General features: G+C 30.9%; 5 protein-coding genes across 8 annotated transcripts; 4 read left to right on the top strand and 1 right to left on the bottom strand.

Annotated features, from left to right (window-relative positions):
* Positions 1 to 4,998: 4,998 nt before the first annotated feature.
* LOC111301619 (auxin transporter-like protein 3) lies at positions 4,999 to 7,732 on the bottom strand. The gene is made up of 8 exons (XM_022897430.2): positions 7,537 to 7,732; positions 7,265 to 7,450; positions 7,009 to 7,121; positions 6,687 to 6,870; positions 6,483 to 6,580; positions 6,009 to 6,216; positions 5,604 to 5,861; positions 4,999 to 5,482 (listed from the first exon to the last, which is right to left on the bottom strand). Exons 1-8 carry the CDS (start codon positions 7,690 to 7,692, stop codon positions 5,291 to 5,293), a joined length of 1,395 nt encoding a protein of 464 aa, XP_022753165.1. The 5' UTR covers positions 7,693 to 7,732; the 3' UTR covers positions 4,999 to 5,290.
* A 6,369-nt stretch (positions 7,733 to 14,101) lies between these two features.
* On the top strand, positions 14,102 to 15,748 carry LOC111301612 (pathogenesis-related thaumatin-like protein 3.5). The gene is made up of 3 exons (XM_022897417.2): positions 14,102 to 14,314; positions 14,411 to 15,074; positions 15,457 to 15,748. The coding sequence occupies exons 1-3, from the start codon at positions 14,266 to 14,268 to the stop codon at positions 15,593 to 15,595; spliced, it is 852 nt and encodes a 283-aa protein (XP_022753152.2). The 5' UTR covers positions 14,102 to 14,265; the 3' UTR covers positions 15,596 to 15,748.
* A 588-nt stretch (positions 15,749 to 16,336) lies between these two features.
* Positions 16,337 to 19,460, top strand: LOC111297877 (ubiquitin-fold modifier 1). The gene is made up of 4 exons (XM_022892497.2): positions 16,337 to 16,573; positions 16,689 to 16,786; positions 18,398 to 18,430; positions 19,185 to 19,460. Exons 1-4 carry the CDS (start codon positions 16,506 to 16,508, stop codon positions 19,250 to 19,252), a joined length of 267 nt encoding a protein of 88 aa, XP_022748232.1. The 5' UTR covers positions 16,337 to 16,505; the 3' UTR covers positions 19,253 to 19,460.
* A 1,756-nt stretch (positions 19,461 to 21,216) lies between these two features.
* LOC111297702 (O-fucosyltransferase 10-like) lies at positions 21,217 to 27,435 on the top strand. Of its 3 annotated transcripts, XM_022892421.2 has the most exons (10): positions 21,219 to 21,738; positions 22,620 to 22,722; positions 23,063 to 23,130; positions 23,355 to 23,443; positions 23,527 to 23,724; positions 23,943 to 24,147; positions 24,244 to 24,411; positions 25,218 to 25,385; positions 26,291 to 26,481; positions 26,746 to 27,435. In XM_022892421.2, exons 1-10 carry the CDS (start codon positions 21,322 to 21,324, stop codon positions 26,957 to 26,959), a joined length of 1,821 nt encoding a protein of 606 aa, XP_022748156.2. In that variant the 5' UTR covers positions 21,219 to 21,321; the 3' UTR covers positions 26,960 to 27,435. The 3 variants fall into 3 exon arrangements, with proteins under 3 accessions (XP_022748105.2, XP_022748156.2, XP_089614454.1); XM_022892370.2 differs by lacking the exon at positions 25,218 to 25,385 and having other exon boundaries at positions 21,217 to 21,738; XM_089758328.1 differs by lacking the exon at positions 23,527 to 23,724.
* An 868-nt stretch (positions 27,436 to 28,303) lies between these two features.
* LOC111297597 (serine/threonine-protein kinase MPS1-like) lies at positions 28,304 to 34,121 on the top strand. Of its 2 annotated transcripts, none has more exons than XM_022892286.2 (6): positions 28,304 to 28,695; positions 29,048 to 29,425; positions 29,670 to 30,640; positions 31,299 to 31,499; positions 32,767 to 32,928; positions 33,320 to 34,121. In XM_022892286.2, exons 1-6 carry the CDS (start codon positions 28,545 to 28,547, stop codon positions 33,869 to 33,871), a joined length of 2,415 nt encoding a protein of 804 aa, XP_022748021.2. In that variant the 5' UTR covers positions 28,304 to 28,544; the 3' UTR covers positions 33,872 to 34,121. The 2 variants fall into 2 exon arrangements, with proteins under 2 accessions (XP_022748021.2, XP_089614453.1); XM_089758327.1 differs by having other exon boundaries at positions 32,767 to 32,968.
* The last annotated feature ends 16,592 nt before the right edge of the window (positions 34,122 to 50,713 follow it).

The raw sequence follows: 50,713 nt of genomic DNA, 5'->3' as shown, positions 1-50,713 counted from the left end.
TTATAAATTAAGGTTAAGAAAGAAAGAAATATACTTTACAGTTCTTTAATAATTGATTAGTTTACAGGACACGATCTCTGAGATTGCTGACTTTACAGAGTATGTATTTCATTAGTGTATGAACTTACTCCTTTTACATATAGAAGATTTAAAGAAAGGATACCACTAATAGGATTTGTGAGGACATTGTACGCAAAGACTGTAAGATTATTGGAAGTGACTAGGTTTTCATTAGATCATTTCAGATTAATTTATTGTCAGAGCCTTATCTTGCAGCGTGAGGATTTGTTATCATTTCTGTACCATCATTTGATCCTCTTCATTATCATGAAATTCTATGCATTGGTTGAAAATTCTCCGAGCTTGGACTGGTTGCTCTGAATAGCAGCATAAAGAATGTTACAGGAGGGAGAAAGTGGATTTAATTTCTGATGCCTTTTAGTCTTAACCAACCTAATAATCACCTAATCTAAAGCTTTGTGAGCTGAGGTCTGTGTTTCAATCATGTTATGCAAGATTGGGATTGAGATTGTTTCGTCAGAATTGCAGGACAAAATCATCAGGACACTTGTGACTTTCAGTTATGACTGTAGTTGGTCAATCTGATCAGTTGTTTGAGACATGAAACAGCCTGCTGTAATTCACATGTCAAAATTTTAAGTTAATTCTTTAGAGTTCCAACAGAGGTATTCCAATGGTTTTCTACAAATTTTATGCAAGAAACATTTCATAGTCATGAGACCTTTGAGTATTTGACTTGATGACCTAGATGATCACTATTTCTTGAAGTTTTTGGAGTGGCAAGTCGATAGGAATTCTGGGTAATATATTTTATTGTCATTTCAATGATGTAACGCTTCAGTGAAAGCACCAAATGGAATATTTAAAAGTTTGGAGAGCAGCTTGTAATCTCTTACCAGCATGCACTTTGCTCCTTTTGTAGCATATGTACATAGTTCTTTGAATCTTGGTAGAATCACCAGTTCGATTATATCCCTCTCTGCAAACGGTATTGCATCAAGGGATGGATCTAATCCCCTCCCCTGATCTTGAATCAAGGGATGCGCCTGCCTTGCAGCAGAAGATCTATGAGATTTCATCCTTTCTTTCAGGTTTTACCCAAAAGAAAAAGTTTTTTTTGGTTATGGATATTTTTGAGAAGCAATTTTATGTTTAAATATGTCAAAGCAGTGTCTTAGTGAGATTGATTATCTGAATATTGCTTGCCTTTGCTACCTGGGATAATGCAGAAATCAGACATGAGTTATATAAGACCTTTCAGAATCCTGATAGCAGAATCTTGTGAAGTCTGTTACAGGGTACAGGCAAGGCTATCACGTCTAATGTTCCTGAACTCAATTCCATCTTACACTTTTGTGTTTTAATCTGAAATTCGTTTCGTTTAGCCTGGATGAATTAGGCTACGCCATTTCGTCAGGCCGAGGATTTTAAGTATCACAGAAATGCTGGACACTGTAATAACCTGATCCTTGCCCTGCGTTTCAGTGAGATGATGTGATTTGGACCTTTGAATGACATTTGCGGTTGGGCTGGAAATTGTTGTTTTTACATTTTTCTTTCACGAAGTTGTAATCAGTAGGCCCAAATTAGCTAGCGATCAAGCAATTGCAAAGATTTTTTTGTTTCTTCTTTCGGCCTACATTTTCGCTAATTTTTTATATTAAATTTGAAGCTCAAATTATCATATCTAGATAAATAATAAAATACCCAAAATTTTACATACATCGAACATGGATACTTTAAGGTAAAACGACCTGTCCAAAGTCCAAAGTTAATGCAAAAGATTAGAATTTAACTATTCATCATATCGACAATCATACCCTTTTTTTTACATCCCCATTATTCACTTCTACTATGATTTTTTTTAGTTGAAAATATTCTATATAACGAGAAAAAGACTATTCCTTTTTGTGTTTGAAATTCCAGCCTGCAAATAAAAGCATTCTCCTACAATCCTCCCCCCATTCCCACTAGGAAGCACCCACAAGCAGTAGGACAAGGACAAATCATGCTGAAGCAAAACAACATATTATATCACAAATATATTTTTACCCGGGGCTCCTTTTCCAAATAACAGGCTTATATCATTGTAGAATCTTCACCTGGACCATATATTTTGACTCACTAGCATTCACCTGAGTAGTCACCTTTTTCTTTTGGTGGCTGATCTGTCGTCTCCCAAAATTCTGATGATCGTTTCGTGGTCAGTGGTCGAAGATAGAGATTTAAGTCAAAAGACCAGAATGGGCCAACTTTTAGGTAGCGACAAGCGACAAAGGAAGCTGAGGCTCTCCCCTCAGTATTCTTCCCAAGGGATATCATCCATAATCATGTTATGTTCCCGTTGCAATCACTTCATGTCCTCATTTCAGCACAAAATGGTGTTGAGAAATAAGAGTAAAGGCTTATCTTATAAAATCTTAATAATTCATTTATTTTACCATAGATTCAGAATTTTTTTACATAAGAAGTTACAATTTGAGACAAAAAAAATTACAAGAATTAAAATTTAAAACTTAAGTTTGTTAGATATAATATTTTAAAAGTGACTATGTGAATTAATTCAGCTAAACTTTATGTTTAAATTCACGATTTTTTCGTTAATATTAATATTGTTTGCCCTATAAATCAATTATGTGACATGATTTAATTTATTTTATTAATAAAATAATATTATCTAATTTATTATCAACATATAAAATTTATATATAATACATTAAATATAAAACCTAATCCTATAAAGCAATACAAAAAAGAAAATGAAAACAACAAGCAAAATCTAAATTTAATAATATAAAATACGATATAATAATATGATATAAATATAATATAAATATATAAATTACCATATATAACAAAATTTAGGCAATTAGACAACGGTGAGAGCTGTATTATTTTTGTTACCTTCAGTCACTACAAAATAATACTGAGAATGTGAGTTGAAATTGGTGTCAGAAGAAAAATCCAACCCTGTAAGGACACATGAAACCTCACATCGTAAATTGGTATGTCTCTGACTCTGATCTGACGACCATAGGGAAGATATAGCAAGCAGGAACCCATACACGTGTACCTTATACTGACTGTTCGATCATCTTCCATAAATTTCAGATCAAAAGATTTGATTCCTTGTATTAAATGCCCGCGGACAAGTGTCAATTGGCAAAAGCTGGCGATGCATCCTGTTTTATCAATATTTTATGTTTTATTGGGTTTTTAGAAAATGAAATATACAATATTATGGAAACAATGAGTTCATACTAAAGCATGTGTTTGGATGGTTTCAAACTTTCAATAAAATATCGGAGGAGATGAGTGAATTTGGCTGATCTTTTTTTTTATACTTGCTTTACAAACCAAATGAAGATTTCAAGGACCCCATTTGTTATGAGTTGATGGTCAAAAGCACTTCTTTAGTGGATAGCCAGATTCATTGATCTTGTAGGAAGAAGAAATAATTGAAAATGTTAGGGGTTTGCAGGGGATTGTTCATGTGAGATAACCCCATTACAAAGTACCAACCAATTGATAAACTGACTATTTTGCCAGGCAAACTACCTATTAGTTTAGAAATGAACTCGTAACGAAAATTTTCCAACTTCAATGTTTCACACACTCAATTGTAACTCTCGGACTGCATGTCACTTTCCCTTGCCCATTGCCATCTCTTCTTGGGAAGGTTGCTTATTTTTTCTATGGAGTTTGCTTGAGATTTGGTCTAGAAAAGGGAATATTGCTTTTGGGTTGCATATGCTTTAAGGGATGAGTAGTGAGCATCACTCCTTTGCTTTTTTTTTTTTTTTTTTTTAACTTTTTCTCCATGTTCTGACCATTTTTTCCTCTTTTCAGAATGAAAGTCACTTTTAACTAAGAAGATGGGAAGTCATAATATGCCCAACAAGCCCATGGGTCCATATTTTTCTTCATCTGCGTGGGTCCATAGGACCATCAACCCTAACCTTCTTGGTTAGGGGTCCACTTCTTAGGGTCACAGCCCAAAAACCCAAGTTAATTTTTCTCCCAAACTGAAGTTTACAATGAAGATATTTTCAACGTTGGTGTCTCTAAATTCACTGTTGGTTTCTTGGTTCAGTAGCATATGTACAAATTGTACTGCTAGCTTTAGGAATTTTCACCTACGCAATGGGTTAAAACAGAGAAAGAAATAATTTTGAACACTGTTAGTTGTATGCAATAATTACGAGGGCATGGTCCTAAAAATTACAAAAAAAAAAAAAATGCCCTTAAACCCCAACTCCCTCATTTGGGTACACCAATAATTATATATGTTCCGTTCAGCAGCTCCGAATCACCAAATGGTTAAATCCTTGAACTGGTTTGCTGATCATTTCATTTGTCGTCTAACGCAATGTACAAAGGGAACAAAGCAAATTAGAAAAACATCCAATTTGAGTTATGAGAATAAGAACCTGTGGAAAGCCTTCAAAATGCCTAAACGACAAATTAAATTCTGTCAAATTAGGCCCTCTATGATTGAAATTCTAACATCCCATTAAGCTTTTGCTCCAAATAGTTACAGCTGCCCATTATGGAGGGCAGGTATTTGTCATAGCACAACTCCACAAGTTATACCAGATCATCTATATGAATCTCCTTCTCTTGTTTCTCACATGCATGAGATGTGAACTGTGAAGTGATTTGCTGAAAAAAATTATATAAACCTACCAGTGTGAGAAAGATATGATGCTATCAGATAAGTTTCTGACACTTTTAGGACTTCTAATCTGGCCCCGGTGGACCATTAGGTCCAGTTCTAGATTCAACAAAGTGAGACTTACTCTTGGTTTCAGATTGCGGGAAAAGGACTGGTGAGAGCTATATATTGTTGTTTATTTCCCATAGGAAGGCAATGAAAAGCAATATCCTAGAAAACTTCAAATATAAATGTAGAAAAGAAACAGATCCTAAGACGTGAACAACTTTGATGTAATTTTGAGTCAAAGAACAATGAATAACTAGCAAGACCAAGCCAGTATATTTACCATTTAATGATGTTTTAATTGACAGGATTGACATATATGGAGGGATTAATTAATCCCAGAAAAACACACAAGTTACAATACGGACCGTATTGGGGTGGCCATCAATGCCATCACACCGCATAAGAAAACCATTAATTAATAACAGCTCTTACAAGAAAACAAAAAAAAAAAAGAAAGGAGCTACAACTTACAAATTCCAATCTCTAATTTACACACTTACAAAGTATCTTATTTTTGTTAATCTTTTTGGAAGGAGAATCCCTAATTCAAGCTTTGTGAGGGCATTGATAGCACTTAGTGAACAAACCAAATGTATCAATTTGTTGTATGAAATTAAGCATGCTTGCCCATCCTCCAAACCCAAATCCCACGATCAAAACCCAAACCACTACAAAGATGTTCATGGAGTATGTGCCAGCCCAGCCTCCTAGGAATGATGGTGGTCTCTCCACTGCATTCTGCAAAAAAAAAAAAAAAAAAAAAGCGAACATCAGTTATTACTAAAACTTAAAAAAGTCAAATAAAGGCTGCTCATTTGAGGGTAATGATGATGGGAATTAAAGAATAAAGATGGCTGACCTCTCGGGCTGCTGCAGGTGCAAAAGTAATCATGTGTGCCAATGAAGGAATTATGTAAACAGTGAAGCTGACAAGGAGAGATCCAACAGTGGAGTTGATGGGGCCAAAGAAAGGGAAGACAATTGCCAGGAACCAGATTGGAATCACCACAGGGAGTCTAGCCAGTGCCCTCCTGCACACACTCTTTGTTTCATGCACCCCAATGAATTTCTCCCACACAAAGTATAGAGGAGTGCAGGCAAATCCAAATGTAATAAACTGGAACAATATTTATGCAAATGATTTTAGTCCGAACCCCAACTTTATTCATTCAAAAATAATTGACTTGACTCAATTGGAATTTAATTTCACACTTATTTACAAAAATAATAATAATAATAATAAATTCAGAATTGAACTAATGACCTGATGAATAAGCATGAGAATAACAGCAGTATCTCGGAATCCAGTCCTTGGAAGCAATGATAAAGCATTGGAATGGGTAAGAAGCAAATCTCCAAAAGCCCAGTAAACAGCAGAAGCTGACGGTAAAGTAAGGGTTAACACATAAAGTGTTGCTATCAAGTATATCATCTTGAACTTTTGTGGCTTCCACATTGCATGCATAATCTCCCTACAAATTAAAAATATTTAACAATGATGATCAAAACCCAAGTTCATTTAAAATCTCCCAGTTTCTTTACTGCAATCAATTAAAATCCAAGGAGTTTAATTTCCATGAACTCTCATATATACAGGTTACTGATCTGAACACGTACCTAATTTGTCAAGGAAGCAATAAATTGTGTGCTCAATATGTTCATGAATTCTAGTATGAATTTGGAGTACAACCAAAAATTTTATGTACAAAAACTATAGATTAAAGTATTGAATCCTCACACCGTGACAGCATGTCCACCAAAGGTGTAGAGAATGTTGGTGGCTCCAGTGAAGTAGAGAACCATCTTGGTTGGTCCTGAGTGCTTCACTCCCTCAATCTTATTACCATGTAAAAACAAAGAGAAATCTGTGAGGGAAAGAATAAAACATGACAGATAACAATCATTTTTTTAAATAAAAATTGAAAGGTGTTATGTCATGTACCTGTCCATGGATAAGGGAAGCAATTGTCAGGTACCATGCAGTGTAAGAAGTCATCATGAGGCCTAGAAATGACCAAATTCTGTAGTTATGGAATGAAGGAATAAACACGGTTGTTGCACAGCAGGCGCCAAAAATGTACGTCCAAGTTCTCTTGTCAAGGTTGTCATTTATATAGTAGATGTTGCTGTACACATTAATGCAATTGATCAGAACAAAATGGATAAATCACCCATGAAAACATCCAAATGGAAAGAAAACATTTGCATTAATAATGAATTATTATGACTCCTAGTTTATCATACTTCCACACATTAATTTTTACCTTGCACAGGCAATTAACTGAATCACTGACCCAAAGAGCAGAAAAGTGCAGTTGAAAAGAAGCCCTACGTTTCTCCAATGTTTCCCCAACAACCCATCAAGAACTTCAAACCACTGCAAAGCAGCAGGAAATTAAAGCAAGGAAATTGACAAAAAAGAAAAAGAACCCAAAAAAAGTAACTCTTTATCTATTAAAACACTTTCAGTATGAAAAAAAAGGTAAAAAATTGGTAGGTCTTTGTTGTCTTTTTAATTACCTGAATTACATGATTCCTGAAATCAACCTTTTCTCTTTCCTTCCTCGTTCTGTACTCAACATAAAGCACACTTATAAGGTATGCTGTCCAGCTTCCCATCAAGCCATAGAATAGTTGAAACAAAATCCCAGATAACATTCCCAGTTGTGAGAATGAATATGGCAGTGTAAGTAGCACTTGAGCAACCTACAATTTCATAACAAGAAAGCAAGTAAGCATATGAACTCTTTTTCCATGCCAAAATGTAAAAGAAAAGGTTTGTGACAAAGTGCCTGGTTAGAAGCACAGCTGAACCATGCATCATAAACTGAACCACCATGCCAAAAAATCTTTGATAATTTGCTCTTTGCAGACATGGAATCCCCTTCTTCTCTTTCCATTTCTACATAGTTTCCTGCTACAACAGTTTCAACCTTCTCAGAAGCCATGTTCCTGTGTGACTGTAAGCCTCAGGAGCAATGTTGGGACAGTAATGGAGTAATTTAGAGTCTATTTTTATAGATAAACAAAGTGCTGCTTTTTCCCTATTTACATACTCTTTTCTTTCATCTTTAAAAAAACATATACAGTAAAAAATTTTGTTCAGCAATAATTGAGTCACCCTGGTGGGGACCTAGCTAGTTCACCCGTTGAGAAATGTGATTGAATAGTATACTGGTGCATGTAGACACAACTCTGAAGAACACATGCTCTTTCCAATGTTGGTTCTAGCTTTAGCTGTCATTGGTTGGTGATGTATCAATGTCACCCACTGGTGACAAGCTCATGTCACTGTTTTTGCTCTTTTGGGCCTGACAGGAAGGTGACGGGTCCTGGCTCTCATGCATTGCACGAGCGGGGGGGCCCACTATGGGGCCCTTTTTCATTACAAAGAAACCATTCAAATATTGATTGATATTGATATCGGTATTAAAATAACGAGAAAAAAGATATATTTTATTTAGTCATGAAGGATTGAAGAAAGGGGATACCCAAAAAGAAAAATTTGTGTATTTGAGTATGAATGTTAGGGAGGAGATGTGGGGGTTGGCTAAAGATGGGGTGAATGATTACATTGAGGCGAGCTTTGGTGCTAAACATGATTAGTACCACACGTGTGCCAACTGGCTTTATTAAAATGATTTTCATCAACTTATCCCCTTTTCTTTTGTGTGGTCTTTGTTTTTTTTTTTTTTTGGTTTAAATTACCAAGGTTGGAGGGGCTGATTAGATGACAATATTGATTATTAGGTCATTTCTCCCTTCTTAACTTGGTGCTTTTTCTCTTTGGCCCGTTTGATTAGGTATTTCAATAATGATTAGACCTACTCAAAGAGATTATTCATTTAAACTCAAAATTTTATTTAAGTTTTAAAAAAGTTTGGATAAAAAAATAAAATTTGTTAATCGGATTTGAATATAATTTTTGAATATAATTTTTAAGTCTATTTAAATTTTTGGTCAAATTTTTTATAAAAGAATTAAAATCCAAGCTTGACCCAATCCAACCTAAATAAATTATATATGATTAAAATATTATAATTATATAAATATATTTTTTTTAAAAGATTTTTTTAAAATTTTTATTATATAAATTAAATTTAATGGATAAATTTGTTAATTTTTTTTAATTTAAGTCGAATTTGAAAAAAATTTGAAACTCAAAAATTTGGTGAGATTAAGCTTGAGCAAATATATTAGTTATTAATATCAAATATAAAACTTGAACCTGATTCTATCCGACCTATAAACACCTCTAACCATAATCTTGAAATGCTTTCAAATTTAATAGGTGATATTTGATCATTTTGAAATTCAAATTTTAGTATTTATAAAATTTTTTTATTTTCAAATTATGATCTCCAAATTTCATCCCTTGTTAATTTTTTATTTTTTTATACATAAAAAATTCTAACCTAAAAATAAAATAAATAATTATAAATATTAAAATTTAAACTTTAAATTTATTATATAATATTTTTTAAAAAAATAATTATGTAAATTAATTAAATTAAATTCTAAACTCTATGCTTCCCTAATTTTGCTACGGAGAAGACAGTAGAAAAAGGGCTTAGCCTATAGTTTGCGTCAAGGGTTTTATATATATATATATATATATATATATATATTCATATTCTTGTGAATGCTTCAAGGTCATAAATACGTAGGAGAAGTCAAAGTAAAACATTCTGATAATTGAGTATGTCATAGTACATACATCATCACCCACTCAAAAATTGGGAAATGTTTTATTTTTCGATATTTTAAGACTGTCACACTCGAACAGACACATTAATTATTTCAAATTTCTTAAATATTTATATTTTGTTCCTTAATCGTACCCAGCTCGGACCATTAAATTCGGACACGATGGCATTCTCCATTTTGCTTAAAGCTAACATGAGAATGATAACTAAGAGCCTTTTAAAGTAACTCATATTTTGGACCTGTCAAAGTTACGTGTATCAAACTACTTATGAAGCATGCAATGTAAAATTGGCAAGATGACACAGTCAGATGAAGGCATTGAAACGAAAATAATATGTTTAAAATTTTAATAAATATTGTATATAAATTTATTAAAAAATAAAAAAATATTTTATATTTGATAAATTAACATAATTATAACATAATTTTTTTTATATATTTGAGAAAAAATAAATACGAACTACACGATATCGATAAAGTTTATTAATTGCAATATTCTTGTTTCCTCGTTTGACCTTTCAGCAAACTTTTCACCAATTTATTCCAAAATTAATCTTTCAATTTCAATTGTCCCCTACTTTAATGCACGGCAAACATGTTCTTGTTAGGCTGTTAGATCACGCTTTCACATTGCAAACAAGTTAGGCAAAGGTAATTAGACAGCTAGAAAATGATAGTTGTAATGATTTTGACTGCCTTTAATCAAACAGGTTTCACAATTAAAACAAAATCAACACTTTCACAATGAACAATATAATTGGGCTTTGTTTTTTATCCATCATCATCTCCAAACCACCCGTAGCTTTCTCCAGGATACTCAATATCTCTAAAACACAAGATGGAATATCTCCCAACACTATTACAAATGGTTCCAGTCAAGAAATTCAAAAGTTATTGCACTCGACTTGTTAATTTCCCTGAAGCCTTTTCAGCACAAATCCTATATATCTAACATACTCCCTGAAACTATTATATTATTAAATTTCACCTTGACAAATAAAATATCATTTAAGGCATGGTGATGGATTTTTTTTTTGTTTTTGTTTTTGTAATACAGACAGAATTATTTTAGATTTTGTCTGAATTTAATTTTTTTCATCAAATAATCTCATAAACATTCTGTCACATCAATATGATGTATTTACGATTTTGCTTTAAAATTATTTCTCATAAGAATTGAACCCTGATTGTTAATTAAAATAAAATCGACCACTGAACCTTTTATAAAGTGTGATTCCAATTTCTAAATTATATATGTATCAAATGAAAGGCATGGATGATTTAAAAAAAAAAAAATCTAAAAGCGGTAACGAAAATTGAAAAAATTCTTATAGCTTACCAACTGCACATATATCTTGACCCACTTCACAAGTGAAAGAATATGAGAGCAAGATGCCGCTCTTTGTGGGAAAAAAAAATGGGGGGACCAAACAGCTGCCTAAAACTCAAAAGCTTATTTTGAAATACCCCACTTTGACTTGCAGAGCAGTACTATGGATCAGTGATACATCAATTTTTATTTTTTCAAAGTTTCCAATATGATCATCTGATGATTTTGGTTATGTTTGGATGCGGGGAAAATTATGTGCAAGAACTTAAATTATACAGGATGTGGACAATTAAACCGGTATTGTTCCTCTCGTCGGCAAACATCATAATCTTTTATATAAGAATTAAGAAATATGTTTTTCTTTTTCTAATTCAATAGAAGAATTGCTTGTAATTGTGCAACTAGAAAGTTTACATGTAATTGTACTCTTTATTTTCGTTTCACTTCCATTCTAAATTATTTTATTTTGGTTTATAATTTTCTAAAGTGGTTTCATTTTGATTTTTTTTAATACGATTAAAGGTATTACTCAGATTTTATTTAGATCTAATTTTCTCTTTGAACGATTTTAAAAATGCACTTTATCATATTAATTTAATGCATCTAAAATTTTACATCTTTTATTACATTTGTTCGATAAATTTTAAAACAATTTTCTAGGTAACATGGTAAGAGAATGTCCACAACATGCCACAAATTACAACATGGACAATATATGAATCCTGTATTAACAAAATTATCTTAAGGAAGGATCAAAATAGAACTATTTTAAAAAGTTAAAATCCAAATGAAACAATTCAAAAGTTGAGAATTAAAATAGAACCAAAATAAAAACGTTATGGATCATGAACGAAATTTACTCATGAAAATACCTTATAAATAAGTTGAAGTTACATTTCCTACTTGATCTTTTGTTTTTAGTAGGAGAATTCCATCAAATTGCAGTTGTCGGATTAAATATTAAATATGCTCATATAACCTATGATTTTTCCGTCAAATTATTGATAAAAAGGGTATTAATCCTTTCAACTATAGTCTATAAATTTGGTTATGGAATAATTAATTTGATAATTAAAAAGATTAAAATAAAAAAAACCCCAAAAAGGAGATTGTTGGAAGCATTTAGTGGTCCAAAGGTAACTGAATCTTTTCTTTTTATTAGAAACTACTAGTAAACAGTTAGAATCATTTTTAATATCTAAATCGACCTAACATGTTCAAAACCATATCGATTTGGTCACGTCATTTTTACCCCCTAAGTGTTCCCTATTTCTTACTTATTAATATGGACATACAAGTATTATTATTCATCTCATATTATTCTAAAGTTTCTATTTTTCTGTTCTTGTGACATCTTTTATAACGATCTTTGATTTGCATTTTGAAGTGCAAATATAACAAACACTTTTTGCCTTTTATTTCTCATTGCTCTTTTTTTTTTTTTTTTATGATTTCAGATTTGTCCCCGGTTCTAAACTTGACACAAACATAGATCTAAGAAATTATCAATCCTAAAATTTCTATACAAATTAAAGCTCTTTACCTAATCAAACAAAATCATGCTAAGGTTTTCATGACAATCTCTCCTGTCTTCCTTTTACCATCTACTGTGAAATAAAACCCTATTCTCAATTGAATTATGATGCATCCTGCATGCAACTAGGTACTTGAATTAAAACCCATCAACCATTTTTTTTTTTTGGCTTTAGGATCAATCATAGGCTATATAACTTGTTTGTCATCAATCATGGCCCATCTAACATGGATGGGCTCTGGCGAGATTATAGCTTGGCCATGCCAAGGTTTGGCAACAGCCATCAGCTCTCCATGTTTTCTGGCCTCTTCTCTTTTCTCCGAAAAGTTAAAGCAGGTCAGTACTGTGTTTTGGAAAACTACACTGAGTTTCATAGCTTAATGATTTCTCCAAACTCCAAAGCAGATTGGTATCATCTTCATTTGGTCCTCAGAGTACTAAAGCTACTGCTTAATGGACCCAGAAGAACCATCACTCCAGCTGAAATGTTTCACAACATAATAAAAAGGAAATGTTTATTTATAAACAAGAAAAAGAAATGTTCAGAATATAAAAGGCTTATAACTTTATGAATTTTCTAAAATTTAATTTTTATTTTAATTCAAACAAATTTATAATATTTCTCTCGTTTTTGTCTTAAAATTTATTTTTATTTCTTATTTATGATATTTCTGAATGCAGGCCTCCATCGCCTAGGTTGATCCAAAACTTTAGATTTGGATTCTGTGCCAATCAGCCTAGGAAGATTGGTAGCCCCAGTTGGACTTTAACTATGAGCAACGTCAAGAAATAAAATAAAATAAAATAAAGAATAGCAGGCTCATTGGCCATTAGTGATCCAATAATTTTTAACTTTTAAGTTCAGCCCCTTTACCATTTCATTTTCAAGCATGAAAAAAAATGTTGGCGCATCTCAATGGGTTCCTCAAATGTGCTGACCGGCAATTTTAAATTTCAGAGATTAATATTTAAATTTTGATAATTTTATATATTAATAAACAAATTTCTCAAACATCACAACACAGAAGTTGTCATTGCCCATTGGCAGATCTAAAAACTTTGTTAATGATCAATAATTTTAAGTTTTTTTATACTTATTTAAACTTTAGGTATGTAAAAGTAATGCAAGTGAGTAGATAAATTAGTAAAAATACAATCCTTTTTGCAGTAATTTGCAAATAATCGTTCTGGTCAAAGCCAGAATATCACAATAGCTAAGTGGATGAAGAAAAGCAAAGGCAACTTGACAACAATAGCCGACCCTCATATTTATAATAAGAATATAGCAAGTAGAAACAGAGTTTTCTTGACATGTAATCTTCCATTGGACACTGTTGACATGAAATCTATGCATGGGAAATAAGAAGTGATGCATTGATCAGTTGAAAACTCTCTCTGATTTATGTTTTTATTCATCTTTCTTTTCAAGGGTATTCCAAAATTATGTTCTTTTTCTTTTTAAGATCTAAAACTCTTATTTTTTATATTTAAAATTAACTTTTATGATTTTTTTTTATTTTTTAACATTAAAAATCATATTAAATATATTAAAATCAACTTTTTCTTTTAAACTTTCGTGAAAGTTCATACAGTCCTAAAATGTTTTTAGGACAAGGGTGTACCATTTTCCTTTTCTAAGTACTATGTGATTATGCTGATGTGGCAGATTCTGTCGGTCCAAGGTGGCATAGAAAGTGAAACCCATAAAAGAAAATTGGAACCTGAATAAACTTGCAGGAATCGATTAGGAAAAGAATCATGTAGCCTCTGGGGAAAAGCTTTCCTGGAATGGCTAATGCCTTCGATTTTTAACTCTTCCTACCCTCCCTCTGCACGTATTCTTCACCCCCTCCCCCCTTTTGCTTTAAATTATGTCTACTGCAAATTTTTCAAAAGACTCGGTACATAGAGAAAGAAGCAGAGAGGGAAAGAGAGGAGAGGCACTAACAGATGGATTTGCTTTCACCTCTTCTATTGATAATGCTAATGCTTTCATCAGGTAATGACTCGGTACATTCTCCATCTCTTTTTTTTTTTTTTTGACAGAAACCAACAACATGAATAGAATTATTTTTTTTATTCTTGGACTTCGCAGGGCCAAAAATGCATGAATGTGCTAGAATCTTCACCATAATAAACAATTGCAAGGAAACTGTCTGGCCTGGAATTACCCCTGGTGACAACTTTAATGGTGGAGGTTTTGAATTAAAATCACGCCAATCTATTGTCTTTCAAGCCCCGGTAGGCTGGAGTGGCCGCATATGGGGTCGAACCGGTTGCAAGTTCGACAAAAATGGAAATGGTCCATGCCAGACAGGAGACTGTGACAACACCCTTAAGTGTAACGGCGGAGGCAAAACCCCAGCATCCCTTTCTGAATTTACTCTTGCTACTCTTGATTTTTACGATGTTAGCCTTGTTGATGGGTTCAATTTGCCACTATCTGTAACACCAGTAAATGGTAAGGGAAACTGCTCCATGGCTTCATGTGATTCAGACCTGAGAAAAATTTGTCCTTCCGAACTGGCTTTCAAGGCCAATGGGAAGGTTGTAGCTTGCCGAAGCGCTTGCGATGTATTCAACACCGATGAATACTGCTGCAAAGGGATATATGGGAACCCTGCGGTTTGTCAGCCTACATATTATTCCAAGAAGTTCAAGTCTGCATGTCCTACTGCATACAGTTATGCATATGATGATCCTACCAGTATTTTTACTTGTTCTGCAGCAGATTATGTTATCACCTTCTGCTCAGTCAGGTTGGTATGTTTTAGTACTTGCATAAAATACAGGTTAACTCGGGATTTAAATTCTACACCTACTAGATATCATCTCTTAAGATGGTGGCTCCATAAACCAACTAAACTAAACTCTGGGTTCGTATCAAAGAAGTTTTGCTGCTACATAATAGCAAATTTAAGTTCAAGAGCAATCATTCAGAGCTGCCGTATACTAAAACTAAAGAAGCCCATCAAGGAAATGCCTATCCCAATCAACAACCCTTTCCAAAGCTATTTTCACGTGTATTTTACTTTCGCATTTTTACATTTTCTTCTGACATACTTGGAGTGGAGTATTAGTAGCTAATCTCCCTTTGATTAAACAGTTTATGAATTATAAATTTGTTGTTTATGATTTCAGGAAACAACCAGTATGCACTTACCATGATCGCAAGCTTGTCTGCAGCAACAAAGCAAATAGCTTAAACCCATTGCTAGGGAGATGGTGGTCTGCTATGCTTGCACTGCTATTAATGGCTAACCTGTGGATCATTTTATAAGAAAAACCCGTCTTCGTTTTGAGAAACAGTGCTATGATTTTCTTTTTCTCTAACATGGTTGTAAATGTAATTCATTCTTTAATTTTTCTTCTGCTTGAGAAACAAAATGAAATTTCTGCAATTGTTAATTCTGGCGTAATTAAATCCTATTCTTTTCTTTTCAAAATTTTTTCTATTTTGGAAATTGATCCAAAAATCAAAATTTTTAAATTTGAACAAGTGAGTTGCAAACATAGTAACCTTCAATGAATAATTTAGCAGTGCTTAATCCATAATCTGGTAAAGACAATGTCATATAGATCTGTTTATGGGTTGGGTAGCTGGTCAAATTTACGGGTCTGGTTAGACATTGAATCAGATTTTAATAAGATTTTTCAAGTTCAAACTTGATCTAATTCTAAATATTTTTATGAATAAAAAGTATTTTTATTTAATTTTAAAATATGTTTCATTATAAAATATTAAAATACTCGGATCTGGGCAAGTTGGATCCGAGTGTGATATTTCGAAATGCCAATAAAATTGGGTTTGGTCCGACCATCTAGGGTCATGGTCCAAAAGAGTGATAAAAGTGGAGCATACATTGGGAGGCTAAAGACCATTAAACCCAATCCATTTCCAATCTTTTTTTTTAATGATATTTTACTTTTTTTATTAATTCAGATAAAATTTTAATATAAATAAAAAAAAATTAATTCGAAATCAAACACTTAATAAAAGCCAGAAGCTAGGGGAAATGATATTTCATTTTTATTATGGAACAAATTGCCTCATAAACACGCGAGATTAAAAAAAAAAACAAAAACAAAAATTTATTCCACCAAAAGAAAGAAAAAAAAACAAAAACTATATAATCGGATCTCTCTCTAGTCGAAACAACTTCAGAAATCTGAAAAAAAAAAGGGGAGAAATGGCGAGTGGTGGAAAAGTGTCTTTCAAGGTCACTCTTACCTCCGATCCAAAGCTCCCTTTCAAAGTGTGAGTTATTTATGTAAAAAATTCCTTTTTCTCCGTTTTTGTTCGAGTGTTTGATTTAATTTTCTCAAATTTTGGTTATTAATCTCGATTTTTTGTATAATTCTCGAAATTGCAGGTTTAGCGTTCCTGAAGCGGCCCCTTTTACAGCTGTGTTGAAATTCGCAGCCGAGGAATTCAAAGTCCCTCCCCAAACCAGCGCTATCATCACCAACGGTAAATCAATTCTTTCGTCCTACATCTTCTTTTTTTTTTTTTTTTTGTTTCTATTTAAGTATTAATTTAATTGATTTTTTATTCTATTCTTTTTGCATGTGATTTTCAGTTAATTAATTATATACTGTATTTGTTTAAAAAAGTATTTGGGAATTAGATGTAGAAACTGGCTTATATTGGCTGATTTGCCTCTTTTTCTGAAGGAAAAAATATTTTGAAAATAATAGGTGAATTAGGCAGAATCATTGTAGTAATTTAAGGTCATTATATCATATGATGAAAATTACGTGTTCAAAATAATTGTTTGAGTTTTATGATTTGATAGAATTGGACGTACCTTTCTAGAAAGGAAAAAAAAATCATTTTGTCTTGAAAATTTTCAAGGGAAATTTGTTTATAAACTTTCGATGAGGTTGTTTCAAGTTTTTTTGTTTCTTGGGCCAATATTTTTTTTTCGTTTTTTGGTGCATGTCCTAGTTTTGCGACTAGGCATTTGTTAGTATTTGCTTGTTAGCCGTTACAAACATTTTGTTAATTGCATGAGAAATTCATGGTCTATGGTTAAAGGTTATGCATTTTTTTTCAACGTTCAATCTTTTTTATTCCTAGATGCAGTTAGATAGGCAATTTAGGGGGCTATTTCTTATTGATTTATGACGTGAGGGAGTTGTATAGAGGTGCTTGTTTCCATCTTTAATATGTACTTTTAGATTGTGTATATATGGTAGTTCTTTTAGATCAGTAAAAGTATCCAGCTGGCTGATATAATGAAAAAGATAACGTATGGTCAGTAGAAAACCATTAAAAACTTCTGGATAAAGTTCTCCATGTTTGAAATGGAGCCTTCTCTTTTCGTTGAACTTTGGATCTGTTAGTCAATAGTTGGCCTTCTCCTTCTGAAATTCCAACTAAGGGGCAGTACTCATGATAATTTATGGAATCTGGTTCACACAAGGATCTAGTGACTTTTTCAGCTCATCAGAATGAATCTGGAATCAATTATATACTCTAAATGATATATAAAGAGAGAGTCTGAGTTGGTCATCTCCAAGTTTGTAGAGACCAACTCAGTTTTGAAGTTACAAAATAATAATAATAATAAAGCAAAACAAAACAAGAAAAGTTACATCATGTTTGGATGTATTAGTCATTTAGTTCATATTTGAATTTGTTATTTATATTCAACTTTCACATCTTCTTTTTTACTTTTAAAGCAAACAAAAATTAAATTGTGGAACTCTAAGTAACGTCTCTTAATTTTTTTTTTCTTTACTTTTAACTATTATTTTCATAAAGAATGTATGTGAGCATACAAGAGGCTAGTTGATAACAACCTAAATAACATTAAAAATGAAATCAATTGTTGTGAAATATAAATTATGCTATGGTTAAACTTTTATAATAAGCCTTGGCTCCCTCATTTCTATCATTTGTTTCTTTAATAAGCCTAGTTGCAATCTACAATGTTAAATATGAATTTATATATAATTGCGATCAAATGGGCATGTCAAATTTATGATGTTAGATATCTAAATATTTTCATCCTAAAATATATATTAGTTTTTATTTCAATCTATCGTTTATTGAATTATATGTTCTTTCTCAATACAGATGGCGTGGGAATCAATCCTCAGCAAAGTGCAGGTATGCTGACAATTACTCTTTGTTAACTAGTTTTATTGTTTTAGAGCTTTATTTTTTTGCTTTTGTTTATCCAGTCTCATGGAATTTTACCTTTTCCTTTAACTTTTGCACTTGAAATAAGCATCTGCATTTTTATTTTTGGAGAATCCAATGTATAACAGTAGTTTAGGATCTGCTGAAGAGAATTAAGGGTAGACTGGCATTCCTCTTCAAGACTGCAAGTTATTTACTGTTATTTCAGACTTTCAGAAAGCTTCGTAATGTGAATTTTTGTCATGTCCTTGTTTTTCCTCTGTCTTCATCATGTCTTGCCTTTATGATGGATGAATAGTAAGTATGCTCAGTAATGTCAAAACCTATAATGTAGTTTATTTTAGCATAATGTACCTTTGTTGCTGTTGGGCTTAGTATACCATATCTGATGTCCATCCTCTGTTATTTAGCTAGTCCAATCTTCTCCTATTCTTTAATTACAGCAGGCTGCATTCTTATCAATAACTAGTCAATTTGTAGTTAAGCCAGTAAGTTTGTTGATAAAGGAAAGGAATGGTAATTGTACCTTTGTGGTAACATATGTTGACTTTATGAACTAAATTAAGTTCATTAAAACTTAGGCAATGAGACTCTTCTCCTCGTTCAGTTCATGTACTAACTCGAGAGTGGAATATGTTATTATGTAATTACAACACCGAAAACATTTTGCACATGTAGTTTAAAATTTATGTTTGCCAATATACTTGATTGGCTTTGGCAGGAAATGTCTTCCTCAAACATGGTTCTGAACTTCGCCTGATTCCCCGCGACAGGGTGGGAGCCTTTTGAATGCTGAAAACTTCATTTGTTATCAGATTGAGAAGACTAGTTATCACCTGCTTAATTATGGATCCATTTTCTTAGTATGTTTGTACATTTACTCTAAGTTTAGAACAGAGCTGATAACATCTACTTTTAAATTTTGAACTCAAAACTTCAAGATAAAACCTTAAATTTTAGGGTTTAGGTGTCCTTTGAGGGGCTCCATTTGATACAATCTTTTTCTTACATACACAAGCAATAACTAGTTTTATTCCCTAGGATAATTATTGCCTGCCAACCACCACTAAAGATTATAATAACGGTTAAGATGAGATCGAATTTAATTTGATTATTTTAGATAAAAAATAATATTATGAGTTTTTAAAATTTGATTTAAATTCGAATTGATATTATTTTGAAATCGATTTAATTTGCATTGAATTTTATCAATTTGGTTCAATATATTTTATTAATTTTTAAATTTTAATTTTTTAAATATATTATTTTAATAAAATTTTTAATATATTTAAATAGATTTTTATATAAAATAATTATTTTTATTTTAAAAAATTTTAAATATATATAATTTAATAAAATTATATAATTCAATTTAATTTAATTTTTTTATGTTTTGTATCTTAATCTGAATTTAATATATATTTTTTTAATATTTAAATTTGATTCAAATTAAATAAAATAATTAATTCGAATCATATCAAATATTATAATTTTAAATTAATTTTAAAATTGTTTTTTTTATCATCCGTAACTGTCGCAAATAGATGAGTATGAGCTATGAAACTACGAAGAGCAATGTCTAAAAGGCCTAGCTGTGTCGTATATGACCAATGGTCCGCAGCTTTCGTTTCATCTGCCAAAGTATGCTTTTGTCCGCTTCAAATTGACTGTAACCCAATTTAAATTTATCTTTTAAAAAAAAAAAAAAAAAAGAGACCGTAAGAAAGAAATGTAAATCCGAATCCAAGTATAGAAGATGTGCTAGGCCAGGGTGAGGATCCCACTATAGAAAGCCGTAAAGATACGAATGGAGATGCGAGAAAGTTTCATGGGAACTGTTGAAAGGTTGAGTTGAGCCGTTGGGGGTCAGGTCCGGAGGCAACGCAATCGCTGACGGCTGTAGCCGCTCTCTTACTTTAACAGTTTCCATTTTTTAAAACTAGTTTACATCTTAATGCTAAGCACTTAACATCACATTAATAATTAATGATGATGATTATGTATGATTAAGAATTGGGTTTGGATATAGAAGAGGGCTCAAGCTGTGATAATATTATTGCTACTACATTTCTTTTAGTAGGTCATTTAAGGAAACTAAATTAAATTTTACATAAGTTAGATTGTTAATTAATAAAAATCTCATTTTCATGATTTATTGTGAAAAAAATTGTAAGAAACAAGTATTTTATGTTAATATATATTTTTTAAGTCATATCATATAATCATATTATTAAAAAAATTAATTATTTATTACATATCATATGTATAAATTTATTAAAATAAATATTTATTATTTTAATTATCAAATGTAATAATTTAATAAATAATTAACTTTTTTAATAATATGATTATATGATATAATTTAAATTAAAAGAACATATATCAATATAAAGTAATTATCTTATAAAATTATGAATTTATGGATAAATTGATTTGATTTAATTTAACAAGATTTATTTGTATGATTTAATTAAGTAATTTTTATACGAATATCACATTTGATTATAATTATAATTTTTGTATACTTTTAATTTTATAAAAAATTTTAAAATATCTTAAAAATTGAAATTTTGTGGGATATAAGTTGCAACGGCAATAATTAAGTTTGGGCGGAAATTAGAGTAGAGAAATTATTAAAGCATTAAATCAGCTAACTTGAAGCCACGCCAAGCCAACTAAAGCCAAGCATCTGTCACTGTTATCTCACTGGAAAAAAATAATAAAAAAATAAGAAAAAGAAAAGAAAACCTCCTGAAATCACTCCTTAGTCGTGCCAGTTTCAGACTTAGAACTTTAAAATCTCAAAAAAAAAAAAAAAAAGAATCATCTTTGTTTCTTTTCTCTGAGTTTCTCTTTGCATGGCATCTCACATTGCAACTTCCAGGAATCCCAAGACCAATATCAACAACAACAGTGGCAGCAATGGCTACAGTAGCGAGAGCAGTAGCGGTACCAACAGCAACTCTCCAAGTCCACCTCCTTCACCGCTGCAGCCGCGTCTTTCTCCGACTCTATCTCAGTGCCGCCGCCGGCTAAGTTCCAAGACCCACTCCTTCATCCGCCGTGAAAACCCTGGTTCCGGCCTGAACTTCCAGCCGAATCTCCGGTACTTGTTGGTGCTGCCGCTTTTGTACGTTTCCGGCTTGGTCATGTGTGTCGGTCAATTTTCAGGGCTTTTGGGCTACGCTTCTGTTTCTGGATCAGTGTATCGTAGCCATGAGAATTTTCAAACGCTGTGGGATGATATTCGCTTTGATAATTCTTCTGCTCTTCAGGTCTTCTTCTTCTTTGGTTGCTCTCTTATTTTTTTTACTTTTTTTAACCTTTTTCCTTGCCAGTGAATGCTTTGTAACTGTTGCATGTGATGTTTATGATGATGGTGAAGCTGGTTGGTAGATTTGAGATTATAAAGGTTAGATTTTTTAAAGGATCTTAATTTTTATTTGAATGGAGGTTATTTTTAAGTTTTTTTTTTTTTTTTTAACAATTTTGGCTTTAAGTTAAAGTGGGTTTTTTTAATCATAATTATTTTCATTTAAAGGTTCACATTTGAGTTATATGATCACTTGTTTTGTTAGTCTTTATGTGAGTGTTCATTTCTAATTGGTTGCTGACTAGAAATAAGACAAAGTTTATCATAAAGTAATTTGGTTTATGACAAAGCAGAAACTGGAGTTAAATGGAAATTGATCATGAAATGAGAAAAGCAAAGAAGCTTGATGGGAAAAAAGAAAAGACTTTAAGATAATTTGATTTGTAGAGTTTTGACCTCTCTACTTGGAAAATGATGTTGATAATCATTTTTTAGCTAATGCTTAAAATCAAAACCTTCTTTTTATCGTTTCTGCATTTGTACTTTTATTCCTGGCTAGTGTTGGTTTCAACAGAGATATCAAACTGTGCTTTTTAAAAAGAATGGCTCACGATTTTCAGCATAACAAGAAAGTGACTTAGATAGAGCTAATTTGACAGTCTTTTTTTCTCGTATTGAGTATACTTAGAAAGCCCTGCTAGAAAAGGGACATTGTCACTGAAGTAGAAAATAAATGTATCATGTTGTCTTGGTGTTCTCCTTCAGGCTTCAGTCCCTTTAATAGGATCCAAAGATGAGATATTTCTGCAATAAGCTGAGATAATATGCTTCTTCTTTCTGCAGTTGTCCTCTGTGTGGAAATATAAAAGAAGGATGAAAATACAGAAACCTTGTCCAAATTCAACGGCTAGAAATCATTTCTTCATGTACAGAACTAGTATAACAGGTAATTTCTTACTGAGGTGGCTTTTCTCTTAGAGTTCTATGACCCTTCAGTAAGAATTGGTAATATTGGAGTTCATGAGCAGCTGTTGCATGATGATTCCTACATGTTAGGGGTAACTAATAAAGGGTGGGATAGGAGCATAACATTTATTACCTCAATGTTTATATATGTCACTGTTTTCTGTTCATTGAGAAATCTGTCCTTAGACTTCATCCAACCGCACCCTTGCTGATGCTTTATAGTTGTTGTCACTCCATATTTTTTTGACCTGCTAATGCTCGAAAGGAGAGGAAATGGTCTCAGAGTTTTATGATAATTTAATATTTCTTCTGAATTTCAGAGTCTCCTGGTTCTAGCGGTTACTTGATTGTTGATGCTAATGGTGGTCTTAACCAACAACGTTCTGCGGTATGCTATTGTTTATTTTACTAGATTCATACATTTGTCCTTAGCTGTGCTTTTAGTTTTTTTATAAACTTAACTGACATGCTTGATTCTCACTATCTGGCAGCTGAGTACCACATAGGGTTTATGCCATGTGCACAAAAGGCTTATTGTTTCCTATTGCTTATCTGTTTGTCAAAATATTTGTTCTGTCTTGTGCATGTAAATATTGTTGCTTTTTTCTTTAGATATGCAATGCAGTGGCTGTAGCTGGACTCTTAAATGCAATACTAGTTATTCCACAGTTTGAACTCAACAGTGTTTGGAGAGATCCAAGGTATATTGTCATTTACTAATTGTCTCCAAATTTAACTGAAGGGTGTTGAGAAACCCGATGCTTAAAACTCAACTGTTTTGCAGTCAGTTTGGGGATATATATGATGTGGATTACTTCATAGACAACCTTAAAGGTTATGTAAATGTGGTTAGGGAGTTACCTAAAACATTGATGGAAAGATATGATCGCAACATCTCCAATATTCCAAATCTTCGTGTCCAAGCTTGGGCTCCTGTAAATTATTACTTGGGAGTTGTTCATCCCATTTTGAGGGATCAAGGGTATGCGCCATATTGTATATGCTACATCTAATTTTGTGACTGGTAAAACAAATTATTTTTCTCTTATTACAATGAAATATTAATTATATTAGTTAGATGTGAATTGAAGTAAGCAGATTGTTAAATAAAAAAGAAATACTTTTTTTAGTACTTGATAATAATATTTAACCAAAATTATGTTGACTGATTTTTTTGTGATGGTTATATGTTTGATGCAGGGTTATCCGCATTGCACCCTTTGACAATAGATTGACAATGAATGTCCCACCTCATATTCAGTTGCTAAGATGCATAGCCAATTATAAAGCGTTGAAGTTCTCTCTACCTATATCAACTCTGGCTGAGAAACGAGTCAATAGGATGATTGAGAGGAGCTCAACAATTGGGGGAAAATATGTTTCTGTCCACCTCAGGTTTGAGCAGGTATGGTGCTAATCCTTTTTTAATTTTCCTAAATTAAGCAATTCATTTCCCAAAGAAACCTATTGTGGAGATTAATTGTCCCTCTTCCATTTTCAGGATATGGTTGCCTTCTCATGCTGTGCGTATGATGGAGGAGAAGCTGAAAATTTAGAAATGGATTCTTTTAGAGAAAAAGTGTGGAAGGGGAAGTTTAAACGAAAAGATCATGTCATAGCACCTGCTCTCAATCGAGTCGAAGGAAAATGTCCTCTAACCCCTGTGGAGGTACCTAATAAAAGTCGAATCTTTTTGTTTCTTAATCCAACTATAATCTATTTAAATATTTTTTCAATGCTTTTTGGAGATCTGGAAATAAACTATTTAAAGCAAAGCCTATAATGCTATATTTGCAGCCGCAATACAAATTTATGAGCTCTTCACCTTATTCTGTCAGTGTTTTTATCAATTACTTGGTTCGAGGTGCTACAAGGGTGGAACAAAGCCAGTCCTACTTTGAACTTTGAAACTGTATGGAAAACCAAGTGGCCCATGGATGTAAAATAACTCTAAATAGAGCTAAAAGGCAGAATAAAGTCCTATATAGCAATCAGGATTAGGCTTAGGCTTTGCTATGTTGTACCTTCTTCCTACTTTTGTAGGTATAGCTTATGTTTTGGTATTTGGATCTCTCTCCTATATTGACTAGCTGACTTCAGCACCAAGCAGCATTAGACCAGATCTTTCTGGACCATTATCTTTTAAAATAAAATGAATGTTCCAAGTAAGAACGTGCTTGAGTTCCTTGCTGTATTTATTTTTGACTTTCTTAGTTTCTTGAAATGCTGGACACATTAATATGCATTATGCTTATGAAACCATAAAAGAAATCTCTATATCTGGTAGCGCACACCATATTTCGGTAGTAGCTAAAATAACGACTTCTCTAAGTTATCTTTTCTCGGTACAATATGGAATGTTTATTCATATTTCAACTGATCTTTGTATTTCTCTATATTTACTGTATGGCATATGCTTGTCCATTTTTTGCAAATAATAACTCTTTCTGCACGATGTTTTTCCCGTCAGCATAGGTTGGACTGATGCTATGTGGTATGGGATTTGACAACAACACTTCAATTTACTTGGCCTCAGGAAATATTTACCAGGCAGAAAAATATCTAGCTCCTTTGCTAAAGATGTTTCCCCTTCTTTACACCAAGGAGTCTCTTGCTAAACCCAATGAGCTTGCTTCCTTTGAGGTAAATGTTGTGCTACCATTCTTGCCATAGTTCAGATGTGGAGTTTGTTTGAAGGAGGCATAGTGTGGATTTTTTCCCCTGTAAATTAATAAGTTTGCCGCCCAGTTATCATAAGCAATACTGTCATCTATATTCTGACTACTTGGGTGCAACTTGAACAGCAGATTTTCTTTGTTACCAAGAGCTAATGTCTCAACTCTCAACTGAAACAGTAAATTTAGAACATTTAATTACTGGTTCCAGTTCTTCACGCCTTAGCCTGCTCTCTCCTTGGTTAAATCCTTAACCTTTATTTGCTTTTAACCTGTTTTTGCTCTTATTAACAGCACTTGTATTTAGTTAGACCAATTGAGCAAGTTGTTCACGCCTTTTCTAGTTGCTAAAATAACTACACTTAGCATCATATCATTATGTATATGACCTATATTAAGCCTTTAGAATAGAATTTTTTCCTTCAATTAATATAACTTCTAGGTTAGAGACTTAGGAATGACTAATTAATAGCTGGGGACCTAAAATGGAAAATATCTGCTTGTTTACGCTTTACTCTGCCTCTAACTAAATGAAGCAGTTGACTATCGTGCATGCTATCACTAATTCCTTCAGCAACAGTAATTATATGGAGGACTTAGACAATAATGCTGATCTTTCTTTGCATATCAAATTTTCTTTACCAGTGATTTAACAGAATTGAGCAAAGTGTTCTATCCTATTCGATTGCCTACTTTGAATCTATTTAGCTTTTGTGGTTTGCGCCCTGGCTAGTTGACTGTGCAGACATGTCAATTGAATGACCTCCAAAATGACTGATGTCAGAACAAGTTTGATTTATATTAATAAAATATTTTATCCTTTAAGGAAGCAAACCATTACAACATCTGTAATCCTCTCTTTCTCTTTGATAGGGGTATTCTTCAAGGCTGTCAGCTTTGGACTACACAGTAAGCTTGTTTAGTGAGGTGTTTGTGACAACCCAGGATGGAAACTTTCCACATTTTTTGATGGGCCACCGAAGATTCCTTTTTGGTGGACGTGCGAAGACTATTAAGCCTGATAAACGCAAGCTTGTGGTTCTGCTGCAGGACATGGGTATAAGGTATTATCCTCTCAACTTCTGGAGTAACAACACCTTGTTACTGTAACCATGTTGGATTATGGGCAAGAATGATCAAGTTCAAGGATCTTTGACTTGTGCTTTGTAAAGTTCGCATTAAGTAGTGGTAGGTTGAATATATCCTAGGAGAATGGAGTAGTTTTAGGTCTTTATGGTTATTTCTTAGTATCTGTCCAGCCCAACATGTATGTTCTCTTTTCTTTCACGGATGTACAAGTATAAAACATCTCTGTTCTCACTTTGCAGTTGGAAAGCTTTCAAGGATAAGATGGAAGTAATGCTCGCGGAGAGTGATCGTAAGGGGATGATGGTGCCCAGAGTTAAAAAATTCAACAGAAAAACATCCATATATACATATCCTTTGCCAGAATGTGCGTGTCTCCAGCATTCAAATAATTCAACGCTCAAATTAACTGACAGTGCTGATGTTCTCGAATCCTACCACGAGTCTATGAGATAATAAGCAAAGTTCATACTTTAATGGTGTCCATTAAAGTGCAATCATCAACCATATACTTCTAAGTGCATTGTTGTTGCATTTACCATATGTCCATGGTTGTTCTCCACCCTTGTTGTGCTATCTGATCTGCAAAGGCAGATGAGGATTGCAGCTTAAGCAGGCAACATGCAGGTTCTCCAATTTTGATCATGCCAAAAATTCCTAGTCCGACAATGGTGCTTTGGTTTTACATAAAGATGCGAATTTTGTTTTGCTTGCAGTGCGGATGTAAGTAACAAGATGTAGGTTCTTACACGATTCTTTTGTATTTTCATAGTGAGTTTCACCCTTATAGTAGCAGCAGGACAGCTTTCATGCTCTTTTACTATGAAGTTCTGCAAAGTACTGATTCTGTATCTCATGAAATTTTTTGGTACGACAAGAAGACTAGCTGGCGTTGTCTTGGGTGGAAATAAAATTAACCAATTGTGTGGAAACTCTGTTGTCGACTTCTTTCAAATAATAATAATAATAATAATAACAAACGAAGCAATGGATGCTATTTTCAAGGTGCAGATACAAATGCTTAATTTGCGGCTTACACGTGGGATTATCATATTAAAAGATGTGTTCATAGGGATTAGATCAGTTGATAATAGGGAGAAGTTCACTTTTTGTTTTCCTTGTATTTTTTTTTTTTGGAAAACATCAAAATAAATTTTAAAGTGTATCAAATCCAGGGAATAAATTTTTAAAAAATTTTTAAATACAAAAAAGTAGACTCAAATTTGAGACTATGCATATAGGAAGTCATTAATTAAAACAAAGAAAAAGAAATTGTACCTTGTACAGATACGTATGTATTAATATCTTTCTACAGTTCAGTTCAGTGTGAACAAAGTACAATACCTTTTTTTTAAATTATTTTTGGTGCTTCCCATTGTCGGAGAAAATAATGCAGGGATACTAAATGGGCAAAATAACTAAACAATACGATTGAAGGTGGGTTGTGGGGATGGGAGTAGGCTGGTGGGGGATTTTTGGGGTGAAGTGCTCAACACCAACAACAGGGTACATTCACCAATTACACCACTATGCCCCCATCTCATGGGGAAAAAGCTGCTTCATTCCTTTTGCCTCGAAAATATTATGCCACTGACGATTGCGCATCTTTACCACTGCTTTTTTAACCGAAACAATACTCTTTACTCTGCAGAAAGTTTTAATTAGTTAAATGGACTTTTCCTTAGGACAAAAATTATTAGATACAAGCCCACTTGAATTTACTCATAGGCTTCTGACTAAAAAAAAGTCCAATGGCCCCACCGTGAATTAAAAAAAAAAAAAAAGATAAGAGAAAAAAATAAGAACGTAGAGCGCCAATGGCCTGAACCTGAAGTCGTTCAAACTTCGAAAACTTTCACTTGCTCACTTGCCTCTTCTTCTACCTTCTCTCAACACTTTTCTCTTTTCTCATGGACGACGACACAACGATGACCCTAAGCTCACCCGATTGAGTCTCTGTTCCCGCTCTTTCTGCCCTAAAAAATCTTATTTTTCTTCCTTTTCTACCAAAAGGAAAAGGAAATGCCTTTGAGATCCGGCCATGGACAGGGAGGCTAACCTTCCGCTCCCACCACCCGCAAATCTGGTCCGCCCGATTCCCAATCAGAACATCTCCTCCTCCTCCTCCTCCTCCTCTCCTCCTGGCTTCATCCGTGATGTCCAAGCAGCCTTCAAGCGTCATCGCTCTCTCGGTACACCTCGCCTCCCTTCTCTTTAAATTTAGTGTTCTTCAGCAAAAACCCAAATCTTTACTTGGTTACTAAATTTTACAGTTTGGGTTTTTCCATTTACCTTTTTTGGGTAATTTCTTTTTACCTATTTAGGGTTTATATTTATCTCAATTAAGCTATTTTAGTTCAGTTTATGCAATTAAAAGGTTAGGGTGCTAATGGGTTTTAGGGTCTACTCAATTTCCTTATATTGAATTTATTGGTTGATGTCAATTAATAGAATCATGATTTCTTGGATGAATTTTGTTAGCTAATGAGATGATGTTAGTGGTTCAAATGTAAATTTATGTTGCAACTTTTGAGGGGCTTCCAGGTACAATGCAGACGAATGGTATAATGCCTAGAAGAAAGGTGATTCCCCAGCGTGCTGCTTCTAGGAATGTGGGTGCCAATCTTGATACTAACAGGTCCCAGGATTGTTTTTCGTTGAGTCATGGTCAGTCAGTCAAGGACAAAATTATTGCTGGAGAGTCTCAAAAAGATGCATCCATCACTCCACCTTCAATCACGGGAACTATCACCAAAACCTTTGATGAAGATTTGAACCCATTTGATGTGGATCGAGATCAACCCAAGGAGGTTGTTGATAAAAAGGAGAATAATCCAATCCCTTTGCAGGATATAGAATCTCAACATGTTGATGGTCAGAGAAAGATTCAGTTTTTAACTGGACACAATGTCACTTCCCAGGGTAATATGTTTTACAATGTTCTTTAAATTGGTAGTTTATGTTCTTCTAGGTTCTACTTTACCACCTTACTTTGCGACTTTGTGATAAAAATAGTTGAAATACAGCTGGTTATTTGTAGTTCTTGAATTTGTCACTATGCTCTGCAATGTATTTCCTCTTCCCTTTTAATCTGCAGGGGCCAATGATGGGATGGCCACTGGATTGGAGAACTTATAATTTCATATGGGTTCACTTGCCTTGACAGAAAAGGAATGTGATGCAGTCAATCAGGTAGAGCCATCAACTGTTGTAAATAATGAGTCAAAGCACCGGCATTTTCAGAACATAGAATCTGAAGTCAGTTTGAAGTCTGATGGTGGGATATCTTCTTTGGCAAAAAGAACTACAGTGATTCAACATCAGACACATCAGTTAAGTAACTTTTTAGGGCAACCCCTCGCTCAATCTTCAGTTGTCGGGTCATCATGTGCTACCACAACATCTATCCATTCTCGTTCAGCTCCAATGCTTAACCTGACAACTTATTGCTCTCGTTCTCATCAAGAAGGAGGTTCAAACGTGACAAAAGAATCCCGGGGAGATTTTGATGTGAATCACCAACTTGTAAATCGAGGAGATATGTTGCAGCAACCATTTCCATCAACGAAGGAAATGAGCAGAATGCTAGTTGATCAGACAGCTCTTGCAGCTCAGGCTTCTACCTCTGGCAATAATGCCCAAGTGGAGGTTAATGAATCTGACTTGTCCAAAAAGCAAGAAGGAAGCATGGCAATCCAAAATGAACTTTTAAAGGATCCTTGCCCTCAGGATGACAAATCAATCAAAGGGCAGGATTTTGCAGGTGATGTGACTAATATACAATCTGTGGCTCCATTGTCGAAAGACTTGACTTCGAATGCAAAGTTAGAGCCTCCTAAAGCAGAGAAGGGGAAGGTTACCAGTATTAAAGGAGCAACGGCATCTCGTAAACGGAATTACGATCCTGACTTGTTTTTCAAAGTGAATGGAAAGCTGTATCAAAGGCTTGGAAAGATAGGTAGTGGAGGAAGCAGTGAGGTGCACAAAGTCATTTCATCAGATTGTACAATATATGCGCTTAAGAAAATCAAGCTCAAAGGTCGTGACTATGCTACTGCATATGGGTTTTGCCAGGAAATAGAATATTTAAACAGGTTGAAGGGAAAGAACAACATTATCCAGTTGATAGACTATGAGGTAGCTCCTGCCACCCATAGTCACGTGTTAATTTCGGACACACTAAAAAGGTTTTCTTTTTTATTATTTGAATTTGTTCACCAACAACACAAATCGACGAGCAATCATTTAATAGATTTGCTATTAAATAGACACTCATATTGGTCAACGTTGTCATGCTAAACCAAAATGCTTTTATTAGAGGCCTTTAACTCTGTGCACAATGAAGGTGTACTGATATTGTTGGACCATGCGAGCAGTTGATCTGCAGACTAATTTCATGGCCATTTGTTGTTCATATGCTGTGGAACTTAACTATGTCTTTTCTGCACACTGCAGTTATGACTACTTGGAAAATTTTAAGGTCATTGGAGTTTTTAGCTTGTTATAGTCACAAAGGTGGGGCCTGGGAGGAGGTCTATCACCACTGAGATAATTTTATAGCTCATTTCAAATGCTGAAATTTCATGATGATGCAAAGATATGTACATATAATATCACTTTCAGCGTAATAAAAACTCCTTCTAGTACCCTTGCATGTACAAATAGATCTTATTTGGCAAGAATGTTTATCATTTTATTATGATAAATGACTTGAACTTTGATGTTATATCTTGTCAGCCTCCTTGTTGATATGCTTTGGCCTGAAGGAATATTTAATAGTCTTTCTTGATATTAGGTGACAGATAAGAATCTGCTCCGAGAAGTCATGAATGGCTGCATGTCAAATAAAGATGGCAGAGTCAAGGATGATGGTTATCTATACATGGTACTTGAATATGGAGAAATTGATTTGGCTCACATGCTATCCCAGAAATGGAAGGAAATGGATAGCACCAATCAGACCATAGATGGGAACTGGCTTCGGTTTTACTGGCAGGTTCTAAAGCTATCCCTTACCTTGAGTCCCTGTTGCTGTTTGCTAAGGATATTGATTACTTTTTCAAATTATATGCTTTAATCTTCTAAGAGCATTTGATATCATTTTTTAAAGTTAATTTGAAACTTGATTGTTGTAATTGTTCATGCTGGGCTTCTGTAGTGGCAGTCCACCTAAATAAACATTTCCTTCTTGAGGCTAACAATTATATATATATATTTTGGAGGAAACTATCCTCGTCTTGTTTTCTATTTAGCTTTCGCTTCAATTTGTTTAGCTATTTCTTCCACTTATCTTTGGGCATAAAGTATTCTATCTTTTTAGTTCTACCCAATTATCTTTGATCTTTTTTCTACAAACATATACACAAAGACACACGTGCATTAAGATGATGTTTCTCAAGAACTCCAGAAAGCTGAAGTTGGATGAAATGAGGATTTTGAAAAACAACTTTTAGCTTTGATATGAGCTTTTGCGGGCTAAAGTTTAGAATCTTTAAATTGGAATTTCTAAAATGAGTTGGAATGAGAAGTTGATAGAAAAAATAAAAAAAGCCTTTAAATGTGCGAAGATATATTTAGTTGTTTCAAATAATTAGCACATTTCACAGATCTATTTCAACAGCTCTAGTTGGCCCTAACAGGTTTTAAGGGCTACCAGTGGAGTTATTTTCATGCATTCATTAGTGTTCGGAATCATACTGCTTATAATTAATATAACCAATTTCATCATGAGAAAAAGCTATTAAATGCTGAAAAGAAAGAAATGAAAAGGAAAATAAAAATTAGATGTAGGGCAACATAGTGTTTGAGGCCGCTGCATAGCATGGTCCAGGGAGGGTGCATGAGACCCCTACATTTACGCACCTTATTCTTGCTTTCAGTTGTTGCTGTTTGCAAGTCACAGTCAAAACCTACCATTGAACCAAGGGTCATTCTAAGAAATTTGTTGACTTTTTTTCCCAATTATTATTTCACTATATTCAGAAAAATGAAATCAGAGTATTTTTGCTTTATATATTTATGTTGTTAGCAGCATGTACCTCAAGATTCTTGTGTGACTTCTGTTTCTGCCACTAGGGAAAATTATATGCTTTTTGTATCTTCTTTTTGTAAGTTGTTTTGACACTTTTTATCAGAAAGCAGGGATAGTTGATATTACCTTGTTTAAAATTGTGTTCCATTTATGCAGTCTTAGGGTCATTTCATATATTAATATTATGCAATAAAGCAGAATATTTACTTTAGTTTGTTGAAGCAATTTGCAGCAAATACTTCAAGCTGTCAACACTATACATGAGGAACGCATCGTGCACTCCGACTTAAAGCCAGCTAATTTCCTTCTTGTAAAAGGCTCTCTAAAACTTATTGATTTTGGTATTGCCAAAGCCATAATGAGCGATACAACCAACATCCAAAGGGATGCACAGGTGTTCATTACTCATTGTTCTCTGAAACCTTTGATTCAAAGTACTATTCCCTTTTATCAATCAAAATTTTAATTTTGCATTTGTCATGCAAATTTACCATTCTTATTGGTTAGAACTTTGATTATTTTATGCAAGATGATGATGAATTCATTTTTAATTACATTTATTATCACATAGATACTGCTATTTATATATGCTCTATAGCAACATGTTGTGTGATATCTCAATTTATCTGAAGTGGTTGATCACTAGGTCAATTAAAGTGCTTGATGTTTTGGGTCTGTCATGTTAATGCTTTATAGCAACATCTCTTGTACCTAACATGATTTATAGCAATTAATCACCCAATCAGTCGGAGAACTCCTAAAGCTTTTGTATACTACCATTGCAGGTGGGTACTCTGAGTTACATGTCGCCTGAGGCATTCATGTGCAATGAGAGTGATCCGAACGGAAATACTATAAAATGTGGCCGACCTTCAGATATTTGGTCCCTTGGGTGCATACTTTACCAAATGGTTTATGGAAGGACCCCTTTTGCTGAGTACAAGACTTTCTGGTCCAAGTTCAAAGTTATAACAGATCCAAACCATGAGATAACATATGAACCAGTTTCTAACCCGTGGCTTCTTGATATCATGAAGAAATGTCTTGCATGGGACCGCAATGAGAGGTGGAGGATTCCTCAGCTACTTAAACACCCTTTTCTTGTTCCCCCAGTTCCTCCCCAACCATCTTTGTCTCAAGACCAAAGCTGTCCGATGCTTGAACTTATAACTAGAGCATGTTCCAACAATCAAGACGCTTTGATGTTAATCTCTCAGCTGACTCAACTACTTAGAGACCCAATGTCACAGACATCCCGAGAACAACAATGCAAGATGCTTTCTCAAGTGTCAAAGCTTTGCTGTCAGCTCCAGGAACATCTAAGCAAGTCAGAGTGAGAGTTGGTAAATGATGGGGGAAGTATACTTGCCACAGCATTCTCAACTGTTGCGACTGTGGGGAGGTTTCTTTTGGCCTACGATGAGAGGAAATATGCTAAATCGAGCTCATTTTCAATCCCTTTGTAAGAACATGTAAAAATTAACATTGTGGTATTATATTCTTGGATATATGAAACATTACCCTTCAGTGAGTTCATGAATACATGTGCCCATCAATCTTCCTGTTTTTGGATTGATGTTGGCAGTCCAATAGTCTCAATTCACCTGTTCGCTGAGGTACAAAACATATTTTGTACGATGTCATTTTCAGTTTAATTATGTAAAGTTCAATCCAATAAACTGCAAAATAGAAGAAAACAAGCAAAAATGACCTTAAGGACTAATATTTGTTCAAATAATTACTACCAGCAGCTTCTTCAGCATGCTGTCTTGGGCTAAGTGAGGAACAACTCAAAAAAAAAAAAAACTCCAGCTACTGAAGTAATTTTTCAGTAATTTTATCTGTATATAAACTATTGCCATCTGATGTATCGTTCAAATGTGTGGTCCAAAAGTAAGTAAATGGTCCATAAATTCCGGCCCTGCCTTACAAAACGGGCCCAACATTGAATGGAAAACTAGAGGACAAATTCTTGCTCTGCCTTGTAATTTGCAAAAGGGGCCAATAGTGAATGCAAAAGCAGATGAAGAATTCTATCCCTCCTTTTTCTTTTTCTTTTTTTTTTTTTAAACTTGAGAGTGTCTGATTTGAAATTTGGTCGCTAAAATTAAAAATCTAACAATTTACTGAAAGATTACATGACTTTCTTTTCGCCAATGTCAATCCATGCTTAACATGTGGGCTTAATGCAAAAACTGATTAAGAATTCTATCTCTCGCTCTCTTTTTACTTTGAATTCGAGGTTGTTAAATCTGAATTATGGTTACTAGAATTAAGGATGCAGTGCTCTATCAGCAGAGCACATGACTTGTCCTCCCTCTCTCCCATGTTCAGTATGCATGTCAATGCATGCTTAACATGTGGGGGCTCTACCATCAAACACATTTTTAACTTAACCTTTTAATTATACATTTTAAATATTATTTCTTCTGATTATCAAGTTAAAAGTTGAAAAAGAATATGCTTTGTTTTGCTGCATCATGTGAGTATTAGATTCCCATGTTTCTATCTTATTTGAATATAACACTTGCAAGGCAGGCGGTAGTAGTTTCCATACACTTTCACATATCAATTTCATTTCATGATTCTAGTAGTTCACCAAGTCTTCAAGCTGGTTATGATTTTGTCAGTAATTATAATTATTGCCTTTCATGTGGCCACAGTATTGATTTCTTCAAAGGACTGAGTCAGTAGAAAACTTGAATGAAGAACATTCCATGCATCTTCGACTGGAGGCAACCTGTCATGCTGTAATACATGCGCAACTCAGGGTACTCTCCCAATTTTTTTTTTTTTGTTTATAACTCATGTCATATGTTACGTCCCTTGACCGTTCTTTCTGTTTCAGTTCACATTAACTTTTCAACAAAGCATTCAATCACCAAACTCAAAAAAATCATCAACATTTAATTGCTCAATTTTTTTAAAAAAATTGAATGAGATCTTGGTCAAACTTTCATAAGTCTTTCTTGTATTATTTAGGTTCAATTTGAATAATGGACAATGACTAATGTGCAAATCTCATCCAATTTTGAATCCAAAAACACCCAATTAGTCAATCGTTTGTTAGAAATTTGGTCTCTTCTTTGTTGCCATCTTGTAGATGAGAATGAATGCTTCTATCATTTGCTCTATCTCTAGGATCACTCGAAGACATGATTATTTTTAAGTGGGTTAATGTCTGTCCTATGGTCTTAGGTTAATTGTCCCATCTTTGCCTTTAAGTTTGCTTAAGCCCCCGTCCCCCCTTTTCTCCCTTCGCCCCAAACCCAGCCTGGACATGGGTTTCTTGGATCAAAACAAAAATGTCTTACCTATTCAACTTGATGTTATTGGAATTGCCCGCAGGCCATAACCACCAGGCCACTTTAAGGGGTCCATGCAGCAGAAATTGTATCTCCATTACAGTATCAGTAATGGAATTATATTCAGGCTTAGTCATCCTCAAAAGGCTGCAAAAAGCTTGTGTCATATGTTCTATTTCCATTCACGAGACCTTTAGGACGTTCCAATTTCTTTCCCAAGTTTAGGGTCCCCGCAAATTGTACCAAAAAAAAAAAACAACAACAACAACATCATCTGCTCTTAAGCTTTGCAGCTTTTGTCTGTCTCCAGCTCGTCTTTCATTAGGTCAAATTGATCAAATTATGAATCCAATTTTTGTGCTTGATCAAAATCAAATTTTAGTTTTTTACAATAATTGAACAAATCTAAATCCCTCTATTTTACAGAACTTGAAATTTCAATTCAAATTCTAACAAAATTAATAATCAAACTGTTTAGTTGCTGACATGGATTATTTTTGCCATTGGACTGTTGATGTGGAAATGTTATGTCCAAAATTGCTACCTTAGCCCGTATTTATTCAATGCTTTCTCAATACAGTATGAAAAACATAGATTAAATTCCGATTTTGGTCAGATTACAAGAAATAATCTCATAATTTGACGAATGAAATGAGGCGTAAGTAACCCAACATTGAAATATATTAGGATTAGGCTTATTATGTGGCATGAAATGAACTTATCATGTAACGACAACAAAATTTGTGTGCCTTGCTTTTTACAACTAGTTTGCTGCTCACCACAGTCAAACATTGTTTAGTGATTGTCAGTTCACAGTTGGCTGCTGTTGTAAAACTGTGGAAAGTGAAAAAAAACAAAACAAATGCCGTCCAGCCAAAATCATGTGAGTAAATTCATGATGGTGACAAATGGTGTTTTTTTCTGCTCAAAATGACAACTTCCCTCATGTATTTCATTTTCAACTTTTTTCTTCTATTCCAAAAGGGTGGATGATAATGAAATGAGTTGTAACTTTCATGGGTTTTCTAAATTTACTTTATTATTATTTTTTTTACTTTATCTGGTGATATATTGGTCTTCTGCAACATTTTGTAAAAGAACAGCTGTAAAATTGAAGACAGAACATGATCCACATTTAATAATTATACGCTGTGGGGTTTTTGTCTGTGGAAATTCAAAAAATTTCACCAAAAAGTGGTTCCTAATATTTTATTTCTCTAACATGGGTGTACATCTCTCCAAACTCCAAATCAAATTGTAGATAAAATAAGATTTTGAGTTAGATAAAGCTACCTCGATGCCCTTTATAGCCTGCTAATGTCTAAATTCAAGGTTTGAGATTTTTTTTTTATATGAGATCTTTTAGTATCTAAACATTATTTTAAATCTCGATTAATTTAAATTTAAATTAAATCAAATTTCATAAAAAAAAAACTCTTTTAAATCTATTTTTTTTATTTATAACATTTAAAATCAATACCTTATTTAAAAAGAATCGAACTCTTTATTATTCGGATCATCGGATGTTAATTTTTTTTATTATTTTCATTAATATCCTTTGGTTTGCAATTTGAATTTATAGAGACGAAACTTTTAGCATATATTTTCATTTTATAAAGGAAATCATAATTTAAAATAAAAAAATTATAAATATTGTAACTTAAATTTTAAATTTTATAAATATTATTTTTTTAAAATAATTATATAAATAAATTTAATTAAACGACAAATTTAATTTATAACATACACTTGATATTTATATATAGAGCATTCTTAAATCTTGAACACCGTTAAAATACTGATGTCCGGCAATCCCTAATAAAGATTCACCATTCCTATATCTCTAATCAATGTTCTGGGTAAAAGGTAAAGTTGGGATGGGGTCAAGAAATTAATTACTATCATAATAAAAATGTAATGATTGTTCTGAAATGTACTGAAAAGAATAAACACCCAATGGAAAAAAAAAAATGAGTGGAGAAGGAGAAAGTAATAGAACTTGAGCCTCAGAAAAAAAAAATGTAAAAAACCAGTGGATCTATTCTCTGCGGTTGAAGAAAGGAACGAGACCAGTCAACATTCTTTAGGCAATCACATGGTGAGCTCCCATGGTGGACCCAAAGATAAGCTTGAGAGAATCGAATATGGTTGAAATAATTGGGCTCACATCAAACTAAAAAAGATGCTGCAATTTTGCAGTACAGTAGAAATCAAGCTGCTCCGTTCACGTTTACAGTAGAAGTAACAGTAACACCAATATGCCATTCACATTGTCGATTAAAGTTTGATCTAACGATTATTACCCTTTCGATGAAAAGTTGATGATCAAGATTGTAATTTTGTCGAGGGAATTCATCCATATCTAGATAGATATATGATTATTCACATTCGCAAGTACCAAGTTCTTTATGACCCAAGCTAGTGACATACTGACATTTAGTAATTAGAACGATCAACACCTTTTGTTTTATTCCTTTATCACCAAAAAGTAAAAGAGATTATTGGACTTGTAATTGGATGATTCTCTCCATGATATTTGCTCACTTCTAAAGTTGTTTGTGCACATTTAATCTGTGAATACGACAAACCAAAGTGAATATAAAGAATACAAATCTACAAGATAAAATCATTGAAGTGCTTCGTAAAAGTCGTATTCAAGCATCATTGTCGATATGATTATTGAGATTATCTTTGATGTAATTGTCAAGATTTAACGCATACAAGTTAGATGGGTTGAAAGCAAAGTAAAATAGAAAATGGGAAAGAGCCGACAAGGAGAGAAATGAACGATATCCCAGTTACAACTTGGCTTGGACAACAAACGTATTTGCTCAAGGAGGGGTAAGGGAAATAAAGGTTCCATTTGAATTTATTTTGATTATTTTGATTAATATATAAAACTATAAATTTTTTTAAATTGATTGGATTCTAATCAAATTTTATTATTTTTAATTTTTTATATTATTTTAATATAATTTTAAATATATTTAAATATAAAAAAATTAATAAAAAAATATAATTCAATTCATATATTTTAAAATTTTTTCTTTTTATTTAATCTAATAAAAATATTTAATATTTAAATTTAAATCCAACCCAAAAAAAAAAAATCAATTTAGACGGAACCAAACACTGTGTTCAAAGAGTAATTTTCGAATTTTCCAAATTATTTCTCACTTAAGTGTGAGTGAAAGTGCAATCATGGCAAGTTGGTCGCTTTTCAACTTGGCAATGATTAAAAACAGAAAAAGAACAAGACACAACTATCCGTATGAATTTGCGTGCGATCGGACCGCCCGCATGCAAAGATTTTCTTTTTCTTTCTTCTTACAACGAAGGGTTATAATTAGAGGAATAATTGGCAGTTAATTGGAGGTTTTGGATGGTCAAAAGATAATGGCGTCGGCAATACCTCAAATATGTAATCAAATATTAAAAATAATGAGTGCTGATTTCATTTTATTATTATAATCTTTTTTGAAAGATCATAATAGTTACCCCATATCCCCATTATTGTACCTTTTATTGTTATAAAATATTGGATCCAAACTATATATAGGAAGGGACAAAATCTTCAATCGTCTAAAATAATATGTAAGACTTTGACTGTTAGTCTCACCCTATAAGATAATACTTTGTCCAAAGAAAATACCTTCACAAACGAATCTTTGATATATATATATATATATATATATATATATATATATATATGCCTAAATTTTATGTATTGGATAAACAATTAACAAAATTCACCCTAATTTTTTTTTATTTATATTCTTTCTTGTTTGGGTCTTAATTAAGATATTGACAAAACCCTAATTAAAAAAACAAACTAGTGTAGTGTGTAGCATTCATGCTTCCACCACAAATCATGGTGAACTTGTCATCTCATCATGATGTGCCAATTTTTTTTTAAAAATTTTTGCATAGCTTTTATTAAACTAAGATTACATATAAACTAAGATTACATAGTAACTAATTAATCAAACTTTATTTCATCCCTAAGCTTTTAATTTAGTGATTAAAAGCGCTTGAAATGGTATCAATTGTTTGATTTTAAATTAAATTATTTGTATTAAGATTTTACTCTCCTAATATAACAAAAAAAACTTTATTTCAATAGTAAGAAGGAAATTATAAAACTTTTATATTCGAATTTAATAAAAAAAAAAAGATTACCTAACTGGCAACTTATAAGATAAAGGAAAATTTTATAATAATTAAAATTATAAATATGTTTGTTATTATGATATATATTATAGTAGTTAAACTTATATTAAAATTATTAACGAACTGTTAATTTTATGGTATTGAAATCGATTCTTTAAATTAAAAATTTTGAATTCAAAGGTTAATTATAATAAAAAATTGATTAAAAGAAGGAAATTATAAAACTTTTGTATTCAATTTTAATAAAAAAAGATTACTTAAGTGGCAACTTATAAGATAAAGGAAAATTTTATAATAATTAAAATTATAAATATGTTTGTTATTATGATATATATATTATAGTAGTTAAACTTATATTGAAATTATTGACGAACTGTTAATTTTATGATAATGAAATCGATTTTTTAAATTAAAAATTTTGAATTCAAAGGTTAATTATAATAAAAAAATTGATTAAAATTATAATATTTTGCATCATCGTAATTAAGAAAATATCATTTTAAATTATAAAAGAAATAAAAAAAATTTAACTTTGCATAGAAGAAAATTGATATTATTTAACATTTTAAGGGAAGAGGGAGGGGGCACTTTCCTCGTGCAGCCTAGCATGGAAGGGGGAAGTCCTGAATGATTGTCTGATGGTGAGGAAAAAAGTAGTATCTGACCAGCGGTTGGTGATGAAAGAAATTGGCCATTTGATCATAGTGAAGTTCGTACACAGTACGCCATGATCACCCTACGCGTGGCGACAAAACAGACCAGCAGACGCTGGAATCAGAAATCAGAAGCTAAAAAATTTTCTTCTACAATTCACGAGGACGGTTTATATTCGTCGAAACCAGACACAGACACCGTCATGATTCTGTGAATGCCGTCCACGTGTTATCCAAGTAAGCGTCTGCTTTACTTTTTGACTGTCGTCCAGTCAAACCCAAACTTACGTTGGCATAAAAAATTCAACAAAAAACGCAGTTAATCCGTGATTCTCTGTGTTCCGGTACACGTTAACACTCAGTGCCGACCGTTAACTTCACAGCGAGTGATAGCAACCGCTCAACACGTGTCGTGGAAAATGACACTAATAAAAACAAAAAAAGAAAGTAAAAATACGCGTATTTCAAAAATAATATTCCACTTGGCTTTGATTAAAAAATTTATGTTAAAATAAAATTAAAAGAGGAGATTCCTTATTCTTTCTTGCAATTGCGTAACCTTTAGTGATTTGTATTTTATTCTTTATATGATAATGAAACTTCAAGATTGTTTATTATTCTACTTTTAATGACCTAATTTTGATTAAATATTAGGGAATAGGGATGACGATATATTATTCCCAATGCCTAAAAAAATATTTGAACTTAGTAACATATTGTATCATTCTATGTATTAATATTAATTAATTAATGTATACTTATGACGAATTATGTTATTTTTGTCAAATTAGGTTTTGTTTGGTAAGTGTTTTTTATTTTTACTTTTGTGAACTTAAAAAAATATAAATAATAAATGAAAAAAAACTAAAAATGTTTATGAATTTGCATTTAAAGATTTAGTTGTATATTTATATACTCGAATATTTGATCTAATAGAAATTTTATATTTTTTATATTAAAAAAATTGGATTCATATTTTCGTTTTTAATATAAAACTATCATATAAATAAATTTTAAATATTTTTAGTGAACACTCAAGCATCTTAAACGTATATTTCTGACTAAAGGGGAAAAAAGACAAATATAACATAACCTTTTCTTAAATTTTTCGAAAGGGGTAAGTGGGATACACATGCATGATTTCATTACAATCGACTTTTTAAAATATATCATATATCCCATGATAATTTTGTTAAATTAAAAAAATTTAAACATTTGATTTATTGTTATATAAAAATACTATTTGTTCTAGCACTTTTATTTTATATATTATGTGATAATAATTTATTGATTAATTATAATATAATATTTTATTTGTGAATTAATTAATTAATTTTTTTAATTTAATTTATCTAATGATTACATGTCATAAAAAGATAAAAATGATGGGACAATAAAATTTTTGAACATTTACCTTGAATTTCAATGTTTACTAAGCTTATTATTACTTTAATTATTTATGATAATTTAAAATACGATTCGATAATATGATATAAAAATTATACGAATTAATTACACAATGGTGATACAGTTTAAAATTTTATTAAAAATTATAAATAAGTTAAATAAAATAAAAAAATATGAATTATAATTCGTAATTTTCATCTTAAATATAATACGAATACATAAATTATCAATAATTTACATGATATAAATATACAAATTTCTTATAATTGCAAGCAAGGTTGTCAAGAGGAAAAAAATTATACACTAAGTTTTTAAGATACTTTATAAATATATAGAAGATTTGGCCAATAACAACTTCGTCGTTCTTATCTTTTTGAAGTTATTTTTTGTGTATCGTGAACATTCACATCATCATATTATATGTGTAAATATTTTTTGGAATCTTATAACTTTTTATTTATAAAGAATATTACGACTTATATTTAAATTTTAAAAAATAGTGATTATCAATTTCTTACTAATGCTCGATCATATGGACAACTGGTTAGGAAAAATTGTTTGGGCAAAAGTAAAGGTTTTGTTTTATTGATACTTTTTTTATTTTTTATTTTGTTGGCTTTTTATTTAATATTTGAAAAAAATAAAATATTAATTTTTTAATTGTATTCATAATCAAATATTATATTTATATAATAACTAAATAATTAAGTATCATATCACCAAATGATTAATTAATAAATTATAATTAATTAAACAATTAAATTTGCATATAATAAAATTTGAATATAATATTTCAAAATTTAAAAAAAAAATTTTATTATAAAATCAAGGTTTCATTGGAAAAAAAATATTAACTTAAATAAATAAAATTGAGAGAAAATCTCATAAAAGCAAAATGAAAAAAACTGAAAGAAGCAAAGAGTACGGGGGCAAGTGGTTGGACTCGAATCAAAACAAAATAAAATTTAGGACCCTTTCAGGGCATCCTATTCCTACAACTTCAGCAGATGAAGGCCCTCCCCCGTACAGTCCTACAGGTGAAAGCAGAGACGAACATGCTCTACATTTCCCCCTTTTCCGTAAACAAGTTGATAAAATTTGCCATATGTAATGAAACCAAAGCTTTGGAGTGCCGTTAAAGCATTGCAATTAAACAGGGATACGATCACGCGCTCTTTTCTCTCTGTTCACATTTATTTGGATTTTTCAAGTTTTGATTTTTTTTTAATACAACAATTCGATTTTTCATGGCATTTTGGTAGTTTACCCTCCCCGAAAGTTCCGCTCTTTTGCCTTCTATTCTCTATTGCCACGTAAGCCACTATTTTGGTGGGGGCAATTTTTTATAAATATATATATATATATTTAACGGCCATTGATTATTTCAATATATTAAAGTTTATTTTTTTGATAAAAAAATTTTAAATTCAAATCTGGTTTACAAATAATATATTCAAAATAATTTTAACAAATAATATATCTATTTTTGAATTTATCTTACTAAAAACAAATATTTTTTCATTAGATATTAAGTATAATTAGGTACATTTGTATAAATGGTGAAATTAAAAAAAAATAAGATTAATTATTATAACAATAGTTGAATATTATCGTTATAAGATTAGATACATTTGCATCAACAACATTAGATTAAATTTCATATATAATAAAATTTATAATGTATATTTGATATATATAAAATAATAAATATTTAAACATTACTAAAATTATTTTTATGTATGAAATATTATTTTGTAAATAAATATTTTTAAAAAATATATATATTGTTAAATTATGTGGTTCCTAACTATTTATTATCTTAATGCTAATTTTCTCTACACAATAAGAGTGTAGATCAACACTTAAATATTTATATATAATATATAAAATATCAAAATTCCAAAAGAGTTTCAAGTGAGGGCAATCAAATATTTGGCGGAGATAAATCAAAATTTTTAAACTTTTTTTTAATTATGTGCGTCACAAACAGTAATCAAATAATAAGTTTTTTTTAATACTGAATATATATGTATTTCTGCTCAAATAATCAGTTTTGAATCTTTGTTTTCCCAAAAAAAGGTATATGGCCGGTGATGACGTGCCATTTGGGTGGGTGAAGTAGTCTCAATTATTTCAGCAATCGTTGGCCTACACAAATGAAGAGGCAATTTGCTGCATTCCAGCAAAGATACTGACATAGATGGGAAAAACACAACTCAAAAGTTTAAAAGTGTAATCCACCTGTCTTTAGAAAACCTTCAAAATTCAAACCTCAAAAATATATATAATAATTTAAAATATAATACAGTGATAAGATATGAATACGATATAAAATTAAAATATAAAAATAATATAATTTAAAATTTTAATAATTATTATATATAAATTTAATAAAATAAAAAAATATATTTTATATTTTTATTTCGATACAAATTATGATACATAATTTTTTTATAAAGTATAATATAAATATATAAATTTTAATATTTCATATAATACGAATATTAAAATTATCAGATTTACCTCAAAATTCCTTTTTTCCTCGTAGTTATCATAGTTTCAAAAGATTTAATTTGGTATTTGATGCTTTTCTTTGTTTCAACTTCCTTAATTTCCTTGTGTTATTTACTTGTACAATTAGAAATGCAAAACAATCCCCAGTTAGTTTCAACATACTTGTCCATATTCTCTCCAAAAGAAATGCAAAAAGAGATTAAAAGAGAGAATATCAATCAACTCCAAACCTTTTTCAGCTATTGTTTCTTTTAAATCATAAAGAATTTCGTTTGATAAACACAATGCCAGCTATGGACATGGAAGGGGATTTTTTGGCCACTTAATTGAAACAATTAAGATATGGAATAAAGATTTATGACAAGCAGCTGATTTAATGGCACGAAGGATCAAATTATATATATTATTATATTACAATATATAGACACATGATAAAGTTTGTTACATTGATATTTATATGGATACTTATGACATGTAAGATTTTTTTTTAAAGAGTATCATTTCTTTTAATTACAAATTAGATAATTTTGAATTTATTTAAATATCAAAATTATTCAAATTATAAGTATAAATCGAATTAATCAATATTTTTTTTTAAATTAAAAATTTGACATATGAATTTTATCCAAATAATTTTAATTTTTTCCCAGATAATCTTATTTTATAAATTATTTAATTGTGAAAATATTTCATCATGTTTTAAAACTATAAAAATTAAGTTTATCTAAATCTTTTAAAAATTCACTATATTTTTTATCTTAATTTTTATTAAACAAAAATTATCTTTTCAAAAATTGATGTAAAATATTGAAAATTCAAATAATCCTTTCTTGTTAAATCTTTAAATAGCAGGACTTATATATATTAACTCTAACTATCAATTTTATATTTAAGAAACATGCAAAAATTTTGATTTAATTTTTATCACTTATTATATTCTTTTAATTTTTTAAAATATCAATTTAAAAATTATCTATTCAATCCTAAATATTATCCAATAATTATTCTACAAATTAAATGTTATAAATGTAATATAGTACAAATTTTTTTAATTATTTGGTTTCTAGCTTTGTGAAATTCTATTGCTATTCCAATTTATTTTTTCGGTTTAATTGCATATATCTTTTTCCAAAGTATATTTTATTACTATTACAAGTTTGTTCTTATGAGAATTAATATTTCAGTTTATTTTTGTTTTTTTTTCATGCATCTCCTTATATTTTTCATATTTTGTATAATAATTTAAATAAGATTACAAAAATGAAAGTATATCTATACCTTTTTTATTATTTAATTTCTCATTCAATAATATATATTTTTATTCTTTTAATAAAGACATGCAATTTATTTTTATTTAATATAAATTTTAGGTCTGTAAATACTATTGCAAATAAAGATGGTGCAAAGTGAAAACATATCATTTTCGTCTTGCTTTTTTAAAAAAATTATTTTTATGACAAGTTACTCATATATAAAATTTTGTATATGTTATAAATTTTGAAATTTTGAATATAATTTTAAAAAGAATACTAATTTATATGTGTATGTATATGAAATAAGTAAAATTATTCCATACATTGCACGGGTAACAATAGAAGTTTATGATTTTTTTTTACAAAAAGTTGTAGTTTGAAAATATAAAATATATTATAGGTATTGAGATTTAAAATTTAAATTTACTAAATGCTATATCTTAAAGATAATTATATGAACTAACTGAATTAAATTTAGATTAAAAAATTTACAATCTTTAAATTAAGGTTTGGCTTAGAACTATCTCTTATCTATACATTCCATATGCTTGGTGCTTTTGATATTTATTTTAAATAATTGTTAACAAAAAAGGCATTATCATAACTCATTTATTTGTTATTTACTTTTGTTGGTTAGTTTCCAATTTTTTTTCTCCGTCTTCCTATATTTTTTTCTTTTGTTTGGACAAAACAAGCAAAATTTTTGGCTCCAAAATGTCAAATCATTCATGTCATGTGTCTATTTTTTTACATTATTATGGTGTGCTTGATATATAAAATTATGATAAAATAAGATGATATTATAAATAAAATTAAAATAAATAATATTATCTTATCTTATATTTGTTACATACAATAATTATGTTAGAATTATTTTATTTATTAATTAAAATTATCTTTTCTTAAAATTTATATAATTTAAATTATTTATGTAATTTTTAAGAGTATAATAAAACATAAAAATTCAATTTCATGAATTTAAAATAATTTTTTCTACTTTAGAATGATTAAATCATCTTTTGTCAAGATCATGATGAATCCTCATTGTAATCATTTCATTTTTTTAGATACAAATTAAACATAATATATGATGATTAACATTTTACTCTTTCCATCATCTTATACACTAAATATGGCCTATACTTTACACTACTTAACTATTATTTTTTACACCATTCTACCACATGTTTACCAACAATATCATATAATAGTTTTTAAGGGCATTTGGTTCCGAAATCTAACATTTCGAAAGGAAAAAGTGATTCTCCTTTAAATCACTTTATTGACAGATTTAAAAAAATGTTAAATTCATATGTTTTGGGTTGCTATATTTGATTAGGAATATATAATTATCTAACATATTACATTTTTTGGTCTCAAAATGTAGTTCATTTTGAATTGGTCTTTGTCTAATAATATATTTTCAAAAAAACTTCATTTTTAATTTTAAAAATATAATTTTTGTTGAAATTATAGAATTTTGAAAAATATATTTTTTCATAATATATCAATAAAGACTAAAGGTGATAATGCTCGGATAGGTTAGAATTTAGTTTGATTTTTTTGGATAATAAATAATATTATGAATTTTTAAAATTCGATCCAAATCCAAATTCGAATCAATCTTTCTTTGAAACCCATTCGATCCGAATCAAATTTTATCGACTTAGTTCAGTTTTTTAAATTTAATTTAATTTATTTTTTATATATTATTTTAGTGTGAATTTTATTATATTTAAATTGATTTAGATATCAAATAATTATTTTATTTTATAAAATTTTAAAAATATATAAGCTAATAAAAATATATAATTTGGTTCAATTTGTTTTTTTTGTTTTTCATTTTTCGATACGAAATTTGATCCTAATTTAATATATAAATATAAGATCTAAACTTAATTCGAACCGAATAAAAAAATTGATTCAAACTAAACTGAACACTATAGTTTCGAATTATTTTTTATTTTTCATTGTTTTCTCATCCCTAACAAAAACTATGTTTTTAAAATAAAAAACTTAGTCCATTTTTAAGATAAAAAATGTAAAGATTACATTTTTTAATCTCGAAAACATAGTATTTGTTAAAACTATAAAGTTTTAAAAAATAAAATTTTCATTATCTTTATTAACAAAAACTACATTTTTTATCAGAAAAAATATATATTTATTAAGATACGTATTTTTTCTCGTTCTCTAAAAGTAGCACTATTATTTATGTTTTGCTGTCAACATTATTCTACGAAAGTCATTGAATGAACGTAGCCTATTTTATGACTTTTTTCAAAGGCTTTACATCAACATCATGGAGCAAATGTATTCATTCTAGAGATGTGAATCCGATTTTTTATCCATATAAAGATGAATATTTTATTTTGAGGATAAAAAGGGTTATGGTTTTAAATTTTTATCAAGTGTAGAGGTGTAGATGGATAATATAACACTAGTTTCATAGCCGGATAATATAACTCTATATGTATTTATATATATTTAGTAATTAGCTTTTTTATTTAATAATATAAATTTTATTTTAGATTAATTCAAACTAATATATTTTTATTTAAAAATATATTAATTCATATTTATAAAAAAATACATAAGTGTTCAAAACAAAAATAAATAAAAACTTAAAAAATAAAATTTTTTATTTAAAAAAAAACTATAGGTACGAAGATTATCTATATTCATTAAATCATTGAAAAGATGTGGATGAAAATGGATTTGAAATATATATTAGGTATAGGAATGGGTATAATATAAAAAACTAAAGATGGAGATGGAGATGAGAAATGCTTTGTCCGCTTAATACCTTACCCAAAACATTCCTAATTCATTTCGTACTTTTTTTTAATGTTATAAAGGAATGTAAGGGCTTTGTCATAACATATAGATCCGTAAATCTATAGTTAGACTTAACAAATAAATAGAGTCGTCACCAATCTTTTTTATCTAGGTATGATTGGCCACCTAAGGAATTTATTCTCTTAAGGATCTCCTAAGCTTGACTAAGGGTCCCTAAAAGAATAGGTTCGAGTTTACTAACCAGAACAGGATTCAAGAGTTCGATTACATGTGGGTAAGGTTATAGCACTCCCACATGCTCATCCAAAAGATGGTACCATATTATTTTGAATTTATCATATGGTCTTGAATCTAATGGTTTTAATATTTAATGTTAAATATTGAAAATACTTTATAAGATCTTCATCAATATGGTAAAACTCTTAAAAAATATTTTCTTACCTTAAGAGTATTCAAGCATCCCATTTGATATTTTGAAAAGGCTCTGTTGTCAGAAAAATGTTTATTTATTTTTTATTATTATTACCATTTTTTTGTTGAAAATAAATCTAATTATTCCACCATTTGAGTCAAATTAGAAATATTTTCTCTTTTGAATTTTTAAAATTTTCACCATTTGGGCCTATTTAGAAATTCCCCCTTTTTTTTTTTTGAAAAGAAAATAATATGACAATTATTTCTATTTGAATTTCACTTAAATTATTCCACCATTTGGGTCAAATATAGAGAAAAATTTTCACCTAGAGTTTTATTAGAAATTTACCATTTATAATTTCTAAGAATCTCATCATTGGATAATTATCAAATATTTTTAAGCTAAATTTTTATGTGAAAAAATAATACAATTACTTTTATTGAAACTTTCATCTAAATTATTCTACTATTTGAGATAAATTTAGAAGAAATTTCTCACCTAGAGAATTTTTAAAAAATTTACTATTTGAAATTTTTAAAAATCTCATCCTTGAATAATTTGTATTTAATTCCAAAATTTTTATATTTTTATATTTTTTCGTTTGAAGATAAATATTAATTATTGGTATTAAAACTTTAACTAAATTATTCCACAATTTGAGATAAATTTAAACAAAATTTCTCACCTATGAATTTTATAGAAATTTACCATTTGAAATTTCTATAAATTCTATCATTGGATAATTAATATTTATTCCTAAAATTTTTATTTTTATTATTTTATTTCTTATTAAATTAAATCATGCAAAAATACTCATAAAATAACTAAACACATAAATAAAAAATAATTAAAAATTAAAAATACCAAAAAAATGAAAATGGCTCGGCTTGTGACTGTGAACGGCTCAGCTTGAGACAGAAATCAAGACTTAAAACGCGGCTCGGGGGCAATCAACTCGACTCGACTCAATTCAGTAGCAGAGTCTATGAAGTGGGTTGAAGCAGGTCAGCGCGATGGGTCGAGTCGCCCGAATGGAAATGCGTGGATCCTAGGGTCTTATTAACGTCGAGACGACCTCATTTTGCAGGGATATAAAAGGCTGAAACTTGATTTTTCTTTAGATTTTTCTTTCTTTCTCTCTCTCTTTTCCCTTTTTCTTTCCCCTCTCTCTAGAACAGAAACCTAAAATTCGGTTGAGTTTTCACCGAATTCTGGAAAATCAAATCGAAATCTGGAAAAACATGTCAAAAAATCCAAGTTTCGTCGAAAAAGTTGTCGAAAAATTGATCAGATTCTAGAAAATTTCCAAAAATTTTTTAGAGAAAAAAAACCAAAAAATTTGAAAAAATTCCTAAATTGCTTTCATGATTGCTACTAACACCTTTAAGTTTTGTTTGCTTCTATTTTCTTCTTTCTTTTTTTTGTGTTCCTTCATGCATGTTTCAACATCTATTTATAAGAATTGATCAAAAGAGTTTCTGATCAATTCCAAATCTATTTGGGATTGAGATTCAAACTTTGAATCTACTCCCAACTTTGCCAGCCCCCAAATTCACGTCCAAATTCACTTTCATCACTTTTTTTATTTAATTAATCTAATCATTATCTCTTAATTAATCAAGAAAAAATAAAATCAATAAATAATAATATAATAGTAGATAAT

This window comes from Durio zibethinus, chromosome 3, assembly GCF_047325235.1.
Source record: "Durio zibethinus cultivar Kanyao isolate XHJ-2024 chromosome 3, ASM4732523v1, whole genome shotgun sequence".
Lineage (NCBI taxonomy): Eukaryota > Viridiplantae > Streptophyta > Magnoliopsida > Malvales > Malvaceae > Durio > Durio zibethinus.
This window is presented reverse-complemented; position numbering and strand designations above follow the sequence as displayed.

What these genes read in the sequence shown, in the direction of transcription:
- LOC111297702 (XM_022892421.2), top strand. Translation starts at nt 21,322, where the DNA reads ATGGCATCTCACATTGCAACTTCCAGGAATCCCAAGACCAATATCAAC. An exon ending in GTCCTCTAACCCCTGTGGAG is followed by an intron (nt 24,412 to 25,217) that starts GTACCTAATAAA and finishes CCGTCAGCATAG; the next exon opens with GTTGGACTGATGCTATGTGG. An exon ending in CTGCAGGACATGGGTATAAG is followed by an intron (nt 26,482 to 26,745) that starts GTATTATCCTCT and finishes CTCACTTTGCAG; the next exon opens with TTGGAAAGCTTTCAAGGATA.
- LOC111301619 (XM_022897430.2), bottom strand. Translation starts at nt 7,692, where the DNA reads ATGGCTTCTGAGAAGGTTGAAACTGTTGTAGCAGGAAACTATGTAGAA. An exon ending in CAGTTAATTGCCTGTGCAAG is followed by an intron (nt 6,871 to 7,008) that starts GTAAAAATTAAT and finishes TAATGTGTACAG; the next exon opens with CAACATCTACTATATAAATG. An exon ending in TTCTCATGCTTATTCATCAG is followed by an intron (nt 5,862 to 6,008) that starts GTCATTAGTTCA and finishes ATATTGTTCCAG; the next exon opens with TTTATTACATTTGGATTTGC.
- LOC111297597 (XM_022892286.2), top strand. Translation starts at nt 28,545, where the DNA reads ATGGACAGGGAGGCTAACCTTCCGCTCCCACCACCCGCAAATCTGGTC. An exon ending in ACACAATGTCACTTCCCAGG is followed by an intron (nt 29,426 to 29,669) that starts GTAATATGTTTT and finishes TTGCCTTGACAG; the next exon opens with AAAAGGAATGTGATGCAGTC. An exon ending in TCCAGTTGATAGACTATGAG is followed by an intron (nt 30,641 to 31,298) that starts GTAGCTCCTGCC and finishes TCTTGATATTAG; the next exon opens with GTGACAGATAAGAATCTGCT.
- LOC111297877 (XM_022892497.2), top strand. Translation starts at nt 16,506, where the DNA reads ATGGCGAGTGGTGGAAAAGTGTCTTTCAAGGTCACTCTTACCTCCGAT. An exon ending in CCAAAGCTCCCTTTCAAAGT is followed by an intron (nt 16,574 to 16,688) that starts GTGAGTTATTTA and finishes TCGAAATTGCAG; the next exon opens with GTTTAGCGTTCCTGAAGCGG. An exon ending in CAGCGCTATCATCACCAACG is followed by an intron (nt 16,787 to 18,397) that starts GTAAATCAATTC and finishes TTCTCAATACAG; the next exon opens with ATGGCGTGGGAATCAATCCT.
- LOC111301612 (XM_022897417.2), top strand. Translation starts at nt 14,266, where the DNA reads ATGGATTTGCTTTCACCTCTTCTATTGATAATGCTAATGCTTTCATCA. An exon ending in AATGCTAATGCTTTCATCAG is followed by an intron (nt 14,315 to 14,410) that starts GTAATGACTCGG and finishes TGGACTTCGCAG; the next exon opens with GGCCAAAAATGCATGAATGT. An exon ending in ATCACCTTCTGCTCAGTCAG is followed by an intron (nt 15,075 to 15,456) that starts GTTGGTATGTTT and finishes TTATGATTTCAG; the next exon opens with GAAACAACCAGTATGCACTT.